Source organism: Glandiceps talaboti, chromosome 8 (genome assembly GCF_964340395.1).
Source record: "Glandiceps talaboti chromosome 8, keGlaTala1.1, whole genome shotgun sequence".
NCBI classification, from domain to species: domain Eukaryota; kingdom Metazoa; phylum Hemichordata; class Enteropneusta; family Spengelidae; genus Glandiceps; species Glandiceps talaboti.
In genome coordinates this window covers 7,172,611-7,244,699 of record NC_135556.1, presented here as the reverse complement: position 1 = coordinate 7,244,699, position 72,089 = coordinate 7,172,611, and the positions used below count along the sequence as shown (strand labels likewise).

At 35.6% G+C, this 72,089-nt stretch overlaps 4 protein-coding genes across 6 annotated transcripts; 3 read left to right on the top strand and 1 right to left on the bottom strand.

Moving 5' to 3' along the window:
• Positions 1–7,567: 7,567 nt before the first annotated feature.
• LOC144438482 (uncharacterized) lies at positions 7,568–10,372 on the bottom strand. The gene is made up of 3 exons (XM_078127518.1): positions 9,897–10,372; positions 8,975–9,053; positions 7,568–8,752 (listed from the first exon to the last, which is right to left on the bottom strand). Exons 1-3 carry the CDS (start codon positions 10,061–10,063, stop codon positions 7,796–7,798), a joined length of 1,203 nt encoding a protein of 400 aa, XP_077983644.1. The 5' UTR covers positions 10,064–10,372; the 3' UTR covers positions 7,568–7,795.
• Positions 10,373–24,804: 14,432 nt separating this feature from the next.
• Positions 24,805–41,660, top strand: LOC144438789 (uncharacterized). Its single transcript, XM_078127960.1, has 6 exons — positions 24,805–25,028; positions 28,082–28,103; positions 32,653–32,784; positions 33,872–34,003; positions 40,164–40,295; positions 41,094–41,660. Exons 1-6 carry the CDS (start codon positions 24,891–24,893, stop codon positions 41,099–41,101), a joined length of 564 nt encoding a protein of 187 aa, XP_077984086.1. The 5' UTR covers positions 24,805–24,890; the 3' UTR covers positions 41,102–41,660.
• Positions 41,661–52,904: 11,244 nt separating this feature from the next.
• On the top strand, positions 52,905–62,953 carry LOC144438865 (uncharacterized). 2 transcript variants are annotated; one of them, XM_078128071.1, is made up of 6 exons: positions 52,905–53,125; positions 54,183–54,201; positions 56,617–56,745; positions 57,813–57,938; positions 61,563–61,682; positions 62,386–62,953. In XM_078128071.1, exons 1-6 carry the CDS (start codon positions 52,985–52,987, stop codon positions 62,388–62,390), a joined length of 540 nt encoding a protein of 179 aa, XP_077984197.1. In that variant the 5' UTR covers positions 52,905–52,984; the 3' UTR covers positions 62,391–62,953. The 2 variants fall into 2 exon arrangements, with proteins under 2 accessions (XP_077984197.1, XP_077984196.1); XM_078128070.1 differs by having other exon boundaries at positions 62,383–62,952.
• A 4,270-nt stretch (positions 62,954–67,223) lies between these two features.
• On the top strand, positions 67,224–71,883 carry LOC144438866 (uncharacterized). 2 transcript variants are annotated; one of them, XM_078128073.1, is made up of 5 exons: positions 67,224–67,433; positions 68,459–68,480; positions 69,393–69,530; positions 70,582–70,722; positions 71,328–71,883. In XM_078128073.1, exons 1-4 carry the CDS (start codon positions 67,293–67,295, stop codon positions 70,710–70,712), a joined length of 432 nt encoding a protein of 143 aa, XP_077984199.1. In that variant the 5' UTR covers positions 67,224–67,292; the 3' UTR covers positions 70,713–70,722; positions 71,328–71,883. The 2 variants fall into 2 exon arrangements, with proteins under 2 accessions (XP_077984199.1, XP_077984198.1); XM_078128072.1 differs by having other exon boundaries at positions 69,393–69,533.
• The last annotated feature ends 206 nt before the right edge of the window (positions 71,884–72,089 follow it).

Here is a 72,089-nt window from a genome sequence, read left to right as displayed (position 1 = left end):
CAAATGATAAGTTTGTTTTTCATCAAATGAAGTGGCTACCCTTGCATCAATTTGTGCAAAAATGAATATGAAACTAGCGACAATTTTATTTTACAAGGTCACAATCTTTGGATGCGTCATCTTTCATCTTTCTGTTTTTCCCTCCATTGTTTTCAAAGTCTTACAATGTAGTGTATTTCTTCTTTGCTTACAATGGAAATAAAAACATTTAAGTAAAAAAAGCCCTGAGGTATCGTTGCTGTCACACACATAAACACTTCACATGGGTTCGAATGTGCTCAGAAATTACATACCACAATCAGATGATAAACCATCGATGCTTTACTTTCGAATATACATAAGAATTGTTACAAGTAATTTTTTTAGATGAAATATGTCACTTTGTTGTTAAATGAGCCGCTAAAAAGGCGGCATAAGTGAGTGGGCTAAAATATGCCATCGCGACAGTAGAAAGTATAATAACTTGTATTGTCAGAAATGATAGGCTTATAGAATACATGTACATCTACAGATGTACAAAATATAAAAATTAACAACTCAAATGAACCACCAAAAATGTAGAGAATTACAAAACAAATTTCTTGTTAGGGCCACAATAATAGTTCATAGGAACTAGTCGAGCTTGTGGCCCCCCAAAGAAGAACTCAGTATGATGCAATGTGTTGTGTCAGACTGACAGCAAGGAAAATAACAGAAACAGAAACAATAAACAGATTAATTTGATAAAAGGTGTTGCAGTTTAAAGCTTTAAGTCGGCTCTTTTACTAGTTTTTTTTTCAAAAGAGTCGGACAGAGAGTTCCATGATTCGTTGCGGCGTATTTGAGGCTATGTTGGTTTATAGAGAGGTTTACTTCTGGAATATAGAAATTGTCATTTGTGGCAAGTCGTGTTGGGTAGTTGTGGGGCAGTTCGTCAAGGTAATGATTGATATCATGTACAAAGTAATTATTGTTTAAGTCAAAAATAAGTAAACATGTATTTACATTGCTTGTGGACATCTAAAATGTTGAGTTGCTGGAAAAGAGGAGCGGTGTTGCAACATAGACCCGGAAATGTGATGAGACGCACTATCTTTCTTTGTATTTTGAGAATGGGTAGTAGAAAAGTTGAATACGCGTTACCCCAGATCCCAATGCAATAGCAAATGCGTGGTAGTATCATTGAATTATAAAGGAGGACGAAAATTTACCTTTGAACTAAATGGCGAATTTGTGAAATAATGCCTACTAATGAGGCGATTGATTTGTTTAATTGTTCGATATGGGTTTTTCCAATTCATGTGTTGGTCTATGGAGACTCATAAATAGTTAGTTGATAGAACGCCTTCTATCGATCGGGTCTGCACTCAGGTTACCCGTAATATGCTGGATGACTTATTTATCATGTAATTTGTCTTATCGGAGTTTATAGTTAACTTATTTGCATTGCACCATTTAAACACCTTCTGGAAGTCAATATCAACAGCGTCAAGATTAACTGTACAGTAGTTGAGAAATTGAAACAAGTTTGTGTCGTCAACAAAGAGTCTAAAAAGTGTTTGTCGAGAGTACAACCTGTCATTTATATACAACAGATATAGAATGGGTCCTAAAAATCGAACCCTGTGGGACTCCACATTTAATAAACTTGTACGAGAAAGAAACGTTATCAATTGAGACTGTTTGCTGACGACTTGAAAGATAACTCTTGAATCATTGAAGTGGTAAGCCACTAATTCCGTAGTAATCCAGTTTGTCCTGAAGAATGTTGTGGTTGTGATCTAATGTGTCAGACGCACTATGAAAGATCTATGGCAGTGCTCTTCTCCGCAATGATAAAAATCAGATTAATAAAAGACATTGACTGTGAAACACCCTGAAACTACAACTATTTATGCATAAAATCGAGTCTAGCCATTTTCATTTATGTTGCCCATTTCAAAAATATGGGGGACATAATATGGCAATTTTTGAATTACCCACAAATGATAGTCAGGTAGTGTGGATATCGTAAACATTCGGTAAAGGTTCGGTTAAGATGTGTAGATTGTAGTTTTTTGTTTACTGATCGCTATTACAACTATCAGCGATGCATTTTTTCACAATGTGGTTGAGTTTTAGTCACCTGTTGACTACGCTTATCATTAGGCCTGGGAAAAAATGTTTGGTTCTGGCTACCCGACCCCACCTTGATTTTCACTGCCGATCCTAAGCTTTTTTTTGACGTATTCGAGAAAAGAATAATGAAATCGCGAAAATTGTCGCCAGAAACAGTGGATGCGGAAACTAAAAAATACAATAAAAATCTATTCTTCCAATCTGTAATGGCTGTACATCTGAAATAGATAACACAAAGACCATAGAAAATCTGAACTAGACACTCCCACATGAAAAAAAAATATGATAAAATAAAATAAAAAATCTACCTACCCCACCTATTCTAAAATTGAGTGTAACTGGAACCACACAAATTTTTTTATCAGACCTAACCTGAATGCTAACGCATTATGACGTCTCAAAATGGCGTGGTCTAGGTGTGTTTGCAGACGCGTTTTTAAAGTTTTAAAACTAGAATACGTTTCACGAACAAGTCTTCTAGCAAAATAACAGTAGTGAATGTGAGTATTTTGAATCACCTGTAAGACGGAAATGTTAACAAAAAACGCGTACGAAATCGGTGATTTTGACGATAATTTTGGCTTGTTGGTGTGGATACGCTTATTCGAATGCCCGAAACCGTTCCAGGCGATGAAATATATATGCATCAGTGAAGGAGATAACATGCCAACGAGAACTCACTGTGATACCTAATAAAAGAAAGAAAAAAAAACGCACAGAACAGACTAGAAACTTTTGTTTAACCCTCACGATATATCGTAGACTATTCTGACTTGATGAATGGCAAATGTGGCCTAAAATAATAGAATTTCAAACTTCAACCTGAAGAAGATATTATGTTAAACTTTTCACCTACCGTTCAAAGAAGTTAATTTTTGCCAACTTTTAGAAATCCCCCTTTTCCAAATTTTGGATATTTTATGAAGTTATAATAGGTAAATAAGATATTACAGAATACGAATATATATATATATATATATATATATATATATATATATATATATATATATATATATATATATATATATATATATATATATATTTATATAGAGAGAGAGATATATATGTCGTTTCCCTCGGGTCACGTGATGAATGGCCCTATGAATTCGACCGCGCTGGTCATGAACACCCTTTGTGCTTTCAGGCGATCGCGATGGTTTCGAAGCGCCTGCTGATATCGACGCATTCCAATGAAGTATTCGTTACCATTGTCATCACCTGTTAGAAACTGGGAATGGAAGGTTCTAAACGTATTGTAGCACTAAGGCGATATTATTGACGGGTATGATGAATACCTGAGTAAAATGTCAATCCTTACCTCAAAATATCAGATGGAGTTGGTAAGCCCCAAAAAACGACTTACTCTGGGCAATTCCCCATTAGTTTGCATGCAAGAAGCTAATTGGTTCGCGAGATGATTGATTCGTGACGCAGTCTACGGACCTTGGCACATAGCGACAGGGGGTAACAAGTAACTTGCACTGTACATGTACACAACATCGAGGCATGTGAGAATATATACACTTTATGATTTAGAATGTAACTAACCATAGATTCCGTCTATGAACTAACGATAAAATGCTGGAAGTAAATATGTGCAGGGAGTCGACCAGTCATCCGTATACAAACGCTCATGTTGAACGAGGACGCCATGCCATGGACGTCTACAAATTTTATACAGGGCGTTGTTGGTCATATAAAAAAAAAAACATTTGCAGTTATTCCATACCCTACATATCACAATATTTTTTATATCATATCTGTATTTTCTTAGCACTGGATTGTAAACTGAATACCTTTCAAAAAGGCAAAACCATAGATTTTTATTCCCACACATTGTTGGAATGCAAAATTCTGAGCTATAGCTAATATCATATATGACGTATTTGGAAAATGTTATTGTATGAAACTATACATATGCAAAATATGAAGCTCTCATTCTTGACATATTGCCTAATTATCAAAAAATAATTAATAAAATATGCAAAGCATATAAAATGTCCCAATCAAGGTCAGAATCAAATGTCATTTTCATTTCAACAGAAAATGTTTACATTCACTATACTGATCTGTATATGCATTTGTATCATTCAAAGGTAATTTAGTTTGTATTTTGAAGCAGCGGACTGATCTATTTAAAGGTGATGATGTAATGAATAGATGTCGTCACTTTTCACAAACAGTTGATTTATTGCATCTCGTGATGAGAACAAGTGAGTCATAGCCTGCGGAATTAGACATACAGCTGTATGACCACTAATGATACTGTATTACAGATTTTTCACAATTTTTATTATTGTAATTATAACAACATAACCGTATGTTTTACTCGGTACGATTTACTTTATATAACCCTCTCCCATGTCAATGGTAAATACTCTAACCATCACTAGTCCCCACTATGCTATACTTAACTAAAATGATGCACAGTGACCATAATATATAGGTACATGTATCTACTTTTTTTTCATTTTTTATTACCAGGCAAAAAGAGCAAATGTTCTATTTCATTACACTTTGCTAGATCAACATTATTTCAAAATTTACATGGATATATTTTGTGCAAGTCATCATTATCATAATTTAAAAAAGGCTATAACAATAAAAGAAAGCAATAAAGAACAGATCTTGATCCAAATCTGTTTGGCTCCTACAGAAAATCAGTAACACAATACCAACATGTAGACAATCAAGACATCAAATCTATTGACACCTTCCCCTGGTCTTAGACAGCCTCAGGGGCAGCCCTTTTGAACCTATTCACTCATGCTCTCTTAAATTCCTGACCTGGAAGACCATTTTTCTACTAGCAGTGGTGACAGGTTGGAGAGGAAGTGAGTTGCATACATTTATCTGTTGATTCCAATCATATCCGCTGGGAACCAAATGGGGGTCAGATTAATACCTCACCTGTTTGTAATTCTCTACATTATCTATTTAATGGCTCATTTGACTTAATAATTTTGATATATTTGTACATCTTTAGATAAGATTATAGTATTTTGTAAGCCTATAATTTCTGGCAATAAACATTGTTACTATTTATATTTATTTAAATATGTATCTAATATTTAGGGGTGACTGGTTGTTCTAGCCAATGTTCAGAGATGAGATACTGTTGTATTATTTAGATTGAAGAAATAAAACTATACGAAACTGAAATTTATTCAATCTTATTTTATTCAAGAGTTGCGACCAATAATCTGATTTGTTTAAAATATTCACTTTTCCTGCATTCCAATCCTTTGTAATATGACGTCAAATTTTTGCAACAATATGTGTAATTACACATGATTTAAATATGTTGTCCATGGATGGTAAAATTAGATAATTGTTGAATGTTCAATAAAAAAGTCCACTCTGTTAAACTGTAATTTTCAGTTATAAATACAGGTTCACAATTTTGATTCTAATAAGAACCTAAACATGGAATAACCACTTATTTGTTCTAAAAATCCAAAATGTGAGAAAATACAACAACTTTTGATTATTTTCTAAATTACACCGGCGTTTCACACAACTAGGCAATATTTGGAAAAGGACATGAGAAAAAAACCACTAAATGACACGAGAAAAATCATCATGTGTTGTTCAACTCAATTTGATGCGATTTGACCTCACACTATTAAGCGTTTAAAGTGAACTTGCAAATCATACATAATTTGCAATGTTTATTTGTGTGATTACTAGTATGTAGTTTAGTATATTGAAAGCATCGAGCAGATCTCAGTCTAAACGACGTAATCCTTATCGTTGTGCAGGAATACATCTAGCATAATACATGTAATAACATAAATAACACGAATCTATATCTAAACATTTTCACCTACACATGTATGCATATTTACCTTTCTTCTACATCCGGTATTGCTAAAATACTGACAATTTCTGAATTCGATCCAACATAAACACGCAATTTTCTGAGCTTAAAAATCTGTTTATGAGATTTGTCAAATAATATGACATTTGTATGTGGAATGTTCTCATTACGAACGACACTCATATATTTAAAGGTCTTCCTTTTTTCACGTACAAAGATTGCAGCGACCAATCAAACCGGAAATGTATTCCCATCTTACAATTTAAACTTTTGGTTTTTTTTGTTTGATTATTGTTTCATAATTGTGGCTTGGGTGGTACATGGAATGTCAGACCATTATATAGAACATCTATAGTGATCTAAGATGGAATAGATGTGTCTTACCACTGTAGCATTAACAAATTAGCCAGTATCAATGTTTGTACTGCTATTATAATGGTAGTATGATAAATCAAAGTTGTAAATAAAGTTGTATATAAACAGTTTTATCACACATTTCTAACTAATTCTAAAGCATCTAAAACCAAATACAGCCATGTACAATATGTTCAGCCTCGGATGACAATAGCTTAAGGTCTTAAAATTTTCCAATTCACGGATACTAAATGCAGTCAACTCTGATGCTATCATGCACTCACCCTGTACTGGGTATAGCTATAAACCAGAATAATGTTTACAAACTTCGTAGTCTAGGCTTTCAGACTATAAACTTCAAGAAAAACCAGAAAATCATGTCATGCCAAACTTTACAACTAACCTATATCATTTTTGTGAACTTTGTGTGTTGATTGTACGTGTAGATGATAATGCCCCGACTGCGTTTACAGTTACTTCCGCCTTGAGCTATACACAGCAACACACTCATGCACATCGCACCACTTGTCTGTGTACACACACTCGGATCGCCCTGCCTCTGCATGAATAAATAACGTACTGTGTCTTATATGCCCCATAAACACTGACAAAAAATCAACTGGAAAAGTAAAGTTATGTGTGAGAACAGTACTGTGAAAGCCTTACTGCATCCAAAGTTTGTTACCTAGAGAGTCAGTCAGTCCACAACTACGTTTTAAGCAAATTACAAATGTACATGCTTCGAGTTGTAGTCAACATCATAAGTTAGGAATTCCCATTGGAATCCAAGATGTGTAATGGTTCATCCGATACGTCCAATCAGATCAGACCTCGCCGTCTTCGTCTCACATTTGTATGCGGAGTGTGCTCACAAACAATACTCTTTATGTATTTAAGGTCTTCCTTTTTTCACGTACAAAGATTGCAGCGACCAATGAAACCGAAAAGGTATTCCCATCTTGCAATTTAAACTTTTTCTGTTTGATTATTGTTTCATTATTGTGGCTTGGGTGGTACATGGAATGTCAGACCATTATATAGAACATCTATAATGATTTAAGATGGAATAGATGTGTCTTACCATTGTAGCATTAACAAATTAGCTAGTATCAATGTTTGTACTGCTATAATAATGGTACTATGATAAATCAAAGTTTTAAATAAAGTTGTATATAAACAGTTTTATCACACATTTCTAACTAATTCTAAAACATCTAATCACGTTTGATTGATCAGTAACCACATAAAATAATCACAACATAGAAACCAAATACAGTCATGTACAATAACTATGTTCAGCCTCGGATGACAATAGCTTAAGGTCTTAGAAATGTCCAATTCACAGATACTAAATGCAGTCACATCAGTTGCAATCAAAGATAATATTTCCAACTTCAAAGCAGGGAGGGAAACATTCAAGGGAACGTCATTATCACGTGATCCATCTCATGGATATAATATGTTAACTTATGAAAAAAAGAAATGTCAGCTGAAACTTTACAGTCGGGTTACAGTTTTGTTGTCTTATTTCTTTCCCTCACCATTCGCAGTCTTTTTTTCACGATCATATTCGGTTGTGTGTTTCTCAAAATTACGCGGGCCAATGGTATCCGACTGAGTGACATCAGAATAAGGCGGCAGCTCAGCTGGCTGGTGCTGGTAGTGAGGCGGCGCAGTGTGATTCGCATACCCCCATACATTCCGTGATGGAACGTATCTTCTGCTTGGATCAAAGTATTGCCCTTCGTCTTGTAGAACAGAAGTGGCGGGAACTCTGGGGTCACTGGTGGCGAAGGGTACGTAATTATTAATGGGATTCTGTATACTAATATGAACCGGTTGTTGACTTGAAGTATTGGTAAACCAGGGCCTACTCATTTCTCGCTTCAGTATGTCGAGTTCTAACTCAAGGTTCTTCACTTTGTTCTGCACGGCTGTCATTTCAGACTGTTTGATACTCGGTTCCTTCTCCTTCAGAAGAGTGTGGGCTAACATTTTCTCCTGTTTATGACTTTTGACGGCAAGGGATTTCACGGATTTTTCCATTTCATCCTGTTTTCTGCACTGCAGATTGAACTTCTCTTCGAGTAATTTCATCTTCTGCTTCAGCATGTCGACGTCCTCGTTTCTTGTGTACGTCATTTCCTGAAGTTCGCAACAGAGTTCTTGAACTTGAGTCACATTCTCTGACTGCTTCCGCGAGTTCTCAGTATACAAGCTTAAAGTCTCGTCAATGACGTGGAGCATGCACTTGACCTTTTTGTCAATGTCATAGAGGGCTTTGCTACACTGATCGCGTTGCTTTATCATGGCCTCCCTCTCAAGCTTCAAATCATGATCAGACACCAAATGTCGAAGGTGTTCAACATCAAGTACCATTCCATCTCTGTCTACAGCAGTCTGTTTCTGTAGAAGACCTTCGTCAGATAACTTAACGATTTCCCCTTCTAGTGGCTGCGAACAACCGTTTTCTGTCCCAGCCTAATAAAGAAGAAAATGGTGCAATTTTCAATCGTAAAATCCATTTGTTTGTGCAAGAATTTCGAAAGGTTACGAGACAATATTGCATATAACTCAACAAAATAATCATATTAATCTCACAATTGTATTTCACTATAGCGTTAACTTTTTGTTCTGATGTGATTGACTGTAACCAAATAGTTGTTGAATTAGAACTTATATTTAGGAAAAAGTTGTATTTACCTCATGAAAATGAAACGGGACCTCTATTTTGATATCCTTTCTGTTTGCAACTTTCATCTTGAATAGATCAGCTTCAACACTTATTTTTTTTAGAGAGAGAGAGAGAGAGAGAGAGAGAGAGAGAGAGAGAGAGAGAGAGAGAGAGAGAGAGAGAGAGAGAGAGAGAGAGAGGCCACCGTTCTGAATACAATTTCAGATTTACAGTAAAAACATGAACATTACAGTTTGACACAAAAAGCATAATACATTAACAAAGTCTGGCTTTCCACATATTTTGTCTTTTCTGGAAAGCCATAAGGAAATGTTATGCTGTTTCGTTGGGAAAAGGACTCTCTTGGTAAAACATTATTTTTTTCCTTGAGGGTTTGATAAACAGAGCAGCGCTACAGAAAATCTATTCGTCCTCAACAACATTTTTTGACGGACCGTAACCTACTCTAACTGAATCCATGTTCTAACTGAATCAACGCCTTGTCCGCGGAAACAAGCACAACACCAAATTACTTTAAATTGAAAGTGCAATTCAGAAATAGGTATTTTTGCCTAGACATTACACCAGCGTCATTTTGGTCTAATTGAATTATGACTTTTCCGCTGCTTATAAATATCAGAGACTTAAATTCCGTATCTTTGTTTCCTACCCAAATTCAAAAAGCCGACATAGGCATGTGGTATGCAAATACAAATATTGTGGTATATTAAGACCCTTTGTGTGCTTGTGTGTGTAATGCATTTGTGTATATATGCGTTTATTTTTATTTATTTATTTACAATTTGTGTGCTTGTGTTTGCAAATGCACAAGTGTGCATATGTATGAACAGAAATGACTACATACAGGAAGCTTAAGGATAAACAGATACTGGACATTATAATAGCAGGTAGGCCAAACGTGGAGAAGGAAAATTGGTATATGAAACTCACCCGATTTGTTCACTACAACTCTTCAATGTCGAGTAACTAGAACGACACAAGTCACTGCAGAAGTAACCTCCATGACTGTCTCTCACCTGTAGAGCTGACTTACACACCAAACATTGTGTGATGTTATCGGTCTCTTGATGACCAACTTGCATATTCTTATCAGCCATCTTGAATATTAATATCAATTACGTAGTGGTAGGCCTAGTCTTGGTTTCAATTTAATCGTCACGTGTGCCCTATTTTCACAGTGACACAAAGAGCGATCGAAATATGTGTATCACCTGCCACGACAGACCACAGAAATCTTACACCAAGGTATACGTAGTGAGGGTGGTGTCGACGATAAAGAGAACAGCACATTATGAAACTCTCACTCGGAACGTGATGATATTCAATGTTGTATCAGATATGGCGTCACAAATAAAAGAACTGGATTTATACGTGCTATACATATCAAGTATTTATCGGCGGAAGTTATTATATCAAAGTGTGTATACTGTCTGCTATATAATGACAATCATATACTGAAATCAGTGACAATAGCAACGTTCCTACTTCCAGGATAATACGATAAAACAGATGTACCTTAAGAGATAACACATCACACATTCCCTTTTGTATATTATCAGGTTTTAAAAAATAGTTAAACTAGTAATCTAAATTACTGAAGTCATTTCAAAACTCGTGTGACCTTTAGGTTGTTTTGCATACTTGCCTCATAAAGTTGGGAACTGCCGAAGAGAAATTAACGTTCTTCAAACTATGTGTGTTCCTTCGTACTCGAAAATTATATTAATCACAGAATTTGCACAAAAGTCTATGGTGGTATACACGTTACCATTTTCTACGTCATAAGCATAACGTAAACAATTCATGTTTGTAGGTGACAATGAGTCATCCTCAGGTCGGTGTACGCCCTACTTTAAAGGTGAACGTTTTTGTAGGACACATACACTAGTGATTTCCAAAAACTCATGGTTATCAAAGATGGAATGCGGCAATTACAGTAAGAATGAAAATGCTTACAAGTTCCTGTCAAATTATACCAATTAAACCCCTTAATTGACTAGTGAGTCTACGGATTGTGTTGTTTTAACTTAATTAGATAATAAAATATATAGTACCTTCACACCGCTCTGTTATGTTGATACACAAGATTCTGATGGGGACCATAGAAATAGTTGACTGAAAATTATTCAAGCTCGTGGTCCTGGCAACTCTATTTACATACCGTACAAGTAAATAACAGATAAATATTTGTAAACATATAACTTTTTATTCCCACATACAAAAATAATAAGTCAGTAAAGAGAGTATGAATATGTAAATGAAAGAGAAAGGGGTCGAAAAATAATTGTCTGCCAACTAATCTAGTCCAACCCCCGCCAAGACATATACACATGTAATAGTAATCAGAATACACATATTATTTGGGCATTTTCATCGTTCCTTTGGGTGTCTTACATATTCAAAAACTTCTACAAATAAAGAAAGGGAAAAACAGAGACATAAATTAACACTATCTGTTTCCACAAACACAAACACAAACACAAACACAAACACAAACACAAACACAAACACAAACACAAACACAAACACAAACACAAACACAAACACAAACACACACATATATATACACAAAAGCATGCATCAAATTGCTGTCAAAAGTATTTTTTAATCAATAGACTAAGTATTGGTTGTATGTTTTTGAGTGGAGCTGGTAAGGAATTCCTATGCTTGGTGGCAGTATGATATCCACAGGGCTGATTAAGTATGATAGCCACATGGCTGATTTAGTATGATATCCACAGGGCTGATTTAGTATGATAACTACAGGGTTGATTTAGTATGGTATCCACAGGGCATGATACCCAAAGGGCTGATTTAGTATGATATCCACAGGGCTGATTTGGTATGATATCTACAGGGATGATTTAGTGTGATATCTAAAGGGTTGATTAAGTGTGATATCTACAGGGCTGATTTAGTATGATATCTACAGGGCTGATTTAGTATGATATCCACAGGGCTGATTTAGTATGATATCTACAGGACTGATTTAGTATGATATCCACAGGGCTAATTTAGTATGATATCTACAGGGCTGATTTAGTATGATATCTACAGGGCTGATTTAGTATAATATCTATAGGGCTGATTTAGTATGGTATCTACAGGACTAAATTAGTATGATATCTACAGGGCTGATTTAGTATGATATCTACAGGGCTGATTTAGTATGATATCTACAGGGCTGATTTAGTATGATATCCACAGGGCTGATTTAGTATGATATCTACAGGACTGATTTAGTATGGTATCTACAGGGCTGATTTAGTATGATATCCACAGGGCTGATTTAGTATGATATCCACAGGGCTGATTTAGTATGATATCTACAGGACTGATTTAGTATATATGATATCTACAGGGCTGATTTAGTATGATATCTACAGGACTGATTTAGTATATATGATATCTACAGGTCTGATTTAGTATGATATCTACAGGACTGATTTAGTATATATGATATCTACAGGGCTGATTTAGTATGATATCCACAGGGCTGATTTAGTATGATATCTACAGGACTGATTTAGTATATATGTGATATCTACAGGGCTGATTTAGTATATCTACAGGACTGATTTAGTATATATGATATCTACAGGTCTGATTTAGTATGATATCTACAGGGCTGATTTTGGTATACATGATATCTACAGGGCTGATTTAGTATGATATCAACAGGGCTGATTTAGTATATATGATATCTACAGGGCTGATTTAGTATGATATCTACAGGGCTGATTTAGTATGATATCTACAGGGCTGATTTAGTATGATATCCACAGGGCTGATTTAGTATGATATCAACAGGGCTGATTTAGTATATATGATATCTACAGGGCTGATTTAGTATGATATCTATAGGTCTGATTTAGTATGATATCTACAGGGCTGATTTAGTATATATGATATCTACAGGGCTGATTTAGTATGATATCTATAGGTCTGATTTAGTATGATATCTACAGGGCTGATTTAGTATATATGATATCTACAGGGCTGATTTAGTATATATGATATCTACAGGGCTGATTTGGTATGGTATCTATAGGTCTGATTTAGTATGATATCTACAGGGCTGATTTAGTATGATATCTATAGGTCTGATTTAGTATGATATCTACAGGGCTGATTTAGTATATATGATATCTACAGGGCTGATTTAGTATGATATCCACAGGGCTGATTTAGTATGATATCTACAGGGCTGATTTAGTATGATATCTACAGGGCTGATTTAGTATGATATCCACAGGGCTGATTTAGTATGATATCAACAGGGCTGATTTAGTATATATGATATCTATAGGGCTGATTTAGTATGGTATCTACAGGACTAAATTAGTATGATATCTACAGGGCTGATTTAGTATGATATCTACAGGGCTGATTTTAGTATATATGATATCTACAGGGCTGATTTAGTATGATATCTACAGGGCTGATTTAGTATATATGATATCTACAGGGCTGATTTAGTATGATATCCACAGGGCTGATTTAGTATGATATCTACAGGGCTGATTTAGTATGATATCTACAGGGCTGATTTAGTATGATATCTACAGGGCTGATTTAGTATATATGATATCTACAGGGCTGATTTGGTATGGTATCTATAGGTCTGATTTAGTATGTATGATGTCTATAGGGCTGATTTAGTATGATATCTACAGGGCTGATTTGGTATGGTATCTATAGGTCTGATTTAGTATGATATCCACAGGGCTGATTTAGTATATCTACAGGGCTGATTTAGTATGATATCTACAGGGTTGATTTGGTATGGTATCTATAGGTCTGATTTAGTATGATATCCACAGGGCTGATTTAGTATGATATCTACAGGGCTGATTTAGTATGATATCAACAGGGCTGATTTAGTATGATATCTACAGGGCTGATTTAGTATGATATCAACAGGGCTGATTTAGTATGATATCTACAGGGCTGATTTAGTATGATATCAACAGGGCTGATTTAGTATATATGATATCTACAGGGCTGATTTGGTATGGTATCTATAGGTCTGATTTAGTGTGATATCTACAGGGCTGTGTTAGTATGATATCTACAGGGCTGATTTAGTATGATATCAACAGGGCTGATTTAGTATATATGATATCTACAGGGCTGATTTAGTATGGTATCTATAGGTCTGATTTAGTATGATATCTACAGGGCTGATTTAGTATGATATCTACAGGGCTGATTTAGTATAATATCTATGAGATATATATGATTACCAATGTAGTGATTAAGACTATATAGGTATATAGGGATTAGTTTGTAGATTACAAAACTACCATACAAGTGTAGAATTAACAGACTTTGTGGTTCTATATCAAGTATTCGCAGCTGATTGAATACGGGGGAGGAGGGGGGTGTGTAGTAATCTAAGAAAGGTATCAGTGGTATTCGAACAAGTTTCTTTTGTAAAACTATGATACGTGTTACTCCAAATTTCAATACAATAACTAAAGTGGGTGAGATCCTTTTACCTTATTATTTCGACGCTACTGGGTAAAAGGCAATTGTCACCATATTGTCAACATTGTCACGGACATGTTTTCCATAAAACGAAATCTGATCTATTTTGCCATTTGTAGGCCTTACTACAGCCTGGATATCCAAATAATGAAAGTAAATGATAAAAAAAACTCTTCGGGAACCCTCCCCACAGTGTTGCCTGTGGGAGTTACCCCCCCCCCCCCCCGAGTTGGCTGCTCAAACTTCGTGTAAAAGCACTGTAATTTACTAACTTTTGCTTCTTATTATCTGAAGCAAATATTGATAAATAGATAAAAATATACAAGAAGCCAGTTGACGTATATGCCAATTGCCTTTGTTTCTATAATCACGTTTTTCATTAACATCATATTTTTTATTTATTTTGTTTAGACTGTCCCTAAAGTTGGATATAATTCAGTCTCAACTACCAAATGTCTTGGGAATCTGCGAGAATAGCTGGAATCTAAGGGCAGTGACACTCTACAAAAACAAGTCTTCTTACCACGAGGGGTCATGATTAGGTCAAATAACAAATATAGTGAGTTTCCGATAACCTGACCGACTCTAGTTTCAGCCCTCGGCCTTAAAGATTTTTACATAGAAAAAGGTAAAATTATGACAATGTAGTTCTATTTCCCAGTAGATTTTCTGGCCAAATTATCTTTGGTTACTTTCTTATTTTAAAAATCCCATTACAGAGGAAAACGGTGTCATTTCAGTCTATAACAACACAGTCTGTATATTGTGTTTGTCTACTTCTGAATCACAGAATTGTTTTCATTTACTTCTTTTACACCTCATCAACTGTACATGTTACGGAAGTATTGTGACCAATGAGTATCTTATTTTTGGGTCTAAGTAAAAAAATATAAATGAAATAAAATGAAACCCCGACCTACCCTATTTTCTAAAGTCATGTTATCGGAAACAAACAATTTTATGTTTGCCTTTCTATACTGTCGATATCCTGAGTCTTCGGTTTCTACTCTGCGTGTCGCCCACTCAGCTTATACGCCATTTCTCCGGATGTATCGGGAAATGAAGACAATTGTATTTGAAACAGATACAATACAGAATGTAATTAATTAACCGTGCCTACTAGGAGGGCGTGGCTATTGCCTTTTACAATCTTCGTAGCTACTCACCCTGACTTTTTCATTCTTCAATATTTACTAGTCCTTCGTCTTACTTTAAACTCTAACCCTCCGTCGCTTTCTCTAGTATCACATTACCATTTCAGCCTTGGTTCATATGAATTGTTTTTTCCATCGATGGTTTTGTCGACAGAGTCAACACTAGTTGAACCTGTAATCATTGGATATGGTGACTGTGTAATGTCCTCTAACGAGAAACACTTTTTATTTGTTTGTGCTCTTTATGAAGAACTCAGAGAAATGTATTTTCCCACAATGTATTATAGACAAGCCATTATCTGATTATAATTTTTTGAGATTTACGAACAGTCAAAATCCTACTGTTATAAGAAACTGTGCAACATACATATATTTTGTTTCTGAAAGAAAAAAATATTTTTACAACACGTGGAATAAGCACAAACATGTTTTCTATCATTAATTTTTGTATCTCTTATATTGTGTTTTGTATGATGTATGATGTACCTTTGACTTTGGACGTTATCTTGATTTCTCTTTTTTTTCTGAGACTGTATAGTGGGCCAGTGGCCAAAAGTACTTATTGATTTATAAACATTATTATAATGTCCTCTAAACCCTACATTTGTGGCTTTGCGTTCACTACCATCGAGTTTCACTCCGTTAACGGTTAAAGGCTGGAAAGCCTTTGCCTGTCGTTTGGCATATAGAAAAGGACTTTCAACCAAAACTAACTTTAAAAATATTTCCAAACATAACCTAAGCTTTCCTAATGTCATGGATAAGTTCAGGGTAACTATCAAGTGAGATGTCATCATTGTGAAAAGTTCAAGTACAATCAAAGGGTGTGATTTCGTTATCCCGTCAGTTTCGATCCCTTATGATTGTCAACTTTTGTTGTGAATTAAGAAATGTCCCTCCCGAGAGGGGGGATTCTGTGTAAAATTATACAGGGGGGGGGGGGGCTCCTTTGAGACCGCCAAACCAAAACTGTTATCACACCCAAAAAGGATACCCTTTCTCACACCAACTGCATCGCACATAAGCGATACTATGGATTGCTTTGAGGTGTCCCACGGGATATATTGTGATTATAGTAATGGTTTAACCCTATTATCGAGGAAATGTAAGGTCAACACAGTGTCACCACAGGACATTGGACATTAAACACATGGTATTGTCGACAGATATGGTCATGATGAAAAGAATAATCCTTCTCACTAATACCTTATGAGCACAAAAACACCCTGGTATATAAGTATTTATCACATACCTATGCCCAGATCAATAATTCTTGATGACGTTTAGGAAATATCACTTCTGATATGAGACTTAAACGTCATGATATCCATGTTAGACGTCATCAAAAAATGGCTTTCTGATTGGACAAGACACGGCGATTCCGAACATAAAACAAATGAAAATGGCGGTCGATGTTCGACGTTCAACTCCATGTTATCGTGTATGACCCAAAACTGAGACATATTTCAAAAACGAGGAAAATTTGACTAATATCCATACCAGATGCTATTTACATTAAATTGCAAATTCATCTATTGACATATAAAAGCATTTTCTGAAACTCTTTGATTAGAAAAACGTACACTACTACCGAAGTTGTATTTCGAAATAATTATATAATTATGACATGATTTTAATTCGAAATCTGATGAAAGATGACGATCAACTTAACACTTAACTTCATCGAAGCAGGTTGACACGACTGCGCACGTCAAAGTCACCTGCTGTACATGAATAGTGCGCGATGCACAAAGCCCTTAGCAGGTTGCTTCTTCTTTGTTATTTTTCGTGTGGTCTCTTTAAATTCCTACATAGGCATAAATTAAAATCTGTTATTACCCGCCATTATCCATTCGTTCGTCGTATCACCACAACTAAACGGCACGAACGGCATCGGCACAAACGATGATGCGACGACCGAAGAGAGTATTGGCCTCAAGGAAATACACTCTGTCCGAGTCACTGCACATAGACTGTCGTACAATAATAAAGGAGACATGAACGTTTTCATTGCCCTGACCATAGACCCTCTACAGTCTCGGGAGCGTCGCCAGCAGATGGCTGTTTTGTATGTACCGATATCTACCACATACATGAATATTCTTGTGCAGTGCGCCCTCATCGACTACAAAGGGCTGACCATTCGTTGACGTGTTTCTGTGACTGCTCCCTGTCCGTGAATGTTGTTAAAATATCTACATATAATCAACAGTTGTAGTAACCGGTGCCAAGACTGGAAATGGCAAATTAATAAAGATTATAAAATGTATGCAAATATGCATAGCAACAAGACCACGCCCATAGCAACAGTCAACTACAGTTTAGTTGTGCTACAGCGCCATTGGCGGTATTCTCTAAAGAACGATTTGTACTATTTTTGTTGGTACAAAACATCCATTACATCTTGTAGGATGAGAACTAAAATTGCTCAACTCCACCCCAAAAGTAAAAGACTAATTAGTGTTTATCCAACACTGAACTAATGATCTCGCCCCCAGGATCAACATAAACCTCAGACGCACGAGTGAATGTTTTGTGTTCGGTCAGCGTTGTTAATAGTGGTCCTGGTTTGACGTGTTCCTGGTATACGTGTATATCGGACCAATTTGGATTTTATAATTCGGAACAGTAACAATGCATGCATAGCTCGTTATAAACCACAGACTAGGGAGAGTTCGTATTTCAAAATGTGCTTAATTTGTACTTAGGTCATGGAACTTGACTGCAATATAAGCTCAGTGTATTGATCTAGTTTCAATAAATTGTAAAGAATAGCATACGTTTGCTGGTTAAGGGACAAGCTGTGAACTAAAAGCATAGATGTTCGAGAGAAATATTTTGGATTTGCAAGATGTTGATGTATGTCAAGCTCAACCTTGTAAAACTAGTGACCTCTTGACGACACCGTCAAAGACGTACAGCGGAAAAATATACTCTGGTTTATGATAGTGATCTGTATTCTGTTATAAATGATAGTCAAAAAATGTGCAAGGATTATCGAAAGTGTGGTATTTGTGACTATCACGTCATTGCATTGCATGGCGACAACAAACACAAATTTGACAAAACAAGCCGGTACCATACATAGTGGTATTCAGAGCGGAAAGTTCAAAAGGTCATACCAGTACGTCGTCAACAATACTGCGCTATTGATATAATAAGCGACTACCCCATTCAAGTAACTGAATTTTCACTTGACTTAAGTTATATGCTTGCAATATATACTCCACTCAAATTAAGAAGAAGGACGTTGTGTTACTGCTAAGATGTATATAGTAATAATTTACGTTTACCACACACTTTTAGTTAAATACAGTTATATTCCTCTAAATCTCGTCCCCATTATTTCAACTGTACTCTAAATTTCCTTTAACGACTTCTTACACAAAGGAGTGTGCACAAACTTCTTAATCATGAATGAAATTCCGCAGTACCGTTTACCATTCCAATGACACTGTCCCCATCTTGTCAACTATCACAATGTCAACAACCCGGCCATAAACACATGTGCTGACAAAAACCTAATAAGTCTGTACCTGTCATTCAGTAAGTATGTGTACTGTTATGCTGTTTTATACAGAATTTCTTCATAATAAAAGGGACAAACCTGCACATGACTATTAGAACTACGGTTGAAAATGTCGACGTTCTCAGAGGATAAAAATTGAAATATTATAACTGCTTATAATTAATATAATTTGCTAAATGTAACTGTACGTGTTACAGTATGCGTCCTTGCCAGGTTAATGGATCTCACACATAACTTTTGGGGAAAACATTGGATTATTTGGCCGAGATGTGCGGGATGGGATTTAAATAGAGCATTCGTTCATTAACATCATAATTAGTAAGTGTACTCGGTTATATTATATAACATGACTATCTATCTGTCTGTCTGTCTGCCTGTCGGTCTGTTTGTCCGTCTGTGTGTGTGTGTGTGTGTGTGTCTGTCTGTCTGTCTGTCTGTCTGTCTGTCTGTCTGTCTGTCTGTCTGTCTTTCTTTCTTTCTGTGGACACGCTATTTTTCTAACAAAACATTGGGTGCTTTTCTGATCCTTCAGAGGCATGTGTGTCAAATTATTTATCTCAGAACGAACAAACTTGAAACCATTTTTATTTGACAATGCTTCGATTATAGTGGGAACCGTTCTACTTCCACATTTACCAACTCTATTGAAAGCTATTCCACTCTGTGGTATCTAAACAAAAAAGTAAAGAAGCTGATACCGTGAAGAAGGGATACTCTCTTTAATTATCTAACGTCTTGCTAACAACGTACTAGAAACTTATTCATTACTTTATCTAATCAGGCACCCAAACAATTGTTCTTAGGTCCGGTATCATTCATCACATTGCGGAAAACTGTTCCGACATACCATGCGGTATTAGGACTAATTGTCATAGGTTTTCCAAATGAATGAATGAATGAATGAATGAATGAATGAATGAATGAATGAACGAATGAACGCACGAACGAACGAACGAACGAACGAACGAACGAATGTTATCATGTCTACAAACGTTAGTGGCTGTACGATAGGCGATAGATGTGTCCTATAGAGGTGTGTTTGTTCTGTTCACTGTTTACACACTGATGATGATGGTCGATCTTTGGCAATCCATGAATAGCCAGGAAACCATATTTTCAATCAACAACATCGTAACTGTACAGGTTGATGATATTTACACATAATTCAAAGTAGTTCCGACCATATTACTATACTGTGACGTCAAATTGTAATATGACATGTATGGATTTCATTTTACTATACTTTGATGTCACACCCTGGGAATATGAGGGTCTATGCATATAATAATGCATATAAGTATGATTTTTAGCCAACTATGTATTTAACATGTATGTCCCTGACCCTGTACTACTAAATCAAATGGCTTCTTTTTAGACTGTGTGTAATTATATACTTAACCAACGCTACTAGTCCTCAAAAGTGTTTACTTAATAAATTTGAGTGATTAATTCACAATTGGTGTTCTAAAATTTAAACCATGCCAATTATACTCTATAATGAGAGATTTAATTAAAATCGATCACTTTACATTAATATATATAATATATATGTACGGAAGGAAGCAAAGATGGTCTGGCAAATTTGAAATATTATTCACTGAAAACTTTCAGTATTAATAAGTTTCTGCAGTGACCAGTGTTCTCCCATAACAAGGTAACAAATTTGCTAACCTTTTTGTAAATTCTGAATGTGTTCGTGGACCGGACTGAAAATCATTCATGTATTGAAAACTACATTATTTGATGGAAATACGGTTATGGTTATAGCAGCCATACGATTCCAAATGCTCTTTTCCTTGATTCAGAGTAACAGCTACTGAAGATATTACTAATTCCCAAGCCCCTTGTAAAACAATGGTAGTGAGATGAGTTAAGTATATAGTGTATCCTTAAAACACATCATCATCTTTTTTTTTTCTTTTTTTTTTTACAATATAGCATTAAATGCTGCAAGGCAAACAGATGTATCAGGTATACTACATAGCGCATCATTGGCTGTAACATTTTCCCATTTTCTTATATTTTGATTGCTGAAAAATAAAAAAAACCTTTCGCTATATCCTTTTTATCATAAGGTAGCATCAACATTTAGTAACAAGGTACATGTAATTATGTAAATCAGTGTATCAGAATTACACTTACAACTTACTAGGGGAATTGGTTACTCCATGGGTAAAGACACACGTGGCTCACACACAGTGTTATCAAACTACAATTATCAAAATTAGCCCCGAAATTAGGTGCACATGTATTTTAGGGCAATGGCTAGAACTCCTTAGGTTTTGGCAAACAATTCCATGAATATCAATGAGCTATTTATATAATTAATAGATTTCGTTAGTTGTGCTATATATTTAAGAATTCACTCTTCAAATTCAATATAATTTGGTACAGACATATGCTATACCAAAGCGCATAATTCTGTTTTGAGAATAGTTTTAATGCAGCTTTTAGTATTAATTAGTTATTTGCATATTTATGTTTTCGGTAGTTAGCTCTTCTCTCGCGATCGCAAACTTATCAAAACTAAAGGTACAGTGTGACCTATGCTCATTTGAATATTGGCCCAACAATCTCATTGCACGTTGGTATTACAATACCACGATAAGGCGGACTGCATCTGTGCGAAATATTGATGGACAATTTATCAAGATAAACTCACGATCTCTTCACTAAGGGAGTGTACAGTTTTAACTTCCAGGGGGGGCCGGAGGATTTTCAGGGGGGGGGGGCCCACCAATTTTTCTCAAGAAAAATTAGGGGGGGGGGGCTAAACAAAAATTTCACTTTTTGTTAGGGGGGGGCCACAAAAAAAACAACCTAAACCTGAATGTCAGGATGGACAAGTGCCAGATATGTATATAAAATAAAATATAGGCAAAACCCAACACTTGACTGTGCACAATGTCCTACAGAAGTAGCATTTAACATGGATTGATGATAAAACAGTGCACAAACCTATTAAATCACAATATTTGTATTCAGTGAAACAAAAATTGACCGGCGACTCTGCCACTTCTCAAGGTAACTTTCCCATGAAATTGTGTAGGACTTGTTTCATCACAATCACTGAGATATCAGCCGTGCTTGAAGTTTCAGAGTTATCAGAAAAACAATCATCACTGTCTATAACACCTATTATAGCATTTTCACTTTCAGAGTCACTACTGTTTGTATCACTGATCAGATGTCTGTAGTTGTAGTTTGAAGTTCATTTGCAGTCACTTTTCTTGACCTAAATTCAGGTGTTCCAAGTATGTGCGTTGATATTATGTCTAGTACTTTTTCTCCTTTTAATTTTCTATATTTTGGCAATTTATGCTTGTCTAGATATTTATGTAGCTCTTTTACGTTCAGTTTTTCTAGAGTTCCACTTATGAATAACTGCAACCAGTCATAGTCATTATAATTCTTGTTTTCTCTTTTCTTCTGTACCTCTAACCGATGTCTGGATCTAATGTTTTTCATCCTCTCCAAATTTCTCAAAAGTTCAATGTAGTTTTTAACACTGTTCACACTGAGAATATATTTCTCAGCAAAACGAGAAATAGCAACTTCATCATTTAATTGTTTTGAAACATAGAGCTTTTTTAAGTTAGCATGTGGTTGTGGTAGTCATCAACAGTTCGATTTGTGTTTGGTGTTTCAAACACATCCATATAATGACCTGGGTTGTGCATATCTGGCATAGGATGTGGTATTCTGTTCATAGATGGCGATACCCAATCTGTAGTGGAACAGTAACTGCACTTTGAGCCATTTTGTATACATGAATCCCTAATAAATTCCATATAGAGCTCACCAATATTGTAATGGGTTTCAATAAATTTTCATTCTATCACCATGGTAGGGTTCAAGTATTATATGATAGCTTTTGTGAGTTTGAATTAAACACAAAATTATTCACAGGTGCTGGGTGAGGAATGTATTCATAACAAGCCATGCATTCATAAAAAATATTATTCAACCCTTTGAAGTGATACATGTACTGCCCCCCCCCCCTCAGCGCATCAGTTTACTAAAGTCTCTTGAAATATAGTCCAGAAGTGTTTTATATTTTGCGTAGAGATAATATGAATACTATAATATAGGAAGGGTCTTAATATGTATTTCAATCTTAAATAACATGTTTTCCATTTGCACTGCAATTAAAAATGTTTCTAAAATGTGTAATTTATGAAGTGTTTAAATTAATAATAAATGATTGTGTGACCAACCACTGCAAATTAATCCTAAAATTTGAATATGTTCACATGGAAAAAAGTTTCCTCATGGTGCAATTTTGCACTATTTTTTCCAAACCTGTGATAAATAAGTAATATATATATATACTTGTTCATTTATTTGCTAATTTATTTATGTCAGTGATGGGCTAAAAATCCAAGAAAAAGTGTAGCCAGACCAGTAGTCTATTGTCACCCCTCAGTTGTAAGTAGACATCCTGTCAGCCAATTTAACTAATAATAGTCTTTATTTGTGATTTTATGAGTGTCCATGATTCAACAACTTTGTGCACTGGTTCAATTCTGAAGTAAGTATAAATATGGAATAAGTTAATACATGTAGCAACTGCTGGCAAATCTATGTGTTGCTGTATCTGTGTTTCATCTGTGCGTATTTTTGTTAGTGGTTTCAGGGGGGGCCATGAAATAAAAACAAGAAGTCTTAGGGGGGCCAGATAATTTATACCAGTTTTTGTAGGGGGGGCCACCAATAAAAATCCCTTGCTTCATTAGAAATCCTCCGGCCTCCCCCTGGAAATTAAAAATGTACACTCCCTAAATAATAGATAAAAATCGTTCAGTTTTGAAACTTGGTGGTATAGGTAGGTCACACCGAGTCCCTTACTGAAGAGCCTCGTTCTGGCATATGCATTCATGATTGTGGTCATGTCAACATCTTGTGACAATTGCAAAGAAGTGTCCGTGACATACAACCTCGCAAATCGTGTTCTGACTAAATGTTGTGTGTATTGTGTGGCCACAAATAGATTGAATAAACATTATAACAGGAAATTTGCAAGTTGTCAACTTCCAATATAGGTTAATGGAAATGGTTACGCCATGTCTGTGCTGAAATCTGTAAGCCTATGGCCGACAAAGTGGGTTCATAAGAACAATTTTTTCCGACCTGTTGCGTGCTGTACCATACCAGTGAGTGCCCCACTGAATCTATCACTGAGCCATTGATTGCATGACTTTCAGGTCAAGGTTAAATTTCACGATTTACATTCACACATAGCTTTATCATTCACGATTCATTAGTTTAATTTAATTTATAAGCATTCGCCATTTATAGCGTTATAGTGTAATGCTTGAAAGGTGCCGTGCTCGAGACCCGCCCGCGGTAAATGTAGTTGAGGTGTTTTATCTGAAATGTTTGCACACTCCCCTCACCCACATCCATCTCCCATCCCCTCCCTCCCCCTCTCAAAGAACAAAAAGCCTGCCATGTCACGGTTTTAAAAAAGTAGTACAGCGTAGTACTAGCATCTCACATACTATCGACATGATTTACAAGTTAAATGGACAGTTTCATTGTAATCAAACTGGCCAGTGATTTCTGAAGCGATAATATGTAAAGCATCACGTGATGGGTATCATCCAATTACAATACATATCTAGGAGCCCGAATTGGTAAATGTTATTTAAGGTAACCAAGCTGACGAGGACAGTTAGTTGTATAGTAGTCGTCGTCATCAACAGTACACTTGAAGAAATATTTAGACGAGAAGACAACTGTCAGGACAAGATGAAGCTTCAGGTTCTCGTGGTTACCGTCTTGTTAGTTTATTTGGTTGTGGTCCAGGCACAGTACAAGAAGACGAAGGTTACGGAAAAAGAAGTTAAAAGGAATCTCATTGACAAGTTATCGAAAATACAAAAGCAGGTAATCAACTCACAAAACTTACTGTGGCCGCCTACATTAGGAGAATCAAGGTCACTTTCTAATTGTAATACACGAGTATGTTTATAGTCCGGCCATATAGAATTACCAGCTGTTGTATAAATCAAGGTACTGCTGTTAACTGTGAATGTTTTAGAAGCTTTAAGTGATGCCAATGATCCATTTATTTCAGAATAACTACAACATTATTGTAATATATATAAAGCACCAATTGTTGATTTTTGAAGTAAACAACACTCGGGCGTGTCACCCTATAGATAGAAGCCTGGTTAGGGCTGAACAATACGATGTATCATATACACGTTACAGGTGCATGACTGTCGGAAATACATTTAATTAGCTTCATTATGTGATAGGCCAATAAATCCATCGATAAACCCTAATCATTTCTTATCTAAAGGGGTAAGAACAATTAGCTAGTTATATTACTATACGACTCAGATGTTTAGTGGACTTAACAGGACACATTTGTAGCAACATCAGTAACTTCTGACACTGTTTTGTTCAAAACAAATCCAGGCCATACATTTGTTATCATATACAGTGTGTAGTGGCACTGAAACATCATTTGAATCACATAACAACAGAACTTTATGCGCAAAACGTTAAGATATTAAGGAAAAGGTGAAAGCAAAATCAATAAGCAAACAGATTCCACTTTCCATGGACAAAGTGCCGATCTCGGGCCGATTCTTATGTGTTTTAAATAATCATGGTAAAAAAAAATCAGCAAGGTCGTTGTTCAAGAATTTTCGGTAGAAAGCGGATGACGATCGAAAGTTGAAGCTGGCCTCATTTGACCGGGCAATCTTACGTGTGTTACTAAGCTTGAACTTGGTGTTTTTTAGCACATGTATTGACCACAGCTCAAGAGTAAACGCCCCTTTAAAAGAAACTTGTGTCACATCACACTGCATCAGGATCTTATTAGGACGCAATCTAAGGAGAAAATAACTCAAACAGAGACAAAGGAATTACGTTTCGGTTGAATGACATATATGATTGATCCAATCGAACTCCCTACTTTACTTGTAGCCGAAAACCAATACTCGAAAGGATCGGATAAAGTTGTCTTCGTGAAATTCCATTCACGAAGCGTGTCCAAATCAGTGTCTCTTATTCCAGGCCCCAATTCAATCTGAAATGTTTTGCTGATTAAAAATCCGCTGGCTCCAATCGCATACGTCATCAACATTGTATTTAAATTAAATGTTCATTCCGTAATACAAATATGGTTAACAGACAAACACAACAAATTTTCATTTCTTTACCTTATTTAGAAATGTTCATTAATACAGTTAATTAGATTCAGAAATAAACAGTTAAAGCGTCATTCTAGATATTCTTACTTAAAATTTGACCTTACATCTGTCTTGTTGCTAGATTTAGGTTTTGTTTACATGAAATAAGAAGTTTGCAAGCTTTGACCCGTAACACATGTACTGCAAAGAGGAACTCAGTAGTTCTCCATAGTCACTAAAATCACGCTTCAGACCCACTATAAATGTTTGATGTTTTCAGATAACATGTATCTTGTGTTTAATTATCCCGCAATTTCAGTGTAATAGTGAACCAGTTTGAAGAAAACTCGCGTTTTAGCAAGGCGTACTTTTGAAGTTTATGCATGTGCAGTCTCTGTGACTCTGTGCACTCCATATAGCAAGCTTACTCAGTTCAGTCAATCGACCAAACCTTGTTTACGGGCTGACAGTTTAAACGACATAAACATTTCTTCCCATTTCCAAAATACAAATATTTGCGAAGTAAAAATAATTACAACTATAATTTGGCTTCAACCTTTGCATTATGTTTTGTATCTCTTTCCCCATTTTAAATCCGAGAAGGTCCTCTCCAGTCATGTCAGTGATCATACTGGGACTGCGTGGAGGTAATATGTGTTGAAGTACTTTATCGAAAATTATAAATATTGCGAAATATCAAGCACAAAGTTTAAATACAATGGAATATAAATCAGAAGTAGGGCCCATTTTATCCGCTAGTAAACTACTTGGATTACCATTTAAGCTGGAAAGGTTAGATAAGCTTGTAATATAAGGGATACAATTGTGTAATTTGTGATCATTGATGAAAGTGAGAAGGATAAACACATGAAGTCGGGAAAATATCACTAAATCGACACCCACGTGCACACCACTATGTCACAAAAGACAAATAAAGGTCCATACAAAATTAATTTTATTTGACTTGAAGAAATTCCAAACTTCCAGTTAGAAAAAGTAGGCTGCAGAAATCGCAGTTGAGTATAGTGCTTTGTAGTATAGCCTTGCGACGAATCTGAAAATAAACAGAAAAACCATGTCTTCACAGTAAGAAAAGACAAATTTCAACAACGTGCGAGCATCTACACGGGGTAGATTGCATGATAGTGTACCACGTGACGTGATGCGATCGGTTTAAATTATATAACACAACTAAAAATTTCATGCAAGTACTTTGGCCCTACATTTGCGATTTTTGAAGTTCTAGTAAAGGTTATGGTGACATCCTCGTGTAACACTCAGTCCAAGAATTTCGCGAGGCATGTCACACTGAAGTGAAATTTGATTGATGGCTCTCAAATTCGTTTGGTTTCTCGAAACATAAAAATCAAAACTGAACAACAACAACTCATCAATGTATAGTTCGATATACGTGTTGTACTACCTTTTAATACAAGCAGCCATATGACTTTGAACGGTCTAAAACGAAACCAATCAACATTTGGGAAAAATTGACCCAATTCAAGAACTGTGTACGTGTACGGAGCCAAGTGTAACGAAACGGTTTTTCAAATTACCTTTCTCATTTTAATATGTTAATAAGGATGCTGTGATCTGCCTGGGTTAGATGCACCCGAGCTCCCTTGTATTATATTGAGAGTGATATGATAATGTCAGTTGGAGGACAACGCATTTTTAATGTTCTTTAAAAATAAACCGTATTATTGAACCAGTACAGATCACGATAAAGCAAATACAACAGAGGTTACTGTAGTGTTTTATGTTTACTTTTTTTTTTCTTCATTTTTGTTATAGAAACGGGTGAATGAAAAGAAAGGTACGTCTATTGTATATCACATGCTCGTTAATCACATACTACCCCATGATTAGAATACAATGGAAAACAGATACTCAACACAGCCGGTTCCATTGTGATCATGCTGCCTCTGAAGTTGGGGTTAGCACACAGTTTGGGTGAGCACAAAGTTCAACAAGGGCGAGGCTGACTCATTATAACTGTTTTAGTTTGTGTCAAGTAAGTCACAAAAGTCACATTGTATACTTTAGTTTATTACTTTACATGATATAATAGGTATATATTCTTCTGCAATTGTCCACTGTTTCCATCACCACCATGTACACTGTGTAGCTGTACATATAGTAATGGTGCAATTTAAATCCAAAAAAATGATTTTGGGGTCCGCGCCCCAAAATCCGCGCTCTAAATACAGCATGAATGATTTCAACCCGTTTCTTTACTATTTATGGATACAACCGACCTCTATTTAAAGTACAGTGTCTCATTAGTCAGTGAATAAATTATTCAAGGGGCACAAGATGAGTTAGGGTGTAGTTTTAGCTACATATTTAAAATATTATACTACATATTTGTTCATAGCCTAATTATTTAAAATCATTAATTATGCAAATAAATCATTAAAAACAAGCTATATCATTAAACTTTATATTTTATATGATATATGCTCTTTGTTATCATCAAAGTCAGACAGGGATGTCTACTCTCACCCATTCTATTGAGAGTAGGGTATTTCTTGAGAGGAGGATGACCGATGCACTGTAAGGACACAAAGGAACGGTCGAGTATCGGGGGCAGGGTGATCACCAACGTATGTTTTGCCGATGACATTGATGGTCTGGTGGGTGGTGAGGAAGAACGTGCGAAGCTTGTTGAGCACCTTGACGCAACATCGCAAACATATGGCATGGAAATCAGCACTGAAAAAACGAAGCTCAAGACCAACAAACCTAAGGGAGTCAAGAAAGAAATTAAAGTGGTAGGCCAGAAGATTGAAATCGTTTACCAACTTCAATTATTTAGGTGCCAATGTGTCCGGCGACAGATCTAAGCCTGAAGTCCTGGCCAGAATTGCACAAACGATAGCAGGGGTAACAAAACTAAAGATTGTGTGACATGACAAGTACGTCTTTGTCAAGTCCAAGATTAGACTTTATATGCATACACTTGTCTTCTCCATCTTCTTGTATGTTTGTGAGACTTGGACTCTCACTGCAGAACTCCAGCAACGTATACAAGCCCTGGAAATGAGATGTTATCGAAAGATAATGAACAAGGACCATATTACAAGGACCGTATTACAAATGAGGAAGTTAGCAACAGGATCAGAAGAGCCATTGGGCCATATGTAGATCTACTAACGCTTGTCAAGAACTTGAGAGGAAACTGAAATGGTATGGACATGTCACAAGATCAACCGGTCTTTCAAAAACCGTCCTTCAAGGCACTTTACCGGGGGGGGGAGTAGAGGTAGACAGAGAAAGAGATGGGAAGATAACATCCTGGAGTGGACGGGCCTGTCCTTCGCCAGATCGCAGGGGGCTGCAGCGTGACAAGATCAAGAGGCAGGACATTGTCAGGGTATCATCAATGGTGCCTCGACAATTCCACTAGGGGTTATGAGATAGTAGTAGTAGTAGTAGAGTCTAAAATGGGGTCCACTTTCACAATTTGTTTATTTTGTTTGGTCTGAAATGGGGTCCTGGAAGGAACTCATTAATAAATTCTCAACTAGTTCGGAATTTCCGGGAATTTACCCGGGAACTTTACCCTACTCATTCACTGGTTGACATTTTCATACCAGTGACTATGAGATAGCATGCACACCCCCTGAAATGCCTGGTCTTAGCTGCGCATGTGCAACACTGCATTCATCGTTCAACATTGGTCTAATTGGTATTGGTTTTGGGTCAAAATTGGTCTAAAATGGGGTCGGGGTTGAAAGCATTGGCCACACACACCTCCCGGACCTGGCCAGTGGTACCCCTGGGGAAAGAATGTCTACCATAGTGTCATAGATAGATATTTCATCAAGGAGAGGTACCTAGTATACCTTGCTGTCACCAATATATTAGGTGTGTGCCAGCAACCATTAGCTCTTTACTGGCGTAGTTGGCTGGTATACGAATTTGTGAAGATACAAATTGAGGCAGTTTCACATTTATATCCACAAACTATTTCGGTTAAACTGCCACACCTACTAGTAATGTTACCGACAGTCTTCAACTCAACTACACGCCTCACACGTGTTTAATATATAAGCTTTACCCATGAGAAAAAAATTCAACGAAAAGAAAGAAAAGAAGTGCACTCAATATATACAGAACTATCTATGCTATCTCTGTGGAGTGCAAGGTCATTTCAAGAAAGATTGTCCCCAACGAACGCGAACTGACGTCCATGCTACAGCTGTACCCAAGCCGGTACAGTTTATTAATTTAAACGACAGCAGATCGGACAGAGATGCCAAACGCCGACCCGTAAAAGACAACAGGCCTTGGACTCGCACTACAGCAAACTGCATCTTTACAAGTAGGGAGTACACCTAAAGATAAATAATATCATTAAAATCAATCAATCAATCAGTACGCAGAGTGAGAGAGTAGAACATGCATCGAATCCTGTATACATGTAGGGGTAGAGTGCTGTAGTATAAAAAGAGGATTCTAATATCGAGTTTTGAAAGCAGTCAATACAAAGATTTCAGAAATAGGGGAGACCCCCTAGAACCCCCCCCCCCCCACACACACACACACACGAGATGGACATATTCCAGTCTCAAAGCTCTTCCCTATACATCCTACTGTCAAGATGATATTTCAACCATATGTAGTTCCTTTTTACATATGTCGGTGCTGTCTTGTAAAGCTTGGAATTATAGAGAGGTGTACAAATTCCCTTCCCAAGGTTTCCCACTACCTTATAAATGTTATTGAACTCCCTTTGGAATATATTTACCCTGTCAATAATTATATGATATTGCCATCCCTGGATCTCAGAGTATTTGCAAGACTGTCAATCAGTTCATACTGATGAGCAACGATAGAAAATACCTGTCATGTGAATGTGAATAAGATATGGGGGGGGGGGGTCAGCATGCTTTAAAAAACCACTGGACACCCCCCCCCCCCCAGGCTGGAGAAACTGACTGGTCTGTCTGAATGTTGGAGCTCACCAATCAAGTTGCCGATTTGCATTTTCAGTGTGTCAACATACCATGACATAAAAACTCTCAATGATGTTTATTTAAAAATCAAACATGTATTGAAATATAGTCTTAATTTAGTTTCCTAAATATAATCTGTGTGTGATAGAACAACATCTTTTTACTCTCTTTATTTATTACCCTGTGTGAAAACCAACAGACAATTATGATGGCAACAAAAGTAGGTGTTCAACATTGGCATAAAAAATCCGATATCTCAAAGAAGGAAAGAAGTAGACTGTAGTTTTTGTTTACTGATGTATATTATAACAACCAGCATTCACCTGTTGACTATGCTCGTCATAGGCTACGTGCTAACGAGTACCCCTTATGACGTCACAAAATTCCGTGGTCTAGGTGGGACTGGAAATACCCGAAAACTCTCGAAATAAATCCGAAGGGAACTGACTGAAAAAAGGTCATTTTAAGGTGTTTGCAGACGTTTTTTTTAAAGTTTTAAAACCAGTATACATTTCACAAACATGTCGTCTAGCAAAATACCAATAGTGAATGTGAGCATTTTGAATCACCTTTAAAGAGTCCAATTAGTCAACACACCAGTTCCGTTGTTTGTCAAGGTTACAACTTGTTATCAAAGTCATGTCAATTTCACAGTGACGTTATTATCATTACGATCCGGGGTATTAACTTTCAATACATGTAAATTGGTTCATGTTTACGGAATATTCGCGATATGATATGTTCGATTTGCTCAGACTTGTGTCTTCTAATCTCACTGCTGTCACTTCAGCATTGTGCAAGATTTGGACCACGATTGCGCTCCTGTCAATAGGACCAACATTGGTATATTGTTCTGTGAATTTTTTAATCTTATGAGCTTACAGAGGCTGGGGGGGGGGGGGGTTAAGGAAGTATGTACACAAACGGGCGTTGTACTGTCTTATATAGATCAATACTTAGGGTAATAATATAACAGTAAAGCTCTTGTGAAGTGTAGTGTGGGACAGCACCCTATATAAGTTACTTAGATTTACATTTATGTTATTATTATTAAATTACTATTAACATCATTATGATTCAGATATTCACGTGCTATTATTTTGAATTCTGACTCTATGCCTTTAATAATACCATTAAAAACACATAGATCTCTTGTACTCCAACACAAGTTTAAAAGAATCATTCTCGTTCCGCTCTCATCGGCCAAGGGAGGGGTTGACCGATGTGTTAGGACGCCTCTCAAGACATACCTTACTGTCTACATTCTCGATAGTCAAGAGTAGTTTTCACTGGTACGCGCGGCGGGGAACGGGCGTCTGTTAAGCGATTGTCACAAAGAGGCAAAAGAATGGAATGTTTTTTTATAAAGGAGACCAACAGACAGATGTAATGCTTCCCCTACAGATACCACAGTTTGCTCCGAAACATGTTCATACAGTGGTGATGGCGAGTGTGACGACGGAGGTGCCGGATCTCTCTATAGTCTGTGTGGCCTAGGAACCGATTGCAAGGATTGTGGATCCCGATCTTATGGTAGTAACATTCTATGTATCAATTGACACATTTTAGTTATAAAGTAACGTCAATTCCAATGAACACAATTCCCTCAATTAATTTTGTGGTTGTTATGAAGTGTCAAAAGAAACGTAGTGATATTAACAATGAGAAACTGAACATTTTTTTGAGATAAAGCTGAAAGGCGAAATCTTTTAAGATTTAAAATGGCAGTCGTTGTGTAGATGTTGGATAGGAGATCTTAATGCTAATTATTATAACGCTGTTTTACCTACTGCTTATCGATAACTTATAGGATGTCCCTTGTGGATAATTTACTATTTGTCAAGTCCATACATATGGGCAACGGTTTGATTCAGTTCGTGTATGTTAATATCCCCATATTTCATATCCTCGTTCGCGAAATGTTTATTTGATAATCGTATACACCATAATTTATTGCAGTCCTGTCAATATTATCAAGATTGTTTGGTGAATGATTTAATCTTACAGAGGCGGCACTGAATGATAACCCCCCCCCCCTCCCCGGGAGTTAATAATATTAATATTTATTTCCTATTTAAAGGAAGTATATACACAAACGGGCGTTGTACTGTCTTTCATAGATCAATACCAAGGGTAATAATATAACAGTAAAGCTCTTGTGAAGTGTAGTGTGGGACAGCGCCCTATAAAAGTTACTTAGATTTACATGTATGTTATTATTATTAGTATTTAGACTAGTATTAGTATTATTATCATTATTATTATTTTGACTCAGATAGTCAAGTGTTATTATAATTTGAATTCTGACTTTATGCCTAAAATTTCAACCTTTAATAATAGCAATAAAAACACAGATCTCTTGTACTCTCCAACACAGGCTTAATAGAATCATTCTCACTATGTCCTCACCGGCTGTGAGAGGGGTTGATCGATGTGTGAGGGCGACCCATCATGGCTTACAGTCAACATTCTCGATAGTCAGAGTAGTTTTTCACTGGTGAGTGCGGTGGGGAACGGGCGTCTGTTAAGCTATTGTCACAAAGAGGCTAGTGGCTTTACGACCATAGAATGGAATGTTTTAATAAAGGAGACCAAAAGAGATATATAATACTTTCCTCAACAGATAACACAGGTTGCTCCGAAACCTGTATATTCAGTGGTGATGGTGAATGTGACGACGGAGGACCAGGATATGACTATATGTTGTGTGACCTAGGAACCGATTGCGTGGATTGTGGATCCCGAAATAATGGAGGTAACATTCTTTGTATTAATTGACACATTTTAGTTATAAAGTAACGTCAATTCCAATGAACACAATTCTCTCAATTTTGTGGTTGTTATGATGTGTAAAATAAATGCAGTGATATTATCAATGAGAAGCTCAACATTTTTCTTGAGATAATGCTAAAAGGCGGAGTCTTTTAAGACTAACCACATTTATACTGACTGCCTCCCGTCAGGACAAAACCATATATTTTGGGGCCTACACACATTTTTAGAATGCAAAATTCTAAACTATAGCTAATATACATGTACCACTTAATTGGAAAATTAATTACAAATGAAATTTGAAGCTTGCACAGTTAACATAATGCCCAATTGATTATGCAAATTGACCATTTAGATTATAAGTTACAACATCAAGCTTTAAATGACACATGCACTTCTTGGCCAGCGACCACCAATACAAATACAAAATTATCTGAAATTTGAAGTTTGTATTTTTAAGAAATCGTCTAATTACCGAAAATCATTAATTATGCAAATTAGGTATATGATTAAAAACTATATCAACAGGCTTTAGGAGATGTGCACTTTGTCCCGGTTGATGTATATGTGCCAAATTATAGGGAATTTGAAACATACATTCCAAGGATATAGCTTAATTACTGAAGATCATTAATTATTCAAATTGCTCATTATAAGTAACGGATATGTGAACAAACTTGTGTGCATTGTTATGGTTGATATATGCACCAAATTCTATGAAATTTGAAGCTTGCATTCTTAAGAAAAGGTGGAATTACCAAACGTCATTAATTATGCAAATTATTCATTAAAACTGTAATATACATCAACAAACATTATAGGACATACACGCTCAGTTATGGTTAACTTATGTACTAAATTATATTGAAATTGAAGTATGCATTTTTACCTCCCGTAAGGGTATGGGAGGTATTAAATGGGGAATGTCTGTCTGTGTGTCTGTCTGTCTGTCTGTCTGTCTGTGTATGTGTGTCTGTGTCATCATTTTCTAAAATTCCGCTGGCTCAATTGTAATGAAATTTGGAATATATAATCTTTAAGGTAATAGCTAGACCTGATTAGGTTTTGAGCCAGATCGGTTAATGTTTAATTAGAGAAATTTTCATATTAATGAAATCAAATAATTAAGCAATATCTTAAGACTCCATAATTCAATTTCAATATTAGAAATTAGTATATTCATCAAACATAAGAAAATACATTTGTTCATGTATTTTAAACTGTTAAGACAATATGAATTAATATAATTACGCTATATTAATTTGAGTAAACTCGGAAGGCTGCCCTCAGCGGCCGGTCGTTGTCAATGGTTTGCGTCTAGTTTGCCCAAATTAGCGGGTCAAGCAGACCAAATCCAAAACGTTTGGTGAGTATCCAAATACTGTATATTTTTAGATCTTCCCTTTGGCTCTAGTGTCTACATTTCAATCGAGTTATACCTTTACGAAGTTCATTCCGTGCGAGAATGCAATGAAGACAAATGCGTATGCATGAAGTGTAATATGGCAAGATGGCGTCCATGATTCGAACATGTCGACTGTATAATATTGTAGGTAGCGTTTGCTGTGATTTTCGGGCTTCTTGAATTCGGCGTGAACCAAATCCTACAATTCCTACAATGTAAATGCAAATAGAAGCGATTCACATCTGAATTGCAAAGTTGAGTGGGTTTTCAGCTAAATTACGCCTTACTTGTCAAATTTGAATATAACACATCGTATGCAAAACGTTTCACCACTTTCATGTGCCGTCTTGGATAGTTTAGAAACTACGAAATATTATCATTACTTATACACGTGATTGGTTACTTAGTAATAGACGTGATTACAAAAGGTCTCCATTAATAGCACGGCCATTCCGATGGAGCATCTCCTTCACGGCCAAAGCGATAAATAAATACACCACATTGCTGGACCCATGTCACCATTTCATCTCACTCAAACTGAAACCTTTTTTTCAGCTTCTTTACTTACAGTTCACTTCATGCTCTTCGAAGATTCATTTGAGATTAACCATAGTTCACACATACACATCGTTCAGAAATAAAAATTATCATGGTGTATACCAAGTTCACAGTTCTCCTCAGCAACACAAATTTGTTTATACCATAGTTTTTTTTAGTTTAATTTTAATAATTGGTGGTTCCCTTAGCGCTCAGTTTACATCTGGTTAAGATATAGCCTAATTACCGAAATTCATTAATTATCTAAATCAACAAACCTTATAGGACATATGCGCTTTGTTATGGTTAATGTATGACCAAAATTATATTTAATTTGAAGTAATCATTCCAAAGATATAGCCTGATTACTCAAAACCATTAATTATGCAAATAACTTATTAATGTTCATTGGATGTTTACTAAAATCTAATCAGTTCTTTCCATTAGCATATGAAAGGTGTGTATCAAATTTCATTATAATTGAGCCAGCTGTTTTTAAGAAAATGATGACACAGATTGACATACACAGATGGACGGATGGACAGATACACACACAGACAGACATCGCCATTTCAACATTTCCCCTTACGGGAGGTAAAAGTTGCAGTCGTTGTATAGATGTTGGATAGGATATCTTAATGCTAATTATAAGGCTATTTTACCTACTGGTTATCGATAACTTAAAGGATATCCAATGTGGATGATTTACTGTTTGTCAACTCCATACATATAGCAAACGGTCTGATTCAGTTCGTGGCTGTTAAAATCCCAATATTTTACATCCTCGTTCGCGAAATGTTGATAATCGTACACACCATAATTTATTGCACTCCTGTCAATAGGATCAAGATTGTTAGATTGTTCTGTGAATGATTTAATCTTATCACTCTGGACGGAGCTACCTTCATTTGCATAATCATATTGATGAGAATTTCTTTCAAATAAATGTTGTGAGGGCGCGCAATGATTGACTGTTACAGTCAAATTTTCACCGACATGTTACAGTCGATTTTGCCCATCTAGAGGAATACTACTACTTGGAACATCCATGGATATTCGTGTCGTACAGGTAAGTTTATGTTATGATTTTTTTTGGAAGTTCTGAGTGGTACTTCTTGTTTTACGGGCGTATTTTCGATCTCGACGGTCGCTCAGTATAGCAGTATATTTTGCTGCCGCATATACATGCGCCCTCGATTCGAGTAAACATTTTCACTTTCCTGGACAGTCTTGTAGTCGATCAAGCCCCTTAACTTTGTTTCAGAGTTGTCCAAGCCCTGTAAATGACCGTAAGAACCCCATGTTTTCGATCTCTTCTGCGGCCTTCAGAACCTAAGATGGCCGACATTGGGGGGCATTGCCGAGCGATCAGTCAGAAGACTTTGTTGTTAAGGTGTGTCAGAAATCCGAATTTACCCAAGTCAAAGTGGTTTATACAAACCACCTGGTTTCTATTGTTTACTTGTTAGAAAAGGTGACTGTAGTTAGTGGTCGATTTTCCTCAAATCAAAGCTATTCTCAGTATTGACGTTGGAAGCCAGCGAAAAGTTGCTACACGACACATATGAACCCAAACTACTTGGTTCTCATATGTAACCAGTCATCTTGGAGTCAGTAAATATTGAAGATTACAAGTTAAATTTCTCTATTTTTGACTGTCAAATCTGTAATTGTGGGTTCATGCTCTGGTGCATGCTCTGGTGATCAGCTATAGTTATTGGAAAAGTGTGACCCTTGTTCACTTTGGAGCTCTTTCAATTTTTTTTCTTTCTGGTTATACTAGAGAAGTATTGACCATTTGTGTATTCAGTTTCTTCTAAATCCAAACACTTCATATTTGTGACTTGTTGGTCATCACTTGTATTTACTTCTCATGTATAATTTTGGTGATGAACAGTGAAACAACTTGGTGAACTTCATTTTATTGATGGCAGCCAGGTTTTTAGGGTTTTTTTGTCCTGATGATCTGTTGCTAAATTTTCAAAAGGATTAAAGCTTGTCCTAAAATTTAATGGAGTGCTAATACCAGTTTTAACATTTTCATAGTATTTTGAATTGTTTCCTCTTGAGGGTGCTTTCCAATATATAGTTTCTAAATTTCTTTTTTCTCTCTTACTTGCAGAATCCTGGTCATACAAAATTATTATAGTTGCTGTGATGTCCTGAGAACTCCATTCGTATACACATACTTTGCTATATTTTTGTTCTGTTCTGTCATTGTTTGCCACGATGGCAGTCTTGGTGAAAAAATAAAATGTAGTGAAAATCCTACACGTGAACTAAATTCTGTTTGCAAAGAGAATGATAATTACAATATGAATATTAACATTGGTGTCAAATAGTTGATATACATATCTCTTCTCGAAGTTTGCACAGTGTAAACTTTAAGAGAAGAGATATGTATATCAACTATTTGTTCTTACTGTTAAGGCCAAAATGCTCAATTTCAAAATGTAAAGCTTCAGGTTAACTTTACATGGTGAATTCCTCCATGATAAATTCTGTGGCCACTAACAGGTGCCGAAATAGCTGACATAGCATTCCATGAACTGGAAAGTTGCATTATTGAAATCTACACGAATACAATATCACATGTTTTAGAGATGATGTATTCTGTTTCATCATGTTTTGTGGCACAATTGTGCATGCAAACTAAACTGTGAGAAAAACAGAAAAATAATGTACACAATATAATGTAAAAGTAAGTGTGATTATTGCATGCAAACTAAATTATTTGTGAGAAAAACATTAAAAATTGTGCACTGTGTAAAATAATGGTAGTGTGTACCACTGAAACTGTACGTAGAATATATTATTTTTTCAGTAAGACGTGATTGTAGAAAATTGTACACAATAACAGAAACGGAACTGTGACTGCGGGTTTTTTTTCTTTACAAAATGTGCATACATATAATACATTTGTGTATATATCACATTTTGCAGTGATACATGAATTTTAGTCGATATTACTTTCACTGATGTTTAGGCTACGACCTATTGTATAGCCATGGTCTACACACTTCCATGGTCTACATAAACACATGGAAGTACGTAAACGAAGACATTCAACCTCCGAAAAACGAGTTTCCGAGCGTTGTAAAACCTAAGTCTTAACCTAATATTGTTCAAATTGTCATTTGACACATTTCTTTCCTTACAACCTAAATCCATGAGTGTTCAACTGCGATATCTGTGATAGTTTTCCCCAGGAGTTTTCCTCTCCTGCAGCATGCAATCACACGCCACGAGGCACTACGAGCCGTAATCTACCGTACATTTGACTGCCGCAAATAAATATGTTACCTGCCGCAAATACATGGAAAACTTGGGTGATATATGGGAAAAGGCTAGCTCCGTTCAGACTGTTATGAGCTTACAGAGGCTGCAATTGATAATATGTCCCCCACCCCCGGTAGTTAAGGAAGTTTATAATATACCTAGTGATAATGCTGTGCCATGATTCGCTAGAATCAGTCACGTGATAGGAAAATAGAATGACTATTTCCCTAGGGAAATAGTTCCATCAACTTTTACATGGTCACGTGACCACCGCGCATTCACAGCTGGTCAAAATGGCGGACAGCTTCTGACGATGTCGTCTGCCACCGCGAGTTCACAGCATGAGGTATCTTATAAAACACATATTGCCTGGCCTATATTCGGGCTATAGCACCCGTTCATTACCCCCTCGTGACTGTGAGTTACCAGTTCAATATACACACATGGGTGTTGTACTGTCCTGTACAGATCAATATCAAGGGTAGTAAAGCACGTAGTGTGGGACAGCACCTTATAGAAGTTACTTAGATTTACATTTATGCTATTATTATTATTACTATTATCATTATGATTCAGATATTCAGGTGCTATTATTTTGAATTTTGATTCTATGCCTAAAATTTCGACCTTTAATAATAGCTCTAAAAACACACAGATCTCTTGTACTCCAAAACAAGTTTAATAGAATCATTCTCGCTCCGCTGTCACCGGCCGTGAGAGTGGTTCACCGATGTGTGAGGATCTAGAGGACGCCCCGCATACAGTTTACATTCTCGATAGTCAGTATGAGTATTTTCACTTTTCACTTAGGGACGGGCGTCTATTAAGCGATTGTCACAAAGAGGCTAGTGGCTTTACGACCATAGAATGCAATGTTTTAATAAAGGAGACCAAAAGAGATATATAATACTTTCCTCAACAGATACCACAGGTTGCTCCGAAACCTGTATATTCAGTGGTGATGGTGAATGTGACGACGGAGGACCAGGATATGACTATATGTTGTGTGACCTAGGAACCGATTGCGAGGATTGTGGATCCCGAAATAATGGAGGTAACATTCTTTGTATTAATTGACGCATTTTAGTTTTAAAGTTTTAAATTTTGTGGTTGTTATGAAGTGTCAAAAGATACGCACTTATATTATTATATCTTAGGATAATTGCCTTAAGATATTGCTTAATTTTATTGATTTCATTGATATGCAAATTTCCCAAATTAACATTAATAGATGTCGCCCAAAAACAAATCGGGTCTAGCCATTACCCCAAATATTATATGTACCAAATTTCACTATAATTGCGCCAACCGTTTTTAAGACACAGACAGACACACACACACACACAGACAGACAGACATTCCCCTTTTAATACCTCCTGTACCCTTATGGGAGGTAAAAATGGCAGTCGCTCTGAAGGTATTTGATAGGAGATCTTAATGCTAATTATAACACTAATTTACCTACTGATTATCAATAACTTATAGGATGTCCAATGTGGATACTTTATTGTTTGTCAACTTCATACATACATGTATGTTGTCAAAGGTTTGATTCAGTCCATATGTGTTAATATCCCAATATTTCTTATCCTCGTTCGCGAAATGTTTACTTGATTATCGTACACACCATAATTTATAGCTTTTTGAAATGAGCCACTTTCTGTTTATCGGGAGGGTGTGTTTGTAGCACGTCTGTTTATAGGTGGTCACGTGGTGTTTATGATACAATGAGATTCACTATATAGTAGTGACATTTGGATAAACCTGTCTTCAGTCACCATCATGTAGAGTTCCATGTCTCATGATTATTACTATTAACACGTGATTCTTCTTTTCTTTCTTGTTGTGAAAGGAAAATAATAAAGGACGTCCAGGAGCAGATCTCATTATGGCAGGATGGATATATTCTGTTTCTTGTTAAAACGTACTAATTTTCTATAATTATACGAGGAATTCTAACAACATTACAATTAATCAAGATTAGTCGTATACATATAGTATCATGGGGGAAAAGATCATACGTTGATAGAGAGATTGTGTTATAAGAAAAACTAAATTTTTGTATCAATTGAGTAGCTTCGCTTCAAGTTAAAAATTTGTCATATTTGTATTATTTCTATTACGGTAACCACCAGCATCAAGCCATCACACAATTTGTATTTCATAGCAATACTTGTCCAATCTCGTCTTGGAAGCATGTTTTGCTGGAACTTGCTCAAAAAATATCACAATGAAACCGGACTTCAAACGTTAAAACTTAAAACAAAAAAATCAACCTATCCACCTATTCTAATATTTAGCGTAATCGGAACCACACAATTATCAGGTTTTATGAACGAACTAATTACATTCTTACGACTTTGAAATAATCAAGACTATATATGCTATTTCAAATTTTCTGCTATTTTCGATTAAATCAAATTCATGAGCATCATTAAATCGTGTCGTTCTTGTTTACTATGTGATTGCCTGTGTGATTTAGTACAGTGTAGCTACACTAATTACACCATTTTCCAATATCGATAAATAAACACATCCTTCTCAGATACTCGAAAATGAACCAAGTATAAAGTCAAGTTATATATTGTTAGCTTTTTTTGGAAAATTGTCATACCAGATCATGATGTAAACTGAATGTCTTACGTAAGGAGAAAATAATATGTTATCTGTCTCGTCCACAACTGTGAAAACTGAAGGACGACAGTACAATGTCTAATCCTTTTGCGTCCATCGAACGAGAAACACCCTTGGCAGGAATGTGGTAAATGAATTTTTCGTTACATTTATTAGAACATTTTTCCACTTTAGTTTTCATCAATTTGCCTATTTTGCACCCTCTGTAGATAGATATGGGAGCGGGATATTTATGCACATATATTTAACCGAATCTGCCCCCCCCCCCCAATCCATCCACATCTGCCCCTTTCGGATGTCCAAAGCCAAAGTAAAGTGACACGACCACATTTTCCAAAATGTGATCCCATACATAATTCTGATGTCACTTTACATGTGAAGTATATAGGGTCTTACTACAACGATGTTTCCCGCAACACAATTTGAACTTTAACTGCAAGCATTGAATAGGTGTTAAACTAACCCTCACTTCAAGTGATCACCCGACCAACCCTAGTGTAAGCCCCCGACCCTAAACATTTTTTTACATAGAATGAGGTAAAAGTATGACAATTTGGTTCTACATTCTGTAGATTTTCTTTGCCAAAGTATCTGTGGTTACATTTTTAAAATCACATTCCAGAGAGAAAAGATGTCTTTTCAGCCTATATCAGCACAGTCTGTATATTGTGTTTGTCTATTTCTGAATCACGTAATTGTCTTCATTTACTTCTTTTACATCTCATCAATGGAAGTATTGTGACCAATGAGTATCTTGTCTTTGGGTCGAAGTAATTAAAAAGATATTAAAATAAAATAAAATCCCAACCTACTTAAGTTATTTTCTGAAGTCATGTTATCGGAAATAAACATGTTTTTTTTTTCGCTTTAGGACAAATAAAAAAACAGTTGTTTGATTCCGCGGTTACCCGACCCCACCTACTTTTTCACGTCGACCCTAAACTTTTTATTATATATTGGAGAGAAAAAATAAGAAAATCGCGAAAATCGTGAAGTCTCGCAAGAAATAGTGGATGCGGCAACTGACATCAACTGAAAAACACAATATAAAACTGTTCTTCCAATCTGTAATGGCTGTACATCTGATGAGAAGAAACCAATAACACAGAGACCATATGGAAAACTACCAGAACTAAACACTCATATATGAAAAAAAAAAAAAAAAATGAAATAAGAAATCTACCTACCCCACCTATTCTAAAATTGAATGTAATCGAAACCACACAATTTTTTTTACGCCTTACTATACCGTCGATATCTCCAAAACTTCGGCTTCACCTCTGCATGACGCTCATTCAGCTCATGATCATATGCTATTTTGATCATATTATGATCATATGCTATTTTTCCAGATGTATCGATAAACGGAAAAAATGAACACACTTGAATTTGAAACAGATATAATACAGAATATAATTAACTTTGCCTGCTGGGCGGGCGTGGCTAATGCCTTCGTAGCTACTCACCCTGAAATTTTCACTCTTCAATATTTGCTAGTCCAGTCCTCCTTCTTACTTTAAATTATAACCTTCCGTTGGTTTCCCTGGTATCACATTAGCATTTTAGCCCTGGTTCATATGAGGTTATTGAATGTTTTTCCCATCGTTTTGTCGATAGATTCAACACTGTTTGAATTTGTAATTAGATTCATCATTCCCGTTGACACTGATTGATCAAGATGTAATTATATAGTCACCGCAATGACAATGAAAGAATACTAAAGTTAATATATTGGATATGGTAATTGTGAATAATGTCCTATAAATCCTATACATTTATGGCTTTGCGTTCACTACCATCGAGTTTCACTCATATCCGTTAACGGTTAAAGGCTGGAAAGCCTTTGCCTGTCGTCTGGCCTATAGAAGAAGACTTTCAACCAAAACTAACTTCAAACATAATTTTAAACACAACCTAAGCTTTCCTTATGTCATACATAAGTTCAGGGTAACAATCAAGTGATGTGCCATTGTGTAAAGTTCAAGTACAATCAAACGGTGCGATTTCGTTATCCCGTCAGTTTCGATCCCTTATGATTGTCAACTTTTGTTGACGTGAGTTAAGAAATGTCCCTTCCGAGGGGGGGGGGAGAATTCTGGGAAAATTTGACTAGAATATCAATACCAGATGCTGTTTACATTGAATTACAAGTTCATCTGAGTTTTATTAACATTTTCTGATATTTTCTGATCAGAAAACCTACACTACTACCGAAGTGGTATTTTGAAATAATTATGACATGATTTTATTCGAAATCTGATGAAAGTTGACAATCAATTAAACACTTAATTCATCGAAGCAGGTTGACACGACTGCGCACGTCAAAGTCACCTGCTGTAAATACTGTAGTGCGCGATGCACGAAGCCCATAGCAGGTTGCCCCTTTGTTATTTTTCGTGTTTTGCCACTTTGTTATTTTTCGTGTGGTCTCTTTAAATTCCTGCGTAGGCATAAATCAAAATTGGTTATTACCCAGTATCATCCTTTCGTTCGCCGTATCACCGAAACTAAGCAGCACGAATGGCACAAACGATGATGTGAACGTTTTCATTGCCCTGACCATAGACCCTCTACAGTCTCGGGAACGTCGCCAGCAGAAATGGTTGTTTTGTATATACCGATATCTACCACACTGATACATGAATATCCTTGTGCAGTGCGCCCTCATCGACTACAATGGGCTGACCATTCGTTGATGTGTTACTGTGACTGCTCCCTGTACAAGAATGTTGTTGTTACAATATCTACATATAAATAACAGTTGTAGTAACCGATGCCAAGACTGGAAATGGTAAGCAAATTAATAAAGATTATAAAATGTATGCAAATATGCCTAACAGCAAGGCCACGCCCATAGCAACAGTCAACTACAGTTGTGCTGCAGCACTATTGGCGGTATTTTCTAAAGAAAGATTTGTATTTGTGGGTACAAAACATCCATTACATTTTGTAGTATGAGAACTAAAATGGCTGAACCCCACCCCACCCCCACCCCCAAAGTAAAAGACTTTATAGTGTTTATCCTACATTGAACTATTGAGCTCGCCCCCAAGATCAACATAAATCTAGACGCACGTGCACAAGTGAATGTTTTGTGTTCGGTCAGCGTTGTTATAGTGTTATAGTGTTCCTGGTATATGTGTATATCAGACCAATTTGGATTTTATATTCGGAACAGTAACAATGAATGCATAGCTCGTTAACCACAGACTAGGGGAAGTGTTCTTATTTCAAAATGTACTAATTAGGTCATGAATTTTGGCTGCAATATAAGCTCAGTGTGTTGATCTAGTTTCAAATAATTATTCTAAAGAATAGCGTAAATAAGTTTGCTGTTTAGGGGACAAGTTGTGAACTAAAAGCATAGATGTTCGAGAGAAATATTTTGGATTTGTGGAGTATAATAAACAATACACTGAAATAGAGGCAGTCTGTCATATCGGCATTGTCCTATTAAATGTGACTTAGTAAAAACCAAGATGTTGATAAGCGGCACGATGTTTGGTATGTCAAGCTCAGCCTTGTAAAATTAGCGACCTCTTGACGGCACCGCCAAAGACTTACAGAGGAAAAATATACTCTGGTTTATGATAGTGATCCGTTTCGTATTCTGTTATAAATGATAGTCAAAAAATATGCAATGATTAACGAAAGTGTGGTATTTGTGACTATCACGTCATTGCATTGCATTGCATGGCGACAACAAAGTTAAATTTGACAAAAGAAGCCGGTACCATGCATAGTGGTATTCAAATTAAGAAGAAGGGCGTTGTGTGACTGGTAAGTAACTATGTAGTAATAATTTACGTTTACCACAGACTTTTTAGTTAAATACAGTTATATTCCTGTAAATCTCGTCCCCATTATTTCAACTGTACTCTCAATTTCATGTAAGGAGACACTTCGACTTCTCCTACAAAGGAGTGTCGGCGAACTGTTTGATTATGAAAGAAACTGCGCATTATCGTTTACCAATTCAATGACACTGTCCCCATCTTGTCAACTATCACAATGTCAGCAACCCGGCCATAAACACATGTGCTGACAAAAACCTAATAAGTCTAGATCGATCTGTACCTGTCATTCAGTAAGTATGTGTACTGTTATGCTGTTTTATACAGAATTTCTTCTTTATAAAAGGGACAAACCTGTACATGCCTATTAGAACTACGGTTGAAAATGTCGACGTTCTCAGAGGATAAAAATGGAAATGGTATAACTGCTCGAATTTGCTAACTGTAAATGTACGTGTTACAATACGAGTCCTTGCCAGGTTAATGGATCTCACACTTAACTTTTGGGGAAAACATTGGATTATTATGCCGAGATGTGCGGGATGGGATTTAAATAGAGCATTCGTTCATTAACATCATAATTAGTAAGTGTACTCGGTTATATAACATGACTGTCTGTCTGCCTGTCTGTCTGTTTGTCCGTCTGTGTATGTATGTATGTATGTATGTATGTATGTATGTATGTATGTATGTATGTATGTATGCATGTATGCATGTATGTATGTATGTATGTATGTATGTGTGTGTCTGTCTGTCTGTCTGTCTGTCTGTCTGTCTGTCTGTCTGTCTGTCTGTGTCTGTCGGTCTGTCTTTCTGTGGACACGCTATTTTTCTAACAAAGTAAGAGCAGACATATCAATTTCCTAGCAGCACATTACATTATTGAGTGTTTTTCTGATTCTTCAGAGGCATGTGTCAAATTATTTATCTCAGATCGAACAAACTTTAACCATTTTTATTTGGCAATGCTTCGATTATAGTGGGAATCGTTCTAATTCCACATTTACCAACTCTGGTGAAACTATTCCACTCTGTGGTATCTAGACAAAAAAGTAAAGAAGTTGATACCGTGAAGAAGGGATACTCTCTTTAATGATCTAAACTCTTGCTAACAACTAGAAACTTATTTATTACTTTATTTTATCAGGCAACCAAACAATTATTCTGAGGTATCATTCATCACATATTGTAGAAAACTGTTCAGACGTAACATGCAGTATTGGGACTAATTATCATAGGTATTCCAAATGAATGAATGAATGAATGAATGAATGAATGAATGAATGAATGAATGAATGGATGAATGAATGAATGAATTAATTAATTAATTAATTAATTAATTAATTAATTAATTAATGAACCAACAAATGAACAATAAAATTGTCTGAAATATCACTTGTGGTGGATCACAATATGTAATCAGTTAATGCTGAGACTATAAACACAACAAATTTAAGTAAATTACATTTCCACTAGCAAATTTTATCTGGAAAATTGTTGATATCAGATTTCCCTCTTCTTTGTAACACTGTCATTAAAACTCTCCTGTGTCTCACAATGTCCTAGGTTGTTCACTGCCTATATAATTTTCTGCAAAAACAGTCACATATATGAAAACAAAAGTTTTTTATTCACAATAATACTATTCACAGAAATCAAGTATGAAGTATTTCAAAGACTTTATTTAAGGCTAAAGGGATAATGGTCTGGAAATTGTGGATATTTTTCATGATATCTGTTTTACAATATAAAAAAATCATTTACTAATCATGGAAACTATCCTCGTAGAACCACTGGCCTCTTTATGGTGGTGACATTTAATATATGCCCCCCACATAGAGGTTGTGGTTGAAATAAGTAAAATGCAGCTGATTTAACCGCCGTCTTATTAGTCACTCACTGATTGGTCATGATTGACCAAACTATCACTCACTCTGCTAAGACAGTCCACTGATCACATGCCTTGAAGAACTTCCTTTTTCTTTAGTAGCATTTTAGATTTAGTGTTTGTACATTCAGTACAGTTGGATGAATATCAATTGCTTTGTTCTCCTGATATAAAATCGTCACCTGGTCCACCACATTGACAGCAGATGACAGGAAAAAGGTGATGAGGTAATTTCAACTGCATTCCAGATTTTGTTCTCCTCCACTTGCCGTCACACTATTAAAAGACTGCCACGCTGGTATTCAGGTGATGCTAGCGCTGACAGGAAACAACTCTATCTTTTTTGGCCTAATCAAGGCTTCATACTTCTCCTCCCCCCCCCCCCACCTCCCCCACTTCCGCCTTATTTGTGTAAGCGTATCCATAGACAGTTTCCCTTCCGTCTATACAGTACATCAATGACAATATTATATTCTGTGATTATAAAAATCATTATTTAAGCCACTAATGGTGATACTGAAAGTGATTATCATAAATATATAATGCAAACTATTACAGATAATTATACAACAGCTCATAGTAAAATTTTCTCAGGCCATATTTCAAATTACCCTTTCAAACATGAAATTAATTTGACTCTCATTAAACGCTTTAAGAGATTCTGTCACTGGGAAGTGATATTAAAGGGTCAGTGCTGAGCAAATTATGGAACTTTCGAAGTGTTACTGTTTATATCACACTACTAGGTCCATTTTACATTTCTCGATATGTAAATATACTTATACATCCAAACATGACACTTTCAAAGTTTTACCGAGCATTTCCCCCTGCGACGCAAAATTATAGTATCAATCTTATAGAAATTTATTATTGAATTTCTTTTTGTGCAGACAAATACATACATCTGGTTCTAATTTCAGAAAATGTTAATGCTGTAAGCATTTCGTGGTAAAAGCTAGAAGGCAACTTTTTTAGGGTAATTTGAGGGTGCTGATTCCAAAAAACCCTAAATTTCTATCCAGTGAAGCTTCTTTTTGGAGCTGGGAATCATGGAAAAAATTAACATTGCATCCTGCTACCATTTTAAATCCATTGTTAGTTTTGTTAGTTTTATTTAGGGTTTTTTTTTTGTAAAATTTTGAGATTTTTTGATTTCTTAATATCAAAAAATAATATCTGGTTTTGTTAATCCTTTTCTGAGAAATGATTACGTCTACATGTAATGACCAGTTACTAATATGTTAACTTTTAAAAAATCAGAAATTATTATGAAGACAGACGTGAAATGAGATTTCATATGTCAAACTACTCAGAAATTAGGACTGTTTATACAATCACGTGCATTTTTGTGTACTCTGAGTTTTAAAAAGTGTCTCCGATAATTGTTCTTTGACAATAATGACACATGTCGTATATTATGAACAACAATTATATATTGTACACCATATGTAGTATAGTTTACAAAAATACAAAATACACTATTATACTCATAAGAGAAATATCCATTTCCATGGCAAGCAGCTACATCAAATTGACTGTAAACTGAAACCTATAATTGTTGACATGGTATGACAAGAGCAACAACTTTAGAGTCTCATTTCCTATCCTAATTTATGTTGCTAGTTTTAATTTCCAGGAAATGATTCTCCTGCAAAGAAATGTAGATAAAGAGTCGTAATTTATCATGTAAAAAGAATTGATATTGTGAGGGCTAGGGGTATATGGGATTTGATTCCGAGATGTTTGTTTTTATGTAAAATTTGATACGATGTTTGTTTGTTTTTTGATTCAGCACCATTACATTACTCTAGAAAAGATGCCTTCAAACTTTTACCCCAAAACGCCTACAAGATCATTTTCCAGCGACTTTTACTGGAATTGGAACTAGACTATAAACACAACCACACAGTTCTACAGATATCCATTCTGCTTTGGGACTACGTGACAGGGCCATGTTACATGCTCTATATCGCATTACTGTGGAAATGTCAAGGCTTTCCAAGTCAGTCCGCAGGCTATCCTGGAGTCACCCAGGTCCGTCAAACATAGCACCTGAGGGCTCCGTGTGAATAATTGTCCCCGACTGTTAGAGTCATTACGACTCCAGGAGTCCATCCAAATTCTAGGTCCCCAGTTATGCAGCAGGGTTACATTATAACTTCCACAGACATAAACAAAAGTGATAAAAGCACGCATCACCTGTGGCCAACATCAAAGGCACCAGCTGTCTGGTGTTTTTGTTTTAGTTGTATTGTTGTTTTTACATAATCTTTTATGATTACATGAAATCTCTCTTAGCTCACTTCAGTCAAGCAAAACTATCGGTGTTTTCTTCACAGTCTGTAAGATACGATATGTCACGCCAGCCAGACCAGCCATCAGTCAGTCAGTCAGTCAGTCAGTCAGTCAGTCACAAGCATATCATACAAATGTGGGTGAATAATATAATGTAACTTAGACTAGCAACGTTATTTCCCAGGGGTATATTGTTAGCATTTTATCACTTACTTTGAATTGATTGTAGAAATTAAATTAACTTGTCTGGCAATGATATTTAATGAACTATAAAAAGCTTCCAATGTCATATACATTATATTTTTAAAACATTTTTTTAGGACTTTCAAGTAATTTCAATGAGTCGTTCAAAATTTCAAGATTTTCAAGGACTTGTGAGGAGTATGTACTATTATATTAAAGGTATGGCATAGTGATAACTGCCTCTGATTAATTTCTAACAATATCAGAAAGAGAAAAGAACATATATGATTTGCACTATAGCTAAATAAAGAGACCCTTTGTCACGAAAAGATATTAAGGAAGACTTTAATTTGGGCAAATCATACAATCACTAATGACAATATTGTCGGGTATTGCTCCCAGCGATTTTCCTCTTTTCGCAGACATAAACACACACTAACACATACTTTTACAGAGTTCCATTCAGGTTTGGGACTTCGTGACAGAGATATAATTTATATTGAATACTCCATATCACATCGCTGTGTGGAAGTCAGTCCACAGGCTATTCTGGAATCACCCAAGCCCTGTAAACATAGCACCATCAGGCCCCTAATCGTACCAGACTGTTCAAGTCATTACCCCTGGAGCCCCCCCCCCCTTCAGTTCGCACTCGTCCTGTGAGTGAGACATGGCTGAATAGTGATACAGCCTACCCATCGTCGTCGAGTCTGTATAACACTCACTCTGGGTTTGCATTTGGGTCGATCACACAAAAATCTCCAAATCAATTCAGTTTGAATCAGTTTTGAATTCAGATGGGGATAGGGTTAAAATTCATACTATACTATCTCATCTGAGTACTTTATTTATAGTTATAGAAATTTGAAATATGGCAACGAATCCAGTAGTCTAGAATCCAGTTGTATAGGGGATTTTGCAGTCATTCTTCCGCTACTTAGCATATCGGGCATTTCACCTAAATTTAGTCTAAAATTACAATTTCCTGAGTAGCTATGAATTAATATGATGATTATTTTTACATTATATATCTGAAATGGCTGAGGTGGTTCTAATCACATGGTGGTGTTATTGAAGTCCCCTCACAGCATGAACAAATTAAAACCCAATGATTTCGAGCCGAAGCTCTAACGTCGGAGCAACTGCTAGCAGAATGCCAACCGTGGTAGGGGAATTAAAGGGTGAGAGCAAAATATCCACATGTGTCATTGGCTGCAAATCCAACTAAACTGAAACAAATCCAAGTTATGTTTTCAATGTTGGTAATTTAATGAAAACCTAATCTCAAAAAATCTGATTGATCCATTTCATTAAAGTGACCATATGGATGAGAATTGGGTATCTACTTTGGCTTCCTACTTGAAAAAAACAACATGAAACAACATATGTCAAGTCCTTGTTTGTAACTTAATAAATTGTAAAATGACTGATAAATGTGCAAAGTGTTTATTGTAGGTGCAATAATAAACTTTTTACACGTTTTTTAGCTTTCTGTAATTTATTGAGTTACAAACACGGACTTGGTCGGAAGTAGGAAGCCAGGATAAAATTGTTTTATAAATTGAAATCCCCAAAAAATACCCACTCATCATCCATATGGCCACTTTAAAGCTCTAATAATAATAATAATAATAATAATAATAATAATAATAATAATAATAATAATAATGTATAATTAAGTATCATACTATATTGCATATAAGTATGCATGATTGTTAGCTGGCCATGTATACAACGTGTCTCCCTGACCTTGTACTATAAATCACACGGCTTCTTTTTAGACTGTGTGTAAGTATATACTTAGCCTACGCTACTCGTCTTCAAAGTGTTTATTTGATAAATTTGTGTGATTAATTCACAGTTAGTGTTCTAAAATTCAAACCATGTCAATCATACACTATAATGAGAGATTTAATTAAAATTGATCACTTTACATTAATATATATATATATATATATATATATATATATATATATATATATATATATATATATATATATATATATATATATATACATACATATAATTTCATTCTTCTTTCGCCAAGTAGAGTGCTCGATCACCTTGGAGAGCTATCATACATAATATATATATATATATATATATATATATATATATATATATATATATATATATATATATATATATATATATATATATATATATATATATACGAAAGGAGCAAAGATGGTCTGGCAATATTGAAATATTAGTAACTGAAAACGTTCAGTATTAATAAGTTTCTGCAGTGACCAATGATAACAGGTGGCAATCCTTTTGTAATTTCTATATGTGCTCGTGTACCGAACTGGAAATCATTCATGTATAGAAAAATACATTATTTAATGCGAAAATGGTTCAAGCAGCCATACGATTCCAAATGCTCTTTTCCTTGATTCAGAGTACAACTGCAGAAGATATTACTAATCCCCAATCCCTTTGTAAGACAATGGTACAGTGAGATGACAGTTGAGTATTGTATCCTTAAAACACATCATCTTCTTTTCTTTACAATATTGGAATTATTAAATTGGAACAATTAAATGCTGCAAGGTATACAGATGATATATAACACAATGGATGGGTAGTATCGTGAAGAAAACCTTCAAAATGTAATGTAAATATGCCTAAAAAAAAGTTGTATACAGCATAGTACTAGCATCTCACATACTATCGACATGGTTTACAAATTAAATGGACAGTTTCATTGTAAAACAAACTAGTTTGAGGAATATAGTTTCATGGTTCAAGAGATTAGGGACAAAGTGAAGCTGAAGAGACATCTATGTAAAGCATCACGTGATAGATATCATCCAATACGTATCTGTGAGGCAAATTGGGGTAAATGTTATTTAAGGCAACCAAGGTGAATAGGATATTTAGTTGTAGTCGTCATCGTCAGCGGTACACTTGAAAAAGAAAAGACGAGAAGACAGCCATCAGAACAAGATGAAGTTTCAGGTTTTCATGGTTACCGTCTTCTTAGCTGCTTTGGTTTTGGTCCAGGCAGAGCTCTACAAGAATATGAAGCTTACTGAAAAGGAATTTCAAAGGAGTCTCATTGACAAGTTATCGAAAACACAAAAGCAGGTAATCACCTTACAAACTTGTTGTGGCCGTCTAAACTAGGAGAATCTAGGACACTTTCTAATATGTAATACACAACTATTTTTATAGTCCGACGCCTCAGCCTTGTTTCACTCACAAGACGAGTGCGAACTGAATGTTTTAGAAGCTTTAAGTGATGCCCATGATCAATTTATTGAAGAATAACTACACCATTGTTGTAATATAAAACACGTACACCAATGGTTGATTTGTCAAGTAAGCAACACACGGACGTGTCACCCTATCAGATAGAAGCCTGGTTAGGGCTGTACGATACGATATGTGTCTTCATTCTCGCAAACCAGAGCTGTTATTTCTTCTGCGACACTGCGAACCCGACGAAGCATTTTGAACGATATCGTGAAAGAGGCCGTGATATGCGACGATGTATATCATCATACAAATTACAAAGGTGCATGACTGTCGGAAATACATTAGCTTTTTTATGTGATAGTTCAATGAATCCATCGATAAACAGTATTCATTTCTATGTATCTTATCTAAAGAGGTGGTAAGGACAATTAACTGATAGTTATATTACTATACGACTCAGATGTTTAGTGGACTTAACAGGACCCGTTTGGTCCCAGGAGCAAACATCAGTAACTGCTGGAACTGTTTACTGGAATTAAAAACAAAATCCGGGCCATAATCTTTTTATCATGTACCCCTATGTAGTGGCACACTGAAACATCATTTGAATCACGTAGTTCCACAGAACTTGATAGTGGATCATTGTGCAAAAAATAAGATATTAAGAAAAAAAAGCTAAAGCAATAAGCAACGATATACCACTTTCCATGGACAAAGTGTTCCAGGGCATGCGTGATCCCGGACCGAAAACTTGTTGCACGGGTCCGATGCATCCGATCTCCATTGATTACATTGGGAGTGATATAATAATGTCAGTTGGAGGATAATGCATGTTTAATGTTCTTTAAAATAAACCGTATTATTGAACCAGTACATATCACGATAAAGGTCACAATGGATGTAGTGTTTTATATTTACCTCATTTTCTTCATTTTTCTCTGTATAGAAACAAGTGAATGAAATAGGTACGTATATTGTATATCACATCTTCATTAATCATATACTACATGAGGTATTCAACACAGCCGTTTTCATTGTGATCATGTTGCCTCTCTTTCCAGTTGGGGGTTAGCACTGGAACATATTAAAGTTGAACAAGGGCGAGGCTGATTTCATTATAACCTTTAGGTTGTGTCACAAAAGTCGCTTTCACCATCTCTGTATCGCATGATTTCTCAAAATACAATTATGCAAATTAGTAATGAACCGACTGCTGTATACTTTATTACTTTAATTACATGATATGATAGGTATTTTTCTTGCACTTGTCTATTGTTTCCATCACCACCATGTACACTGTGTAGTTGTGCATGTAGTAATGGTGCAATTTCAATCCAATAAAATTTATTTTGGGGTCCGCACCCAAAAACCAGCTCCCAAAATACAAAACGATCACTTCAAGGGGCACAAGCTGAGGTGGGATGTAATTTTTACTGCGTACTTAAATTATTATGCTACATATTTATTCATAGCCTAATTATCGAAAATCATTAATTATGCAAATAAATCAATAAAAAACTACAAGCTCTAATAACTATTATTACACTTTCTGTTTTATATGAAACATGTTCTTTGTTATCAAAGTACTTACCCAAATCATATTGAATTTGAAGCCTGAGAAACGACGAAACATACATACATACATACATACATACATACATACATACATACATACATACATACATACATACATACATACATACATACATAAGCTAAATAAAGATAATAATCATAAATGCCATTCCCTGATCATGAGATCATTCTGTGGTTGAATAATCTTACACGTGATGTAACCCTTTGTATGTAGTTAATTATAGTGAATAACGACCCCCCCCCCCCACATGAGGTGTACACATCCGTCTCAAGCTCTCCCCTACCTCTTGCTGTCAAGATGCTATCAAACCGTATTTCAAAAACATTTCAACACATTTTGGTGCTGTCTTATAAAGCTTGGAAATTATTGTTTGAAAATGTTTGAATAGTCTCAAAATTGACTTTTCAGAGTTAAAAGCACCCTGTACAGATCTTCTCAAGCTTTCCCCCTACATTTCACTTTCAAAATGTTATTAAACTCCTTTTGGAATATATTTACCCTGTGTTAATTCTATAATTCTGAGAGTGTTAACCCGGGATCTAATAAAGTAGATGCAAGACAGTCAAGCAGTCCACACCGAGTCATGATAAAAAATACCTGTCAGGTGAATATTATATGGTGGGGGGGGGGGGGGGTTCATCATGTCTTAGAATTAAGTGATAGGGGGGTCAGCCTGTTTTTGGTTTTACAGATGGGGGATCAGTGACTTTTTGTCGACTCGATTTAAGAAACCCCCCCCCCTAGAGAAACTGACCGTTCCCTAATGCGTACCTTCCATTACCGTGCGGAAGGTAAAAACTATCCTAGGAATTGATTGCTATGCTTTTGGATCCCAAGATGCACCAGATAGTAAGATATAGGTATTACTGGTTAAGGAAAACGTCTATTCATTCATTTAATGAACGTTTGTGAAGTCTTTTAGTAACCATGTCATTGTCACGTTGAATGTGTGCTTATAGAGTCCAAACAGTCAACACAACAGTTCCGTTGTTTGTCAAGGTTAAAACTTGTTATCAAAGTCATGTCAATTTCACAGTGACGTTATTATCATTACGATCCGGGGTATTAACTTTCAATACATGTAAATTGGTTCATGTTTATGGAATATTCGCGTTATGATATGTTCGATTTGCTCAGACTTGTGTCTTCTAATCTCACTGCTGTCACTTCAAACTTCTAACGTCGTTGCGCAAGATTTGAACCACGATTGCGTTCCTGTCAATAGGACCAACATTGGTAAATTGTTCTGTGAATTTTTTAATCTTATGAGCTTACAGACGCTGCAATGGACAATATGCCCCCCAGGGGGTTAAGGAAGTATGTACACAAACGGGCATTGTACTGTCTTATATATATAGATCAATACTAAGGGTAATAATTTAACAGTAAAGCTCTTGTGAAGTGTAGTGTGGGACAGCACCCTATATAAGTTACTTAGATTTACATTTATGTAATTATTATTAAATTACTATTAATATCATTATGATTCAGATATTCACGTGCTATTATTTTGAATTCTGACTCTATGCCTAAAATTTCGACCTTTAATAATAGCATTAAAAACACACAAATCTCTTGGACTCCAACACAAGTTTAAAAGAATCATTCTCGCTCTCTCTCTCAAGACATACTTTACTGTCTACATTTTCGATTGTCAAGAGTAGTTTTTCACTGGTGCGCGCGGTGGGGAACGGGCGTCTGTTAAGCGATTGTCACAAAGAGGCAAAAGAATGTGATGTTTTTTTATAAAGGAGACCAACAGACAGATGTAGTACTTCGTCAACAGATATCATGGTTTGCACCGAAACATGTTCATACAATGATGATGGCGAGTGTGACGACGGAGGAGCCGGATCTGACTATGATGTATGTCGCCTAGGAACCGATTGCAAGGATTGTGGATCCCGATCTTATGGTAGTAACATTCTATGTATCAATTGACACATTTTAGTTATAAAGTAACGTCAATTCCAATGAGCACAATTCCCTCGATTTTGTGGTTGTTATGAAGTGTCAAAAGAAACGCAGTGATATTAACAATGAGAAACTGAACATTTTTTTGAGCTAAAGCTGAAAGGTGAATTCTTTTAAGATTTAAAATGGCAGTCGTTGTGTAGATGTTGGATAGGAGATCTTAATGCTAATTATTAATTATTATATCGCTGTTTTACCTACTGATTGTCACTAACTTATAGGATGTCCCATGTGGATAATTTACTATTTGTCAAGTCCATACATATGGGCAACGGTTTGATTCAGTGCGTGTCTATTAATATCCCCACATTTCATATCCTCGTTCACGAAATGTTTATTTGATTATCGTATACACCATAATTTATTGCAGTCCTGTCAATGGTATCATGATTGCTTGGTGAATGCATTAATCTTACAGAGGCGGCACTGAATGATAATCCCCCGGGCGTTAACAATATTGATATTTATTTCTTAAGGAAGTATATACACAAATGGGCGTTGTACTGTCTAGATCAATACCAAAGGTAATAATATAACAGTAAAGCTCTTGTGAAGTGTAGTGTGGGACAGCGCCCTATAAAAGTTACTTAGATTTAAATGTATGTTATTATTATTAGTATTTAGACTAGTATTAGTATTATTATCATTATTATTATTTTGACTCAGATAGTCAAGTGCTATTATAATTTGAAATCTGACTTTGTGCCTAAAATTTCAACCTTTAATAATAGCACTAAAACACAGATCTCTTGTACTCTCCAACACAGGCTTAATAGAATCATTCTCACTCTAGCTGTCCTCATCACCGGCCATGAGAGTGGTTGACCGATGTGTGAAGACGTCCCTCAAGACATACCTTACTGTCTACATTCTCGATAGTCAAGAGTAGTTTTTCACTGGTGCGCGCGTTGGGGAACGGGCGTCTGTTAAGCGATTGTCACAAAGAGGCTAGTGGCTTTACGACTATAGAATTGAATGTTTTTATAAATATAATACTTTCCTCAACAGATGACACAGTTTGCTCCGAAACATGTGAATACAGTGGTGATGGCGAGTGTGACGATGGAGGAGATGGATCTGACTATGATAGTTGTGGCCTAGGAACCGATTGCGAGGATTGTGGATCCCGATATGGTAGTAACATTCTATGTATCAATTGACACATTTTAGGTTTAAAGGAACGTCAATTCCAATGAACAATTTTCTCGATTTTGTGATTACTATGACGTGTAAAATAAACGCAGTGATATTATCAATGATAAACTCAACATTTTTCTTGAGATAATGCTGAAAGGCGAAGTCTTTTAAGACTAACCAGATTTATACTGAACGCCCCCCGTCAGGACAAAACTATAGATTTTTGGGCCTACACACATTGTTAGAATGCAAAATTCTAAACTATAGCTATTATACATGATGTACCACTTAAAACAAACATTGATTATGCAAATTGACCATTTAGATTATAAGTTACAACATCAAGCTTTAAATGACACATGCACTTCTTTCAATACATATACAAATTATCTGAAGTTTGAAGTTTGCATTTTTAAGAAATAGTCTAATTACCGAAAATCATTGATTATGCAAATTAGACATATGATTAAAAACTATATCAACAGGCTTTAGGAGATGTGCCAAATTATAGGGAATTTGAAGCATACATTCCAAGGATATAGCTTAATTACTGAAGATCATTAATTATTCAAATTACTCAATAAAAGTAAAGGCTATGTGACCAAACTTGAGAGCATTGTTATCGTTGGTATATGCACCAAATTCTCTGAGATTTGAAGCTTGCATTCTCAGATAAAGCTGAATTACCAAAGTTCATTAATTGTGCAAATTATTCATTAAAACTGTAATATACATCAACAAACATTATAGGACATACACGCTCAGTTATTGTTAACTTATGCACTAAATTGTATCGAAATTCAAGTATGAATTTTTAAGATATAGCCTAATACCGAATTTTTAAGATATAGCCTAATACCGAAATTCACCAATGATGCCAGTTATTCCTAAAAGCTTTAAGCTAAATCAACAAACCTTATAGGACATATGCGCCTTGTTATAGTTGATATATTACCAAAATCGTATTTAATTTGAAGTATACGTTCCAAAGATATAGCCTGATTACTCAAAACCATTCATTATACAAAGAACTTATTAATGTTCATTGAATGTTTACTAAAATATAATCAGTTCTTGCCGTTAGCATAAGATGGAAGGTATGTATCAAATTTCATTATAATTGAGCCACCCGTTTTTAAGAAAATGATGACACAGATTGACACACACAGATGGACGAATGTACACACACACACACACACACACACACACACACACACACACACACACACACACACACACAATGCACAGACACACAGACATATATCGCCTTTTCAATATCTCCCCTTACTGGAGGTAAAAGTGGCAGTCATTGCGTAGATGTTGGATAGGAAATCTTAATGCTCATTATTATAACACTGTTTTACCTACTTATTATCAATAACTTATAGGATGTTCAATGTGGATAATTTACTATTTGTCAAGTCCATACATATTGACGTTAACAATATTGATATTTATTTCTTAAGGAAGTATATACACAAATGAGCGTTGTACTGTCTTACATAGATCAATACCAAAGGTAATAATATAACAGTAAAGCTCTTGTGAAGTGTAGTGTGGGACAGCGCCCTATAAAAGTTACTTAGATTTACATGTATGTTATTATTAGTAGTATTCAGACTAGTATATTATTACGGCTTTAGAGGTGTTCCGCTCCTTTGGTTTCAAAATTACCTTAAAAATAGACAACAGGTCGTTAGCATAAATGGTATCAACTCCAATCCAAAACAAATTAAGTGTGGGGTACCCCAAGGATCAATACTTGGACCAATCCTCTTCCTCATATATATTAACGACATTAACAAATCTACTGACGCCTTCAATTTTCGTTTATTTGCAGATGACACTAACCTATTCAAATTCATGAAAACTAATAATATCAATCTTAATGTTATAAATGATCATTTTAAAAAAGTTAACGACTGGTGCAATGCTAACAAACTAACAATTAACGTTGACAAAACTAACTATATTGATTATCAAAACTCCCCAGAGGATATCTCACATCGAGGGAACCCTAAGTATTAGCGACACACCAATTAAGTGTGTATCATCGGCCACATATCTAGGTATTTCCATCGACCCAGCTCTCACCTGGAAATCTCACATCGAAAAAGTAACCCGAACTATAAGTCCCAAAATCGGACTCATCTCTCGTATTCGCCATTATGTACCAAGGTCCACCCTTGTTTTACTTTACAACACTTTAATCCTCCCCCATCTTAGTTACGGTCTTGAAATTTGGGGTAACACCTATCGTACATTACTCGAACCACTTATAATCTTGCAAAAGAAACTAGCTCGACTTATCACTTTCTCTGATTATCAAACACATTCTGCGCCCCTTTTCAATCAACTCCGCATATTGGATATCCATAAACTGTGTAAATTCCAAACATGCATGTTTGTCTATGACTTACAAAATAACCGCTATGCTCATAATATTAACCACTACATTACTAACCGTCTATCCCATAGCTACCCTACCAGATCAGCCCTCAGTTGTAACATTCCCATTCCAAAAGTTAATCTTACAATTTGTCAAAAGAATTTCAAATATGCATTACCCAAACATTGGAACTCCCTACCAAACAAACTTAAGAATATACACAAGCGACATGAATTTAAAAAATGTATAAAGACACACCTTTTCTCTTGATTCTAATTTGTACTGTAAATATGTAAATATCTTTTTCTGTACATGTGCTATAATAGATTTGTGAATATGTATGTGTGTATTGATTATTACTATATTATTTGTTATTATTAATTATTTATCATAAGTACGCCGTGTATCTTTACCTTCTATATTTTGACAGGATAAGGACCATGGACTAGATTAGTTTCTAGTAAACTATTTCCATGGTCCTCACCAGAGCATTTTCTTTTACTGTATTTGTATTTTCCTCTCTGTAATGTTATTACCTTATGTTTCCGGTGAAAAAAAAATTCAATTCAGTATTAGTAGTTCTGATTCAGTTCGTGTCTGTTAATATCCCCATATTACTTATCCTTGTTCGCGAAATGTTTATTTGTTAATTGTACACACCAGTAGATTGGTAGATTGTTCTGTGAATTATTTAATCTTATGAGCTTACAGAGGTTGCAATGGATAATATGCCACCCCAACCCCGACCCCCGGGAGTTAAGGAAGTATATACACAAATGGGCGTTGTACTGCCATACACAGATCAATATCAAGGGGGGTAATACAACAGTAAAGCACGTAGTGTGGGACAGCACCTTATAGGAGTTACTTAGATTTACATTTATGTTGTTATTATTATTAAATTACTATTATCATTATGATTCAGATATTCACGTGCTGTTATTTTGAATTCTGACTCTATGCCTGATATTTCGACCTTTAATAATAGCTCTAAAACATACCAGCCATGAGAGGGGTTGACCAATGTGTGAGGATCTAGGATGCCCCTCAAGGTGTACAGTCTACATTCTCGATAGTCAGTCTGAGCAATAGTTTTCACTGTTGAGCGCAGTGAGGGACGAGCGTCTATAAAGCGCTTGTGACACAGAGCCTAGTGGCTTTACAATTATAGAATGAAATGTTTTATTAAAGGAGACCAAATTAAAAGAGTTATGTGATACTTTCCTCAACAGTTTGCTCCGAAATCTGTTTATATAGTGATGATGGTGAGTGTGACGACGGAGGAGCCGGATCTCTCGATAGTCTTTGTGCCCTAGGAACCGATTGTGAGGATTGTGGATCCCGAAATAATGGTAGTATTTGTATTAAATGAAACATATTAGTTTTAAAGTAACGTCAATTCCAATGGACACAATTCTCTCTTGATTTTGCGGTTATTATGACGTGTCAAAAGATACACACTTAGATTAAGAATCATGAGAAACTCAACATTTTTCTTAAGATATTGCTTAATTAGTTGATTTCATTGATATTCAAATCTTCCTAATTAACATTGATAGATCGTGCCCAAAAACAAATCAGATCTAGCAATTACCCCAAAAATTATATGTACCAAATTTCAGTATAATTGAGCAAGCCGTTTTAATGTTTATTATAACGCTATTTTACCTACTGATTACCAATAACTTGGATGTCCAATGTGGATGATTTATTGTTTGTCAACTTCATACATATGTGGTCAAAGGTTTGATTCAGTCCGTATGTGTTAATATGCCAATATTTCTTATCCTCGTTCACGAAATGTTTATTTGATAATCGTACACACCATACTTTATTGCTTTTTGAAATGAACAACTTTCTGTTTATCGGGAGGGTGTGTTTGTAGCACGTCTGTTTATAAGTGGTCACGTGGTGTTTATGATACAATGAGATTCACTATATAGTAGTAAAATTTGGATAAACCTGTTTTCAGCCACCATCATATAGAGTTCCATGTCTCATGATTATTACTATTAACACGTGATTCTTCTTCTTTTTCTTGTTGTGCCCAAGAAGAATAATAAAGGACGTCCAGAAGCGGATCTCATTATGGCAGGATGAATATATTCTGTTTCTTGTTAAAGCGTACTAATTTTCTATAATTATACGAGGAATCCTAACAACATTACAATTAATCAAGATTGGTCGTATACGTATAATATCATGAGGAAATGATCATACGTTGATAGGGAGATTGTGTTATAAGAAAAACCAATTTTTTGTATCAATTGAGTATCTTCGCTTCAAGTTAAAAATTTGTCATATTTGTATTATTTCTATTACGGTAACCACCAGCATCAAGCCATCACACAATTTGTATTTCATAGCAATACTTGTCCAATCTCGTCTTGGAAGCATGTTTCGCTGGAACTTGCTCAAAAAATAGCACAATGAAACGGGACTTCAAACTTAAAAACTTAAAACAAAAAAAATCAACCTATCCACCTATTCTAAAATTGAGCGTAATCGGAACCCCACAATTATTAGGTTTTATGAACGAACTAATTGCATTCGTACGACTTTGGAATAATCAAGACTATATATGCTATTTCAAATTTTCTGCTATTTTCGATTAAATCAAATTCATGAGCATCATTAAATCGTGTCGTTCTTGTTTACTGTGTGATTGCCTGTGTGATTTAGTACAGTGTAGCTACACTAATTACACAATTTTCGAATATCCATAAATAAACACATCCTTCCCAGATATTCGAAAATGTACCAAATATAAAGTCAAGTTATATATTGTTAGCTTTTTTGGAAAATTGTCATACAAGATCATGATGTAAACTGAATGTCTTACGTAAGGGGAAAATGATATGTTACCTGTCTCGTCCACAACTGTGAAAACTGAAAGACGAGACAGTACATTGTCTAATCTTTTTGCGTCCATCGAACAAGGAACACCCTTGGCAGGAATGTGGTAAATGAATTTTTCGTTACATTTATTAGAGCATTTTTCCACTTTAGTTTTCATCAATTTGCCTATTTTGCACCCTCTGTGGATATATATGGGAGCGGGATATTTATGCACATCTATATAACTGAATCTGTCCCCCCCCCCATCCATCCACACCTGCCCCTTTCGGATGTCCAAAGCCAAAGTAAAGTGACACGACCACATTTTCCAAAATGTAATCGCATACATAATTCTGATGTCACTTTACATGTGAAGTATATAGGGTCTTACTACAACGATGTTAAACTAACCCTCACTTCAAGTAATCACCCGACCAACCCTAGTATAAGCCCCCGACCCTAAACATTTTATGGAATGAGGTAAATTTATGACAATTTGGTTCTACATCCTGTAGATTTTTTTGCCAAAGTATATGTGGTTACATTTTTAAAATCACATTCCAGAAAGAAAAGATTGTCTTTTCAGCCTATAACAACACAGTCTACATATTGTGTTTGTCTACTTCTGAATCACATAATTGTCTTCATTTACACCTCATCAACTGTTACGGATGTATTGTGACCAATGAGTATATTGTCTTTGGGTTGAAGTAATTAAAATATGTTAAATAAAATAAAATCCCAACCTACCTAAGTTATTTTCTGAAGTCATATTATCGGAAACAAACGGGTTTTTTTCGCCGTAGGCCAAATGAAAAAAAAGTAGTTTGGTTTTGTGTCTTTAAGTTAAATACTTGCAATATATACTCCACTCAAACTAAGAAGAAGGACGTCGTGTGACTAGTTTTAATTTCCAGGAAATGATTCTCCTGCAAAGAAATGTAGATAAAGAGTCGTAATTTATCATGTAAAAAGAATTGATATTGTGAGGGCTAGGGGTATATGGGATTTGATTCCGAGATGTTTGTTTTTATGTAAAATTTGATACGATGTTTTTTTTTATTCAGCACCATTACATTACTCTCGAAAAGATGACTTCCAGCTTTTACCCCAAAACGCCTACAAGATCATTTTCCAGCGACTTTCTGGAATTGGACTAGACTATAAACACAACCACACAGTTCTACAGATATCCATTCTGCTTTGGGACTATGTGACAGGGCCATGTTACATGCTCTATATCACATTACTGTGGAAATGTCAAGGTTTTCCAAGTCAGTCCGCAGGCTATCCTGGAGTCACCCAGGTCTGTCAAACATAGCACCTGAGGGCTACGTGTGAATAATTGTCCCCTACTGTTAGAGTCATTACAACTCCAGGAGTTCATCCAAATTCCAGGTCCCCAGTTATGCAGCAGGATTACATTATAACTTCCACAGACATAATCAAAAGTGATAAAAGCACGCATCACCTTTGGCCAACATCAAAGGCACCAGCTGTCTGGTGTTTTTGTTTTAGTTGTATTGTTGTTTTTACATAATATTCACAGTCTGTAAGATACGATATGTCATGCCAGCCAGACCAGCCATCAGTCAGTCACAAGCATACCAATGTGGGTGAATAATATAATGTAACTTAGACTAGCAACGTCATTTCCCAGGGGTTTATTGTTAGCATTTTATCACTTAATTTGACTTTGAATTGTAGAAATTAAATTAACTTGTCTGGTAATAATATTTAATGAAATATAAAAAGCTTCCAATGTCATATACATTATATTTTAAACGGTGGAGTCATATTTTTAGGACTTTCATGGAATTTCGATGATTCGTTCAAAAGTCCACGATTTTCAAGGACTTTTGAGGGGTATGGACTATTATATCATTGACGGCTATGCCTCTGATTAATTGATATCTAACTATATCAGAATAAGGAAAGAACATATATATGATTTGCACTATAGCTAAACAAAAAGACCCTTTTGTCATGAAAAGAAGTTAAAGAATGTTGAATCGGTTTGAAATTGAAACACAATTGGCTCTCCAGTCCCCACATGCTCTAAAAGCCGTTTTCAACTTCTCCTTTATTAATTTTAATTTGAGCCGGGTATTGCTCCCAGCAATTTTCCTCTTTTCGCAAGCATATACACACACTAACACATACTTTTACAGAGTTCCATTCAGGTTTGGGACTTCGTGACAGATATAATTTATGTTAAATACTCCATTCTTCCGCTACTTAGCATGTCGGGCATTTCACCTAAAATTAGACTTAGATTACAATTTCCTGAGTAGCTATGAATTAATAAGGTGATTATTTTTACATTATATATCTGAAATGGCTGAGGTGGTTCTAATCACACGGTGGTGTTATTGTTATTGAAGTCCCCTCACAACATGAACAATTAAAACCCAATGATTTCGAGCCGAAGCTCTAACGTCGGAGCAGTTGCTAGCAGAATGCCAACCGTGGTAGGGGAATTATAGGGTGAGAGCAAAATATCCACATGTGTCATTGGCTATAAACCCAACTAAACTGAAACAAATCCAAGTAGTGTTTTCAATGTTGGTACTTTAATGAAAACCTAATCTCAACAAATCTGATTGATCCATTTCATTCAAGTGGCCATATGGATGAGAATTTCGGTATCTACTTTTGCTTCCTAATTGAAAAAACATCATGAAATAACATATGTCAAGTCCTTATTTGTAACTTAATAAATTGTAAAACGACTTTTAAATGTGCAAAGTGTTTATTGTAGGTGCAATAATAAACTTTTCTACACGTTTTTTTAGCTTTCTGTAATTTATTGAGTTACAAACACAGACTTGGTCTATAGTTGTTCTACATTGATTTTTCAAGTAGGAAGCCAGGATAAAATTGTTTTATAAATAAATATCCAACATAAATACCCAATCATCATCCATATTGCCACCTTAAAGCTCTAATTAAAATAATAATAATTTATAACGGAGTATCATATTATATTGCATATAATAGTATGCATGATTGATAGCTGGCCATGTATGCAACGTGTGTCCCTGACCCTGTACTATAAATCACATGGCTTCTTTTTAGACTGTGTGTAAGTATAAACTTAGCCTACGCTGCTAGTCTTCAAAGTGTTTATTTGAAAAATTTGAGTGATTAATTCACAGTTAGGGTTCTAAAATTTAAACCATGTCAATCATACACTATAATGAGAGATTTAATTAAAATTGATCACTTTACATTAATATATATATATATATATATATATATATATATATATATATATATATATATATATATATATATATATATATATATATATATACACATATACACACGGAGGGAAGCAAAGATGGTCTGGCAATATTGAAATATTATTAACTGAAAACGTTCAGTATTAATAAGTTTCTGCAGTGACTAATTTTCTCCCAGAACAAGATAACAGGTGCCAATCCTTTTGTAATTTCTATATGTCATCGTATACCGAACTGGAAATCATTCATGAATAGAAAAATACATTATTTAATGCGAAAATGGTTCAGGCAGCCATACGATTCCAAATGCTCTTTTCCTTGATTCAGAGTAGCAACTGCAGAAGATATTACTAATCCCCAAACCCTTTGTAAAAGAAATGGTATAGTGAGATGACAGTTAAATATTGTATCCTTAAAACACACCATCTTCTTTTCTTTGAATTATTAAATTGGAACAATTAAATGCTGCAAGGGAAAAAGACGATATATAACACAATGGATGGGTAGTATCAGGAAGAAAATCTTCAAAATGTAATGTAAATATGTCTAAAAAAAAAAAAAAAAGTAGTATACAGCATAGTACTAGCATCTCACATACTATCGACATGGTTTACAAATTAAATGGACAGTTTCATTGTAATGCAAACTAGTTTGAGGAATATAGTTTCAAGGTTCAAGAGGTTAGGGACAAAGTGAAGCTGAAGAGACATCTATGTACAGCATCACGTGATAGGTATCATCCAATACGTATCTATGAGGCAAATTGGGGTAAATGTTATTTAAGGCAATCAAGGTGACTAGGAAAGTTAGTTATAGTCGTCGTCGTCGTCAACGGTACACTTGAAAAAGAAAAGACGAGAAGACAGCCGTCAGAACAAGATGAGGTTTCAGGTTTTCATGGTTACCGTCTTCTTAGCTGCTTTGGTTTTGGTCCAGGCAGAGCTCTACAAGAAGAAGAAGCTTACTGAAAAGGAATTTCAAAGGAGTCTCATTGACAAGTTATCGAAAATACAAAAGCAGGTAATCACCTTACAAACTTACTGTGGCCGTCTAGACTAGGAGAATCTAGGACACTTTCTAATATGTTTATAGTCCGACGCCTCAGCCTTGTCTCACTCACAAGACGAGTGCGAACTGAATGTTTGAGAAGCTTTAAGTGATGCCCATGATCAATTTATTGAAGAATAACTACACCATTATTGTAAGTTAAATATAAAACACGTACACCAATGGTTGATTTGTCAAGTAAAGATAGAAGCCTGGTTAGGGCTGAACGATACGATGTGTCATCATTCTCGCAAACCAGAGCTGTTATTTCTTCTGCGACACTGAGAACCCGACGGAACATTTTGAACGATATCGTGAAAGAGGCCATGGTATGCGACGATGTATATCATCATACAAATTACACAGGTGCATGACTGTCGGAAATACATTAGCTTTTTTATGTGACAGTTCAATGAATCCATCGGATAAACAGTACTCATTTCTATGTATCTTATCTAAAGAGGTTGGAAGGACAATTAACTGATAATTATATTACTATACGACTCAGATGTTTAGTGGACTTAACAGGACCCGTTTGGTCCTAGGAGCAAACACCAGTAACTGCTGGAACTGTTTACTGGAATTAAAAACAAAATCCGGGCCATAATCTTTTTATCATGTACCCCTATGTAGTGGCACACTGAAACATCATTTGAATCACGTAGTTCCACAGAACTTGATAGTGGAACATTGTGCAAAAAAACCATAAAGATATTAAGAAAAAAAGCTAAAGCAATAAGCAAAGATATCCCACTTTCCATGGACAAAGTGTTCCAGGGCATGCGTGATCCCGGGCCGAAAACTTGTTGCACGGGTTTGATGCATCCGATCTCCATTGATTACATTGGGAGTGATATAATAATGTCAGTTGGAGGATAATGCATGTTTAATGTTCTTTAAAATAAACCGTATTATTGAACCAGTACATATCACGATAAAGGTCACAATGGATGTAGTGTTTTATATTTACCTCATTTTCTTCATTTTTCTCTGTATAGAAACGAGTGAATGAAGAGACAGGTACGTATATTGTATATCACATCTTCATTTTTCATATACTACATCAGGTATTCAACACAGCCGTTTTCATTGTGATCATGTTGCCTCTCTTTCCAGTTGGGGGTTAGCACTGGAACATATTAAAGTTGAACAAGGGCGAGGCTGATTTCATTATAACCTTTAGGTTGTGTCACAAAAGTCACTTTCACCATCTCTGTATCACGTGATTTCTCAAAATACAATTATGCAAATTAGTAATGAACCGACTGCTGTATACTTTATTGCTTTAATTACATGATATAATAGGTATTTTTCTTGCACTTGTCTATTGTTTCCATCACCACCATGTACACTGCAATTTAAATCCAATAAAATTTATTTTGGGGTCCGCACCCAAAAATCAGCTCCCGAAATACAATACGATCACTTCAAGGGGCACAAGCTGAGGTGGGATGTAATTTTTACTGCGTACTTAAATTATTATGCTACATATTTATTCATAGCCTAATTATTGAAAATCATTAATTATGCAAATAAATCACTAAAACTACAAGCTCTAATAACTATTATTACACTTTCTGTTTTATATGACACATGTTCTTTGTTATCAAAGTACTTACCCAAATCATATTGAATTTGAAGCCTGAGAAACGACGAAACAGACAGACAAACAAACATACATACATACATACATACATACATACATACATACATACATACATACATACATAAGCTAAATAAAGATGATAATCATAAATGCCATTCCATCCCTTGTGGTTTTACGGAATACGTAACTATTATCACTTGAGTAAAAGCTTGTTAACATATTTATAGTGCAATCGTGACAAGATAATGCAAATTTAAACCGCAAGTATTTCTAACACTATTTTATGAGAATGGATTAATAGACCAATGCATAAATCTATTTTACAGATATACTAGAACTTTGTACTGATGACTGTTCGCCTTTCAACAACGATGGCGATTGTGACGACGGGGGACCTGGATTTGATTTTAACCTTTGTTCTCTAGGAAGTGATTGCTCTGATTGTGGATCCCGTGAAGCGCCAGGTAGTAAGATATATGTATTACCGGTTACCAAAAATGTTTATCATTTAATGAACGTCTGTGTAGTCTTTTAGTGACCATGCCATTGTCATTGACACGTTTTATGTGTGCGTAAAGATCTAGAGTCGAAACACTCAACACAACAGTTCCGTTGGTTGTGGTTACAACTTGTATGTCAATTTCACAGTGACGTTGTCATCATTACGATCCCGGGGTATTAACTTTCAATATCGTTCATGTTTACGAAATATTCGAGTTATATATGAACATGTTCAATTTGCTTAGACTAGAGTCATCGATTCTCACTGCTGTCACTTTTGAATGCTAACGTCGTGGCGCAAGATTTTGACCACTATTGCGCTCCTCTCAATATGACCAGAATTGTTAGATTGTTCTGTGAATGATTTAATCTTATGAGGCTACAAAGGATAATATGCCCCCCCCCCCCCCGCTCGGGAGTTAAGGAAGTATATATGCAAATGGGCGTTGTACTGTAATAGATCAATACCAAAGGTAATAATGTAACAGTAAAGCTTTTTAAAGTGTAGTGTGTAGTGGGGGAAAGGGGCCGGTGAGGGCGGAGCGAGAATGATTCTATAAACTTGTGTTAGAGTACAACAGATCTGTGGGATTTTTTTTGTTTTTTTTTAGTGCTATTAAAATATTATTAACGGTCGAAATTTGTAGGCATATGGTCATAATTCAAAGTAATAGCACGTTACTATTTGATTCACAATAATAATAATAATAATAATAACAACTTAATGTAACCCTTATTAAGTTATTAAGTTATATCTCAGACCACTATAGAGACTGATGAGGTTATATAGGACGTGAGAGGGGTTGACCGATGTGTGAGGGCGCCGTCACGGCTTACCTTACAGACTTATTCTGGATAGCCGACGTCAGAGTAGTTTTTTCACGGGTGCGCGCGGTGCGAGAGGGGCGTCTGGTAAGCAATGTCGTAAAGAGGCTAGTGGTTTTACGACAATGAACAGAATTGGGTGTTTTAAAAAAGGAGACCAAAAGAGAGTTGTAATACTTTCCTCTACAGGTACCCCAGGTTGCTCCGATATCTGTCACTACAGTGATGATAACGTGTGTGACGACGGAGGAGCTGAATCTGTGTATGAAATTTGTAACCTAGGAACCGATTGCAAGGATTGTGGACCTCGAGATCTCTGACTCGGAGGAGGTAGAAATATTCTATGTATTAATAGACACATTTTACTTTTAAAGGAACGTCATTTCATAATTCTCTCTCGATTTTGTGGTTGTTATGACGTGTCAAAAAGAAATGCAGTTATATTAACAATGAGAAACTGGACATTTTATTGAGATGATACTGAAAGTCTTTTAAGATTAAAAATGGCGGTCGTTGTATAGCAGAAATCCTAATGCTGATTATAACGCTATTTGACCTTTTGATCATCACATAACTTATAGGATGGATTATTTACTGTTTGTCAACTCTATACATATGTGATCAACGGTTCATTCAGTTCGTGTCTGTTAATAATATCCCTATATTTCTTATCCTCGGTTCGCGAAATGGTTACTTGATAAACGTACACACCATCAGATTTTTTTAATGAACTGCATTCTGTTTATCGGGAGGGTGTGTTTGTAGCACGTCTGTTTATAGTGGCGGTGTTTATGATACAATGACATTCACAATATATATAATTATAGTAAAATTTGGATAAACTTGTCTTCAGTGTCCCTCATATATACATTCCATGTCTCATGATTATTACTATTAACACGTGTTTCTTCTTTTTATTCTTGTTATGCCTTAAGGACAATAATGAGCGACTTCCAGAAGCGGATCTCAACATGGCAGGATTGTATTCTGTTGGTTTTTTTTGTAAAAGCATACTAATTTTCTATGATAAATTCTAACAGCACGACTAAACAAGATTGTAGGTCGGTATGACGTCATTGGGTAATAAATGATTATACATTGATACGGAGATTGTGTTCTCGGAGAAACTTAATCTTGATAGCATGCGATCACTTGAGCAGTTCCGCTTCAAGTTAAGAATTTCTCATTTATTCTGTATCATATCTATTACCACCACTATAAAGCCATATCACAGAACATTCATTTCATAGCAATACTTGTCCAATTTCACTCTATCTACCATCTTGGAAGTATGTTTTGTTCGAACTTACTTGCTCAAAACATAAGACAATGAAACGGAACTAAAAACTTAAAAACCAAAAATATCTACCTACCCACCTATTCTAAAATTGAGCGTAATCTGAACCACACAATTGTTGTTAGGCTTTAGGAACGAACTAATTACATTCTTACGACTTTGGAATAATCAAGACTATATATGCTATTTCAAATTTACTGCTATTTTCGATTAAATCAAATTCATGAGCATTATTAAATCGTGTCGTTATTGTTCCATGTGTGATTGCCTGTGTGATTTAATACATTGTGAATACAATTTACACAATTTTCGAATATCTATAAATTAACAACATCCTTCTCAGATATTCGAAAATGAACCAAACGTAAATTCAAGATATATATATATATATATATATATA

What these genes read in the sequence shown, in the direction of transcription:
- LOC144438865 (XM_078128070.1), top strand. Translation starts at nt 52,985, where the DNA reads ATGAAGTTTCAGGTTTTCATGGTTACCGTCTTCTTAGCTGCTTTGGTT. An exon ending in TTGTGGATCCCGATCTTATG is followed by an intron (nt 56,746 to 57,812) that starts GTAGTAACATTC and finishes TTTCCTCAACAG; the next exon opens with ATGACACAGTTTGCTCCGAA. An exon ending in GGATTGTGGATCCCGATATG is followed by an intron (nt 57,939 to 61,562) that starts GTAGTAACATTC and finishes TTTCCTCAACAG; the next exon opens with TTTGCTCCGAAATCTGTTTA.
- LOC144438789 (XM_078127960.1), top strand. Translation starts at nt 24,891, where the DNA reads ATGAAGCTTCAGGTTCTCGTGGTTACCGTCTTGTTAGTTTATTTGGTT. An exon ending in TATCGAAAATACAAAAGCAG is followed by an intron (nt 25,029 to 28,081) that starts GTAATCAACTCA and finishes TTTTTGTTATAG; the next exon opens with AAACGGGTGAATGAAAAGAA. An exon ending in TGGATCCCGATCTTATGGTA is followed by an intron (nt 32,785 to 33,871) that starts GTAACATTCTAT and finishes TTTCCTCAACAG; the next exon opens with ATAACACAGGTTGCTCCGAA.
- LOC144438866 (XM_078128072.1), top strand. Translation starts at nt 67,293, where the DNA reads ATGAGGTTTCAGGTTTTCATGGTTACCGTCTTCTTAGCTGCTTTGGTT. An exon ending in ACGAGTGAATGAAGAGACAG is followed by an intron (nt 68,481 to 69,392) that starts GTACGTATATTG and finishes TCTATTTTACAG; the next exon opens with ATATACTAGAACTTTGTACT. An exon ending in ATCCCGTGAAGCGCCAGGTA is followed by an intron (nt 69,534 to 70,581) that starts GTAAGATATATG and finishes TTTCCTCTACAG; the next exon opens with GTACCCCAGGTTGCTCCGAT.
- LOC144438482 (XM_078127518.1), bottom strand. Translation starts at nt 10,063, where the DNA reads ATGGCTGATAAGAATATGCAAGTTGGTCATCAAGAGACCGATAACATC. An exon ending in AGTTGTAGTGAACAAATCGG is followed by an intron (nt 9,054 to 9,896) that starts GTGAGTTTCATA and finishes AAAAAAAATAAG; the next exon opens with TGTTGAAGCTGATCTATTCA. An exon ending in TCCCGTTTCATTTTCATGAG is followed by an intron (nt 8,753 to 8,974) that starts GTAAATACAACT and finishes CTTCTTTATTAG; the next exon opens with GCTGGGACAGAAAACGGTTG.